Here is a 72,089-nt window from a genome sequence, read left to right on the forward strand (position 1 = left end):
CTAGATCTCAAGCGTCCTCAGTCCAAGGACTGGAGTCCTGACCTGGATGGTCCCTGTCGGCCCCCGCACCCTCTTCATTTGGGGAATGAGGGAGTACTGCTTTCAGAGGGGAATTGTCAAGCAGAGTATGTTCCATTTGGCCTCAGTCCCTCTAGAATATTGGGCTGGAGAAGAAGGACGTAGCCACTTCATCTCAGTGGCATCACTCTGGAAGGCCTCAGTTTCTGGGACTTCAAACAGCGATGTGCTAGTCACGTGAACTAGGTCTGGGAAAGTGTCTGGAGCAGTACCACCTCCCAGCCCGGACCTCTGCCCCCTGGCTGGTGTGCTGAGACCCTCTGCAGCTGCTTCCCTTCCCGCCCCCTCCAGAGCCGCAGGCTGCTTCCTTAGCGCTGCCATCAACAGCGAAGCCAGGTGGCCCTTTGTCATGTGGGCCATGTCATTTCACCCGGGGCCGTGGATTTCCCAGCTGTGAAGTGGGAGGATGGGCTGTGGTGGCCCTGGGCCCTATGGATTCTGACATTTAGAGGCACCGAGGTTGGCATCCATAACACTGATGCCTCATGGCTGTGACTGTCTCCACAGTGTGTGGGCGGCCTGCCGTAACTGGGAGGATCTTTGGTGGCCAGGACGCACCTGAGAAGCGGTGGCCATGGCAGGTCAGCCTGCTCTATAATGGTCAGTACGTCTGTGGAGCCGCCCTCATCAGTGCCTACTGGGTGGCCTCAGCTGCCCACTGTTTCCAACTGTACGTCTTCCCCACAGCCCGCTGCTGGGTGGGATGCGGAGGGAGCACAAACGGGCAGAACAGAAGGGGATGAAGGTTGTCCCAGCCTTTCTTTTCCCAGGCTTTGTTCAGGCTTTGCTGCCACCAGGTGTCTCTGTGTGTACTGTTGCCCCTGCCTTGGACTCAGCAGTTCCCTCTCCCTAGAAGGCCATCCTTGCTCTCCACTGGACTCCAGTCTCCTGACTGTCGGGTCACATATCCCAGGACAGGGGCTATCTGCCTCATCTCTCCCTCCAGGGATGCCTCCTCACACTTTGGTAAGCTGTGTGTACTTTACTTTTAAATAGCTAAATGGAAATTGACTCTAACTGTGATGATCAGTACTGGAAGATAGACTTTAGTTCCATTGAAAGTGCTTCCAGTCTACTCTTTATCTTCCCTAAACTTAGGAATTAAATCTTGTTCCCACTCAAGGTGGGCTCCGGTTTCTACATCTTGCCCAGCTCTAGAGAGTCCACAAGATCTCAGCTTTACCTTCCTCTTGTGCAAATGGCGGTGGGTGTGTAGTGTCTCTGGCCACATGCTTCAGGCTTTGTGCTGGAACCATAGTCCCAGGGCCCCCACTTCCCAGGGCTGGGGGCATCCATCAGGCCCTGGTGTGGACAAGCATTTTGCTCCCTTCAAGCCAGGCTATCCACAGGCCATCTCCAGCACAACTGCTGGAGGCTTCCCTGGGTCCTGACCACTTGCACAGTCTGACATGTTTCTCTCTGGAGGCATCCTGGGACCCAGCTCTTCTTGTCACTTCTGTTGAAGCATGTGCCAAAGAGGAGCTGTGGTCACCACCGTCCCAACAGGCCAGAGCGAGGCATAAAGCAGATGGCCTCTGTCCGGGGAGATGGGACACGGCAGTCAAGAGAGTGGGCTGCCCCTCAGGTACATCCTGGGCTTGCTCTGTGCCCAGAGTGGGTGGGGAGAGTGTCACCCTCCCAGTCCGGAGGATAGAGCCGCTGACATCAGCTGGATTTGAGATCCCACTTGGGTGCTATTCATTCATTTAGCACCCACAGGTGCCAGGCCCACTGTGAGGGACATGGAAATGCAGGACCCACCTTGAAGTTTCTTATCCTACCAGGAAAGTGAAACACAAGCCCAAATACTGTGATGCAGGATGGGAGGCCACAATGTGCAAGAGGGTAGACCCTGAGCCACTATTAGAGGAAGTGCTATGGGTCCCACTGGAGGAAGGGCTTGGAGCTGGAGGGGTCTTGTGGGAGGAGTCTGGGTAGGGAGACAGCCCAAGCAGGACATGTGGGTGGAAAGTTGCTCATGTTCCAGTAGCAAGGAGAAGTTTAGTTCCATGCACTCCTCCATTTGCTCCACAAAGGCTTGTTGAGTGCCTGTCAATAGGGGAGGACCCGCTTTTAGAGAAATCAGCGTGTGAAGACTGGACAGGAGGGGGATGCATCATTCTGGTCTGGGAAGTGGGGTCTTTGAGAATCACCCCAGGCCCAGAGAACTTCCAAGGGTTCTGGTCAGAGCTGGGAATAAGCCAAGTCTCTGCTCATCTAAACTGAAAGGGTACAGTTTGATGTACCCCCAACGTTTCTTTCCAGCATGAAGATGCTCTGCTCCTTTGATTCTGGTGCATGCTGGGAAAGCCATCAGATGCATGCTGGGAAAGCCATCAGAAACTTTCTAAGGGCAAATGTGCTGAGGCTATGGACAGCAATCAAGCCTACCTCAGTATTAGGAAGGGAGGAGAGAGAATGGTTTTGAATAATGGTGGGGTCTCACCGGGAGGAGGGGGTGGGAGGGAGGCAGCCAGGGCGAGGATGCTGGTCCAGCACCCAGAGGACATGGGTGATAACGCAGCTTCCCCACAACAGGTCCCATGATCCATCTGCCTACAGAATCCTGCTAGGATACCATCGGCTAAGAACTCCTACCTCACACAGTAGGCAGGCATCAGTGTACCGAGTCATCGTCAACACGGACTTTAACAAGCACTACTACATGGGGAGTGACATCACCCTGTTGCAGCTGTATCGGCCCGTGGACTTTTCCGACTACATCCGCCCCGTCTGCCTCCCGGGACCTAACACACAGTTGCCCCCTCATACCTCCTGTTGGATAACTGGCTGGGGGATGGTCACCGAGGACCGTGAGTGGGGGCAGGGCAGGCAAGGAGAGCAAGGGCTGAGGAAGAAGGGGGAGAGCAGTGACCATTGTGGAGCCCTTCCAGACCTGAGAGCATGTCTGCTATCAGTTCAAGTTTCCTTCGGTCCATGGTTCAAAACAGTCTGAGTATCTCTAACTTTTGGAATCAGGTACCTGAGCCCTTTGACTCAGCCATTCAGGATTCCACCCTGACTCCCAGGCCCTGTTTGGGCCAGGCCCCTTCAGGACACCTCCTGAGCTTCCACTGCCATAGAAGGTACTTGGGGCAGCAGTAAGGAAATGAAGGTAGGCCTGCTCTCTGGCCTGGGAGGTGAAGATGGGGCATTTATGGCTTAAGAACATTTACATCTGTGAACCTCACTTCCCTCATCCCTTAACTCAAGTGAAACTTGTCCTTTCTGCCAGCTTGCTGGGCTTGCATACATTTAGACCGAGAGAGGAGAAATGTTGGGCAAAGATTTTTGCTCTAGGGTGAATGCTTTTGATTTAGAAAAATAATAACATTGAGTAAAAAAAAAAAAAGGAGAATGTCAATTTGACATGATTTGTAGGTCCTGATTTGGCAGAGTATCTCAGTGGAGGCATTTGGGGCAGGACTTTCTTTGCTATGCGAGCCAGCATCCCTGCTCCTGGCCACAGATGTCAGTCACAACGCCTTGTCATGAGAACAGCCAACTCTCCAACATTTCCAAAGACACTCTCCTGGCATGGACTGTCACTTGTTAAGAACCACTGGCAGAGCAAGGAGGATTCTCCAAGACAGGTTGGAGGGCAGGAGTTGGGGCATGAAGGGAAGTCACAGGCTGAAGCAGCCACCAGGACAGGAAGCATATGACAGCAAAGGGAGTCTCAGCCGGCAGCTGTCCTCCCCCCTCTGTATCCTCCCCTGACCACAGTTGCTGAGCCTGGGCCAGCCCAGCGACATGTGAGGCACACACGGCAAGCACTCCATAGGAGCGAGCTGGCCCCGTGACACTGTGCTGCTGTGGGAAGATGCCTCCGACCTGTGAGCAAGATCTAGAAATAGAACCCACGTGGGCAGTGCCCCAGACCAGATGCTGCTCAGAGGCAAGGCCATGCCTTGTTTGTCATACCACCTAACCCTACTGGGCATTGTTAGCGACATCACTGCCATACTTTGGCCAAGCCAGGACTTCCAGCGTTCACCCACCCTGCCTCCGCTTCTGTCTCCACATAGCAGCCAGATTCGTTGTTTTTTAAATATAACCCTTCAGTGGTTTCCCAGTGTGCTCAGAATGAAATCCAAGCTCCACATCCTGGTGAGGATGCCCTGCTTGCTCTGGACCCTGCTATGATGTTGCCTCATCTTTTTCACCTGCCACCCCCCACCCCACTGCAGCCACGATGACCTCCTTCCTCGTCCTCTCCACCATGGGCCCCTCACATTTGCTCTCTCGTCTGCCCTGGCTGTCTTTCCGCCTCACCTTTGCACATCTCTGACGGCTTCCCCGGTCCTGACAGCTAGAACTGATGGCATCTCTATTAGCAGGAAGGTTAGGGAGGGAGCTGGTTTCTCTCCCAGGGTACACCCCACATCTGAACCCCTCTCCCCCCAACACACAGGGCTCCTGTCTTCTCCCTACACGCTGCAGGAGGGAGAGGTTGGTATCATGGACAGTCAGGTTTGTGCATCGTATTTCCAGGGGCCAGATCCCAACAACAATACCTATTCTCTACACGATGACATGCTGTGTGCCGGGGACCTCATGACAGGAAAGTCCATCTGCCGAGTAAGTGACGTGGGCTGCTTCTCCTCTCCTGCGGCATCTGTCACCTCTCCTCTGTGTCTTCTCTGAACCCTGACCCAGCCCCTGACTTCCTCTTCCTGGGCCCACCCCATCCTGAAGCATCAGAGCTGAAGCACAGAAGCCCCCAAAGGGTGCTGGTCTATCCCATCCAGTTTCTTTATAACTTTTAGAAACTTTGTTGAAGAACAGCATACATAGAAAAGGGCAAACTTTACAAGTGTATTGTTGGATGTGTTTTTTTTGACCTTGACACATTCATGTAACAGGCATCCAAACGGTCTCATACCTCCTTCCTGTCACCGCAGAGTAACCTTAACCTGGCTGCTAAGGCCCTGTGGGTTCATGTCAGGACTTACATAAATGGAATCGCACACGACACACCCTCAGCTGGTCCCCTTCAGTCAGGTCTGTGAGGTCTGTCCATCTTGTGTGGAGTTTTGGTTGTGTGTCATATTGTTGTACAGCATTACCTGGTTATTGTTGTGTGAATATACTGTAATTTTCCTTTTCCATTCTAGTGTTGGTGGCATTTGGGTAGTTCCTGCTTGAGACCATTGCTGTGAACATCCTTGTGCATGTGTTTTAGTGTACATGGGTTCACAGCTTGTTTGGGTATAACCCTGGGACTAGAATTACTGTACCATGAAACGTGCCCATGTTCATCTCCCCTAGATACCGGAGAGCAGCCTTCCAACCTGCTCGGACCCATTTGCACTCCCACCAGCAATGGCTTCTCCGCGTGGCTGCCAGGACTTCACACTGTCCACCATTTTCATTTTAACCATTGCATGCATTTTTCGTTTGCATTTGAATAATGAAGGCAAGCACATTTTCATATGGGCATTGCCTTTTCTGTTGTGTCTATCCACGGTGTTTTTGCCCTTATTTCAAATTGAATTGTGGGCTGGGAGTCCAATACTGCGTGTGTGCACTGTGAATGCCTTCTCCCACTCTGTGCAGTGCTTCTATTTTACGGTGGGGAAACCGAGGCCCAGAAAGGGAAGTGGACAGCCCAAGGAAAGAAAGCATGATCATGGTCAACCTTGGGGGAACCATGTCCTCCTCTGGGGCTGTGGCCCCACGAGCTTCCTCACACAGCCTCCTCTCCCTCTCCTGCACCTTCTTTCTAGCACTTTCTGTCTCCTAGAAACATGCTGCCATCTGAAAACACACCACATGACCCTTCTCACCTCTGCCCACTGCCCTAACTCTCTGCCTGCCTTCCCAACAGGCCTGGCCCCAGGGTGTCTGCACTTGCCCTCTCTTGCTTCCTCACTTCTCTTTCTTGCCTAAGCTCACTCCATCAGACTTCTGCCCCTGCCGTTCCTCCAGACCGCTCTTATCAAGATAACCAAAGGCCTCGGTCTCACCGGGGCTGCTGGTGGGCACCCTCCCACCCCCACTCAGCAGTGCACCCTCCAGCATCTTTCATCAGACTCGGAGGGTGGCCCCTCCCGTGTTTCCTGCTCTCTTCCTCCTTCTCCTGACACCAGCACAACCAAGGACCACCCCTCGGCACTCATCCTGCTTTTCTTGTCTTGCTCCGTTCTTTCCTTAGATGGAGAGGAAGGGCCATATGTGGCAAACCCTGTGCCTTACCGTTTCTTGCCTGTCTTTGTTACCCTTGCTGCCACAATCGTTTCCTGACAGGTCTCCCTGCAGCATTTCATGTCCTCCCACTGGCTGTGTTCCACCCAGCCCCAGAACCACCCTGCCATCCTTTTAGAATTCGATTCAGGTCACATCACTTCCCTGCTGAGTGTCCTTAAGTGCTCCCTTCAACCCCAGCCCCTGGCTGATGAGAGCTGGGTGCTGGCCTTGCTAGTCCCTGGCCTCAGCCATGCCAAGCACGTTGGCCACCTGTGCCTGCATCTTCCAGAGTCAGGCCTTGCTCATCCCTTCCCTTCTTTTCGTCAGAGAAGCCTTCTGAAGGCCCTCCTCTGGGCATCTCTGCTCCACATGTGGAGTCTGCAGATGTGTGGGATGCATTGTCTGTGTTGTGTTGCATGTCACCTCATCATCTCCCACACGCAGACAGTGCTCAGGCATGCTCATTCAACAGGAGGCTGGAGGGGTGCTGTGTTTCCTTGGTCCCCACCTTTTGCCCTGTGGGATGGAAGCGTTATGCCCCATGGTGGCAGGTGCCTTCCTGCCTTGGCATCCCACACTCAAAGTTCCTCACATTCTTCTGGGAGCCCCTTGGGATTCCCTGCAATTCCAGCCACCCCACCAGCCTGGACACGGGCGTCACTTCTTTTCCTCTGAGCACATCCAACAGCTTGGCATTTTCTAAAGACGCTTAATCAAGAAATCGAGGAAAAACTAGAGTCCTTAATGAGTCAAAAACGAAGTCCCAGGTAGGATGCAGTACTAGGCAGAGGATTTAGCTAGAGGTCTCCAGGCCTGCCATGGCCGTTCTGGAGGACACTGGGGGGCGCCTTCTCCCACATGGGGCTGGAAGGGCAGAGGCCTGGCATCCAGATCCTGGGGTCCCCCTGTGTATTCTTGTAGATGTGAAATGGGCTCCAAGGCCCCTTGAGACTTTGATCCAGGAGGTCTGCAGTGGGACCCTGTGTCTGGACCTTTCAAAGTGCCCGGGTGATTCTGATGAGAATAACTCACTCCCATCCCCACCTTGCCACAAGGGCTCCTCAAGTCCACTCTGGTGTCTTCACACTGTCTGAGCAATGCATGTTCTTCTCCATCTTGGTCCCCATGACTCATGCCCTCTCTTTCCTCAGGGAGATTCTGGGGGTCCCCTCGTCTGCCAACTGAATAACACCTGGTTTCTGATTGGGCTGTCCAGCTGGAGTATGCCCTGCCAGGAGCCCATAAAACCCAGCGTCTTCACCAAGGTCTCCTACTTCACCCAATGGATCTCTGAGAAGCAGGCTGCCTCACCCAACCCTGATCCTTCCTCCATTCCTCCTGAGAGCAAACCTCCTTCTGTGCCCAACTTTACTTATCTGGGCAGTGTCCACAGCCCCAGGAGCTTCCTAACCCTGGTGACTTCACAGACCTTCCTCCTGCTGCTGAGTTTCCTCTGGAAACGGTGGCTGTGACAGATGCATGGGGCCCTCCTGGCCCTCTCCCTGGAAGCCTGTCTGCATTAGTGCCAACGGGTTCTACTTGAATATGTTCAGCTCTGAGCCCTCCCGTCCATCTGAAGTCTGCTCCAGACCTGATAAAATAAAAATAATGGAAGAAACTTCCTGCTCCTGTTTCTGACTCATCAGAGCCATCTCGCACCCCTACCCCAACTGTGCTTTGAGCTCCTCCCTGGATGGGGGTGGGGAAGGACAGGGACACTGAGAAGCTGGCTGGCCATCTGGAGCTGAACCCTCCTCGGTGAGTCTCCCAGAAAAGCTGGCATGGCTCAGGGCCAAAGCATCACTTCATGGAGGAAGTGGCATGCCCTAGAGCCTGCAGGGCAGTGGTGGCCAACATAACCGTCGTCCTAGCGATGGATGATTTGCCCTGAGCTGAGGATGGAGAAGGCTCTTTCAGGCCCACAGGCCACTGAGGCTCTGCTGGAAAGGCTTGATGTGAAGTAGAGAGCAAAGTGCCCTGGCCAGGAGGCTCATGTCGGCCATCCTCAGAGCTCTGTTCCAGGGCTCAGCTCCAAGCCTGTTCCCCGTGTACCCACAGCCCTGTCTTCTGCCAGTCTCCAGGGCACCCTCCCCTGCACCCCTGTGGGCTTGCCACATCCTGCAGTGGTTGAGGTTGGGCTGGCCTAGGACTTGCTGGCCCAGCACTGAGCCCATAAGTCGTGTCCTGAGCTGCCCCTGGCAAACATGTCTGGGTCACAGAATCTTAACTAGTTAGCAGATCTCTCAGAAGAGTCCTGCAACCACAGTCCCCAGTCTGGACGCCTGATGGTCAGGAAGCAGCCCTGAGTCATTGCAGGTCCAGTCCACTGTGTCCAAAGTGCCATCAGGTGTTCTGTGAAAATTCCTTCCAAACCTGTTGTCACCCAGATAGCCCTGTCACCTCGCCAGCAAGTGAGAACAGGTGAAGTCACATGCACGTGGTCACCAGAATCTTGCTTCCACTCGCGCAGAGATTTCCCTCCCAGTTCAGTAGTGCCTGGAAGTGAGAAAGCCCTCTCTTGGCAGTGGGCTCAGTTATGGGCTCCCCAGCAGGGCTGCTGGGCCTGGGATGCGAGCAAGCGCTTGGTCAGTACAAATCTGCAGCCTCAGCCACCCGTGGTCCCTGAAACTGTCACTTTCCTTCAACGCACAGTGGCCTCGTGCTGGCTGTGCTGGAGTTCTCTCACATGGTGACTTCTGCTCTGTCCGTCAACAGCAATGTATTCTACATGGAGCATGGAGGGATGTGACTGCTTGCTTCTCCATGAAGCTCCCTGGGCCCCCAACTCAGTGGATACAGATACATTTCCCAGACACTCTGGAGACCTGACAAGTCACAGCTCCAACCCCAGCCCACTTCCCTATTACCTGGAATCAGCTTCAGTGCTCAGTATCATTATCCAGGTTCGGTTTCTTTTTACAGATCTGGACACAGGCCTAGCCTGGGTAAGTAACCTGTTTGAGGTCAGTGAGTAGTCACTAGTGGAACAGGAATTCCAGCTCGGACGTCTTGAGAGTGCTCTGAAACCTCTGTTCTCCTCTCTAGTGCAGGCCCCTCACAGACTCTTCAGGCCCTGTCTGAATTCCTCTTTCAGGACTGACCTGTCCCAAATGTGGCCCAGAATTCTCTCTGGTCAGTGGCGATGAAAGATCCCAGATAACAAGATGGAGGGCAGAGTGCAGAGCAGATCTGCAGGGCCAATGGGTCTGGGGCTGAGGGACAGGTCGGGAGTGGCCCCTGCAGGGGATTTCACCAGACCTGCCATCGGGAGCTTCCCACCTCAGAATCAACCCTGGATGAGCTTGGGAGGTGACAAGAAAAAATGTAGATTTCAGAAACCAAAATCAATGAGAAAACCTGGAGACACTGGAGTGGTCTGTAGCTGGGGGAAGAAGGGAAGGCAGTGAGAGAATGGGCTTGAAGAGGCCCTTTACATGTTCTGCTCTTGCCCCATCCCACCCCACATCCTCACGATAAATGCCGCCTCTCCTTCTCTGGTACCAGTGTGTTTCAGGGTGGCCGTGTCAACTGGTGTGTAGGTCCCACCAGCCACCTTCGAGCCCTTGTCCTCCAACCCCCTACTTCTACGCAGCCCCGAGGGCAGGGGGATTGTTACTAGGGAGACTTGATCCTTCTACTGTGATTTCTTCTAAGGCTTTAAAGTTGAAGCCCCGACTACAGGAGCTGCCTGGTGGGGTCAGTATGGAGGAAAGATTAACAGTGGCCCTTTGGTGCCTGGGGCCTTCTGCTCTGGGGACACTCTCCCTTCTCCTTGAACTCATCAGGACGTTACCCTTCTCTGGCGCACTGTGCCAAACAGAGCGACAGAGTGTCTGCTAACCATGAACACGAGCACACATGCCCACATGACTACACACGGAGTGTGACTGTCACAGGAGAAATACAACAGACTGCATGCTATAGAATACAGTAAGTCCCCTACATAGGAGACTTCCAGTTGCAAACTTTCAAAGATGCAAACGTGCGTTCACACGTCCAATCCTGTAAGTTAGTTCACGTATCTGGCGTTACGTTGTCACTTGCGTGCATCTTCTACAAGTGGTTGTACTTTTGTGCACTTTACTTTACCAGAGGAAGAACGAAGAGAGACAAGAGGAAGAAGAAGCAACTGAAGAACCGAACAGATTCACAACGCAGGAAATGGCAAGGGGATTTTCTTTATTTGAGGAGGCACTGTTACTTTTTGTGGCACAGGACCCGAACATAGAACGGTAAACAAAGGTTGCAGCAGCCGTTCAGAATGCAATCCAGTGGTACCGTGTCATCTGTGATGAGAAAAAAAAAAAAAAAAAGCTACTACCCAGACATCACTGGATCGTTTTTTTAAGAGGGTAGATAGAATTGAATCCAGCAAGGAACCAGAACCTGTGCCATCAACGTCAGGCATGAGTGAAATTGCAGCTTGCCCTCCATCTCCTATTGCTGACCATCCTTCAGCTCTACCATCTCCCACCTCCTCTCCCTCTTCCAATCAGTAACTCTTCTTACCTGTTCCCTCGTTGCCAGGCCCTGTATGCCAGCTGTTGTACTATACTGCTGTACTTTTCAAGGTACTGTACTGTGAGATTAAAAATATTTTCTTTATTCTTTGTGTTTGTTTGTTTTTTATGTATTATTTGTGTGAAAATTATTATAAACCTATTACAGTATAGTACTATAGAGCCGATTGTGTTAGTTGGGTACCTAGGCTAACTTCTTCGGACTAAAAGAACAAATTGGGAGTTTCCCTGGTGACGCAGTGGTTGAGAGTCCGCCTGTCGATGCAGGGGACACGGGTTTGCGCCCCGGTCCGGGAAGATCCCACATGCCGCGGAGCGGCTGGGCCCGTGAGCCATGGCCGCTGAGCCTGCGCGTCTGGAGCCTGTGCTCTGCGGCGGGAGAGGCCACAGCAGTGAGAGGCCCGCGTACCGCAAAAAAAAAAAAAAAAAGAACAAGTTGGACTTACTAATGTGCTTTCAGAACGGAACTCATTCATACGTATAGGGGACTTACTGTATTTGAAATAAAGTTGTTGGAAAAGACAGATCAAAAAATTTTAATAAGCTAATTAATATCCTTATAGATATAGGAAAATATTATTAGCAATAAGACCCAAGACAAAGAAAACACAGAAAAGAACAAAGTCAAAATATTACATAGGAATAATATAGTAGTTGAATTAAAGAGCACACTAGATTGAGTGAATAATAGGATAAACACAGATGAGAGAGAAATGTAACCATCACCTTGTATGGACATTACAAAGTATGGACCTCGGAGCTGGCACAGTAAGGGAGGATAATTTGTAAAGTGTTTATTTACAAAAGAACTGACTACCAAAGTATGGTTGGGGTACAAGGAAAAGAGAAGGCCCAGTTCAGGTGCCTGGTCCAGGCAGCAGCAGCAGAGATTTTGCCAGTTCTAGGCTCTAAGAGTTTGGGTGGGAAAACCACGGAGAGGCTTCCTTGAGAGAAGGGGAGACCTGCAGCTGAGGGGCATAGTGAGCCTAGGAAACCTCACATGAGGAGGTTTCATGGAAATCAATGCCCTGACCACTTTATTTCTTCCCTCAAATCTTCAGCTAAGGCTCCCCACTGGCTGACCACAACTGCCACCAGAGGAAATAGGAGCCTGTCCACACCTTCCCACTTCCCACCCCACCCCACAGACAAGAAGGAGGGTATGAGAGTTTGCCTGGAGGGATACAGATCACCCCAAGATCAGCGGGAGGGGTGAGAGGGCCCCTGGAGGGACAATTGGGAGACAACTGCCACAGGTGGCCTAGATTATTTGGATTGACTCTTCAGCTAAAAAAAAAAAGAAGGAAGGAAAGAAATTAAAAGTTTGAATCAATTTATTAAAAAAAATCTTCATGAAGAGGTAGAAGGAGAGTGGGGAGCTGCCGGACCAAATTCTGGAGGAAAGCCTACGATCAGAGTATCTGAGACCCAAAGTTGTTTTTGCTACAAGCGTATTCTAATATATAGGTCAAAACTGGGCCTCAGCAGACATCTGCCAAGGCAACAGGAAGGAAGCTGTATTAGTCAGGGCTTTCCAGAGAAGCAGCTGCATGTTTGTCTATCTATCTATCTATAGAGAAAGACCGGTGTTGAGGAATTGGCTCATTATAGAGACTAAAAATCCAAAATTTGCAGGGTGGGCTGACTCAGGAAGAACTGAGGCAGCAGTCTGAGGACATATTAATCATATATATATATATATATATATATATATATATAATTTTTTTTTGTACTGGGCATTTATTTTTTTATTTTTTTTTTAACATCTTTATTGGGGTATAACTGCTTTGCAATGGTGTGTTAGTTTCTGCTTTATAACAAAGCGAATCAGTTATACATATACATATGTTCCCATATCTCTTCCCTCTTGCATCTCCCTCCCTCCCACCCTCCCTATCCCACCCCTCCATGCGGTCACAAAGCACCGAGCTGATGTCCCTGTGTTATGCGGCTGCTTCCCACTAGCTATCTACCTTATGTTTGGTAGTGTATATATGTCCATGCCTCTCTCTTGCTTTGTCACAGCTTACCCTTCCCCCTCCCCATATCCTCAAGTCCATTCTCTAGTAGGTCTGTGTCTTTATTCCTGTCTTACCCCTACGTTCTTCATGACATTTTTTTTTCTTAAATTCCGTATATATGTGTTAGCATACGGTATTTGTCTTTCTCTTTCTGACTTACTTCACTCTGTATGACAGACTCTAGGTCCATCCACCTCATTACAAATAGCTCAATTTCATTTCTTTTTATGGCTGAGTAATATTCCATTGTATATATGTGCCACATCTTCTTTATCCATTCATCCCATGATGGGCACTTAGGTTGTTTCCATCTCTGGGCTATTGTAAATAGAGCTGCAATGAACATTTTGGTACATGACACTTTTTGAATTTTGGTTTTCTCATTTTGGGTCATATGGTAGTTCTATATGTAGTTTGTTAAGGAACCTCCATACTGTTCTCCATAGTGGCTGAACCAATTCACATTCCCACCAGCAGTGCAAGAGTGTTCCCTTTTCTCCACACCCTCTCCAGCATTTATTGTTTCTAGATTTTTTGATGATGGACATTCTGACTGGTGTGAGATGATATCTCATTGTAGTTTTGGTTTGCATTTCTCTAATGATTAATGATGTTAATCATATTTTAAATGTTTTGTATTTCATGATGGTTTGACATGTTGGGAGGCCTTGCTGGCCTGGGAGAAATAATAATCAACTGTGAACATACCTTTTATAGGCAAACAACAAATCTCAAGTCCATATCCGCAACAGCTTTCTTTATCTAACTCTCACACTCCAAGCCAGTATTTCCCCTGCCCTAAATCACTGCAGAAAACTGGAGACCACCCATATAGCTTACAGCCCACTAACATTATTCACACTCTCTAATCCTAAACTGTTTTCCTGCCTGTCGCTTTTTCCACGGAAACCACAATAAAGGCCCTGGGCTATGCTTTCCTCTCACTCCTGCTTTTGTCTCCTGACCAGACTGATGCTTCATCATGTGGCCCTGTGTGGGGTAGAGGGACCCCTCCTCCTGGGAAGTGTAATTCATGAAAGTCTTCTCTCAGTGGCACTGCCCTCTGTGTCATCATCTGGTCACCTCCATAAGTTAAAATCCCACAGATACATTTTAATACAAAGTCCAAAGGCTGTCAGGCTGGAGACCTAGGAGGAGAAAATGTTGCAGTTGAAGTTTGAAGGCAGTCTGCTGGCCAAATACCTTCTTGCTCCAGGACAGTTTGTCTTTTGTTCTAGTCAGACCTTCAGCTGATTGGATGAGGTCCACCAGCATCATGGAAGGCAATTTCCTTTCCTCAAAGTCCACTGATTTAAATGTCCAGAATAATGTTTGGCCAAATATCTGGTCACTGTGACTTAGGCAATTTGACCTGTAAAATTAACTATCTCAAGAACCTTAGAGAAAATACTTCCCACATTACACTGGGATCCCAAAGAGCCTAATAGGATAAGATACACTGTTCACCCTCAAGCCTGGCAACCAGACGAAAAGGAAAGACAAGGGTAGGGGCAGATTTGCGCTTATAGTTTGACAAGCCAGGGGTCACATCAAGCTGTGAATGTAGTCTGAGGTGGTCTGTGATCCATACAAATGCCAAACTACTCTAGAGGATGGTACCTTCATTCTTGGTATAAGGAAATCCCTATAATTAGTTGACCAGCATGTGGTCAAACATAACCAACCACAAAAGGAAACAAACCTCCCCAAATAAGAACCAAAAGAAATAAGAGAAAGCAGAACTGAACAAAGACTTCAGACTGTAAATGCCAAAGATTTAAAAATGTCTCTACTTATTAACCTGCATCTGTTAGCTTTACTGAAGAGCAAATGATCTCAAAACTTCCAGCTGGAAGTGCCACTTCTGACTCCCTGGTGAAACTGGTAAAGATTATTTTTCCAAAATAAGTCTCCGGATTTCCCTGGTGGTGCAGTGGTTGAGAATCCACCTGCCAATGCAGGGGACACAGGTTTGAGCCCCAGTCTGGGAAGATCCCACATGCTGCGGAGCAACTAAGCCCATGCGCCACTACAGAGCTCGTGTGCCACAACTACTGAAGCCCGCACCCCTAGAGCCAGTGCTCCACAACAAGAGAAGCCACCACAATAAGAAGCCCGTGCACTGCAACGAAGAGTAGCCCCTGCTAGCTTCAACTAGAGAAAGCCCGCGCACAGAAACAAAGACCCAACGCAGCCAAAATATTAATTAATTAATTAAAAAATAAAGTCTCCAGAAATGGTCCTATGGGCATATAACAAATGAGGAAGAATTTATTCAAGAAAACCTACAAAAACTTAGCGAGAACAGCAAAAGTCTTTGGAACTTGAATCACTACCTACTTCTTCCTTACTCCGTCCCATCTCAACATGACAAAAGTCTACTCCAGATGGCCACAGACGACAGGCTCCCTCTCCCCGCAGCTCCCAGTCTGAGGGTTATAACATCCTCTTGCGAGAGGCAGGGTGCTGACGTGTTCTCATTCTCTCCCCAGATATTCATTGTGGAGGCAAGAGTGGCTAAGAGATTGGGGCTCTTTCTTCTGTCCAGTTCTTATTGACAAAGGTTTTGTCCCTATGGACAAAGGCTCTAACTTGGGTGTGGTGCATGGAAAATCCTGGAACCCCAACTGTCCTTGCCCCTGTCTGAAAAGTAAAGTGTCCATGCTAGGATTGGTAAGCCAAGATGACCTGAGGCTACTACCCCCTCCAGCTCCTAAAGCAGGTGACAGAGAAGTGTGCCAATCCCTACCTTCTGCTCTAGAGTTCAGAGATTTTGCCCAGGGAGAAGCAGGTCATATAACAAAGAGATCTGAAGGTCTTCCCAAAGGAGCTGACTTTATTTGCAACAGAATGTGGGAGAGTTCAAACTGAAGAGTTCCCTTAAAAAATAATGGAGCTTGTGGTAAAAAGCAATTAAGAGAAGACTGGTGCAAGAGGGAAGAGATATGGGAACGTATGTATATGTATAACTGATTCGCTTTGTTATAAAGCAGAAACCAACACACCATTATAAAGCAATTATACTCCAATAAAGATGTAAAAAAAAAAAAAAAAAAAGAGGAGACTGGTAGATTCATTAGAGATAAAAGCTAACCTGCAGGCTAGTTGGTTTACCAGAGAGAATCAGGGAAAGGAACAGCTGCAAGAGTCCTTCTGGGATCAGGGCAAGTCCCAAACACTGACGTCAAAAACCATCCCTGCACAGGAGCCCAAAAACCTAATTAGATCAAGCCAAGGTCTGGGCTGAACATTTCCCATGGCCTGCTGTTCCTGCCCAGATGCATATGTCCAGCTGGGGCATTTCCTCTCCATCCTCATGCATATGCTCTCTTACAAGTCACAGGTTCAAAGATAAAAATGACTGTACCCCATGCCTGCAAAGCTGGGCCTGCCCATCTGTCCTACCCGCTGCCTTCCTTAACACCCAGGGAAAGACCTTGATGCCATGGTCACTGGGCTACATGTAGGAAAGCAGTCTGTGCCAGGACTCTGCCTGGGTGGGACCCTCACCCATCACAGACAGTACCTGATGCCTTGGCTGCCAATCCCCTGTTTGTATCTCTTAACATTCTCTTTCTCCACAGAAAAGCCAAGAATTTGATATTCTTGTCTCTGGGTCTGCCTACCCTTGGGGCAATCAAGGCCCTTCTGCCCACCATTTGGAAAGCAGGTGTAGGACAGGCCTATAGCTTAATGAAGTAAATTGACATCAGTCTATGAGTAACTTAGACCAAGGGTTTTCTCAGTGAGCTCTGTGCAGAATATGCTCATGTTTTCCATGGAACACAGTCACCCAGGCCCCGTGCTCATCCACCACATGACACACTGTCACTCATGAACTAAGCTAGCCTTTCCTTGGAAGGTTCTAGGACAGGGCCATGGGGATCAGGTCTTGAAGGGGCCTCTTCTGATGTAGCTCTTGTCTTTGGTGGAGAGAGATGCCACGGGAAGGTGCTTCAGACGCAGCCATGACTCTGGCTCCCTTGAGCACTGACAGTCCACAGGCAGTGAGTGGCAGAGTCCCCTAGGCACAGAGAGCTTCGGGTGCCTTTCTGAAACCCTGGCACATGAGCCCATTCATTTGCAGGAGACCAACACTTTTGTCTTTTGAATCACATAATTCTTAGTTTAGGTGTATGTTTTCAAGATGCTCAGTAATCGAATTCACGGTATAATGTGGCTGACATATTTTCTTATATGCACTTAAATTGTTTAAAAAACAGTCAAAAAATTAAAAGAGTTATTTCTTGTTAGAGATCATTTCCAAAATAATGTTTTTATATGTAGCATGGGTGAATATTTAAGACTATACTCGGGAGCCCCATGACATACACAAGGCCCCAGGGAGAGTCTGGTGTCTGTGTCTGATAATAGCAATAGCCATTTGCTGATAAAGTTGTAGGCCCAATTAGACATGATTTTGAACCTACATGACCAGGACTCTAAAGAACTAGAAATAAAAAGCAACCACTTAAAAACTAAAAATAAATTGCCATAACAAATCCCTCTGAAATCCCTCAAATAGATAAACCTGAAATAAATAAAATGATAACCTTTGGACTCTGCACATGTATCAAATGTCATCCCCTTTCTTCTTTTTTCGGAGAGTACAATGTTACCACTTTCACAAAATCTTCACTAGCTACTGTAGGAAGAGTTAGTCATCTCCATAGAAATTCATTTGTATACATTTTAACAGCACTTATAACATTGTAATGAGTTTGAGGTTGTCTAAAACTGTAAGCTTGGGCTTCCCTGGTGGCGCAGTGGTTGAGAGTCCACCTGCCGATGCAGGGGACACGGGATCGTGCCCCGGTCCGGGAAGATCCCACATGCCGCGGAGCGGCTGGGCCCGTGAGCCATGGCCGCTGGGCCTGCGCGTCTGGAGCCTGTGCTCCGCAGCGGGAGAGGCCACAACAGTGAGAGGCCCACGTACCGCAAAAAAAATTAAAAAAATAAATTAAAAAAAAAAAAAAAAAAACTGTAAGCTTCTTTGGACTGGGATCCTAATCTTATGAATATTTTCCAAAAACCTAGCACAGAGAAGACTGTGTTTGCTAAATAAATTAATCTATTATATTTTTTTGTTAAATACAACTAAAATTAACAACTCTAAAATCAAATGACTCAAATATAAATAACAAATTTTTTTTAAAAATCCATGACTAAAATAAATAAGAAACTAAAAATGAATAGTTATAAGAATAAAATATGTATTAAAATTAAGTTAAAATAACTCAGAAATTAAATAATTTTAAAGTATGTATGTAATTGAAAATAACTTCAAAGCTGAATCTGAAAATATGTAACCAATTAAAGGGAATAGCTATAGCTTTGGGGAAGATGTTGGCAGTTGTTCTCTCATAAGCTCTAAAACTGCTCGCTATATTGAAGAGCAAAACTGATATAGAGAAGGGCAGCTGTGGTGGTGGAAATGAGAGAGCAGACAGACCCCCCAGGAAAGAAGGGTGGAAGAGCAGAGCTGAGAAAACTCCAGAAGCAAGATGCCATATTTGTTAGCATTTCATAACAACAACAGGAGAGAAAAGCTATTTAAATCATACTGCTTTCTACAAATTTGAGGTAAAAAGATTCATATAAAGTTTAGTTACAGAAAAATACTGGTGTTGAATTCCAGGCAACAGTACCACAGGGGGCAAAGGGGCATACTTTCAGAATAACAGCACAAAGAAAATGAAAGCATTTCTTCTTGATGTACTTCATGAATTGTAATGTGCTTTTTCCAAAAATAAAGAAAAAGGCCTTAAGAAAATGATACAAGACATTAAATGACATCATAAATTAGAATTAGAACAACTCAGAAATGAAGACAGACCTCAGAAAAGAATGAGAAAAAAAATGAAAAATCATTTATGAATTAATTATAAAGCAAAAGCAAAGTGACAATGTCTTATGAGAGATGGAAGGTGAAAATGCTAAAAAAAGAAATTAAACAAGAGATTATAAAGGTTTGAGAAAAAATGTCAAAATTTGAAGATAAGCACTGAAGATGAATAATTGGAGTGCCTGAAAAAGGAAACCAAAGCCAAGAAACAAAGCAAATATTAAAAGTTATAATTCAGAAAAATTCCCTGGAAATAAGGAAATATGTTCAAACTGTGTGTTGACAGGGCACACTGAGCAGTGACTCAGAACCAATGGCAGGACTTGAGCTAGTAAAGAAATCCTTGGGCATCTAGGAAAAAAAAGAGCAAATAATATACTGTATAAAGGAAAAAAAATAGGGTCTCATCACCATTTCTGAGGGCAATATTTTATGTCAGAAGAAAATAGAGTAACATATTTAAAGACACTCATGGAAAGGAACTGTAAACCATGAGTTTTATAGCTGAAAAACTGATCTACAGTATAAACGTATTAATGTCCAAGTCACCATGCAAGACCTCAGGTAATATTGTTCTCATGACCCCTAGAGGGATGAGCAAACTGAGCACAGCTAAATGCCTAGAAAGAACACAGGACAGATGGTAAACACTAAATCTGCAACGGCTTTGTCCAGCAAAGAGTGTATGACAGAAAGCACGACCTCAGTGGCAGGCACCAGGGTAATTGCCTCAAATAATTTATTAAGAGCTATCTTTGTTTTTGGTATTTTTTATGTAAAATTCTTTTGAAACAACTGGGAATAAATATTGTTTAACATAAAAATTCCAACATTAAATGTAAAGAATATTGCCAAAACTAATTCTAAACCCATGCAGCTCAGAAACTAAATACCTGGTGCTACATTAGCTAACTTGGGAGAGTTGTATGCAGGGAGGAGCCTCGGGGCACTGGCTGCTCTTGGCCTCCTGGCCAGAGAAGACAGCAAGTACCTGTTTTAACAAGTCAGCTCAGCAGGAGCCTGTGTGCTTTTCCTTTCCCACTGCTGAGTTTTCCTTCCTCCAGCCTTCAATGCAAGACCTAGTCTTTCATCCTCTGAGAAGGGAAGTCAAGTGCCCACCTGATGCTCAGTCCCTGAAGATCCCTTGCTTCTCTTTTTATTTTACAGTGTTTCTTGCTTACCACACAACAACCATGGCTGGCATAAGTGAGGAAGAGAAATTCCTAATGACAGTATTTTCTGTGTCTGTGTGTCTTACCATGTCTGATTTTAAAGCAGCAAAGAAATCATTCATGTCGACAAAGAACTGAAGTGCCAAAGTTCAGAGATTTCACTTAATTAACATAATGAGGAGTAGAAATAGTTTCATAATAGATCACATATCAGATTTAATGACATTTCTTGGCGAAAGAGTCAGTGAATTAGGATTGATGGAAGCAATTTTCACGTATTGATGTATGGGTAAGTCATTCTGGCTTATACATGAGTTAACTTGAATTTTTTTGCTAACTAAAACAACCTGCTTGAGTCCTATCAAACACACATTGTACATCTGCTTTAATTATTAAAGAAAGGGCACATTGACCAGAAGTAAAAATGTCTATGTTAAAAATAAAGATTAGAAAAATCTACCACATGGGAGAAACAGACAGCACTTGGAAAACTGCAGCATCCATATTCTGCTTTCTCCTTGGTATCCCCAGTTGCATGTTCCTTGAAGAGCCCAGACTGTACTTTCCACAGGCTTTTACTCTTTAAGGAAACAATGTGGAGGACTGATTTCAGAGAACAGTAATAAACCATGGGGCTGACAGGGTCTTGGTGCTCCATCTGGGTGTCAGGCCTGTGCCTCTGAGGTGGAAGAGCTGAGTTCAGGATACTGGTCCACCAGAGACCTCCCAACTCCACGTAATATCAAATGGTGAAAGCTCTCCCAGATATGTCCATCTCAACGCTAAGACCCAGCACCACTCAACGACCAGCAAGCTACAGTGCAGGACACCCTATACCAAACAACTAGCAAGACAGGAACACAACCCCAGCCATTAGCAGAGAGGCTGCCTAAAATCATAATAAGGTCACAGACACCTCAAAACACACCACTGGACGTGGTCCTGCCCACCAGAAAGACAAGATCCAGCCTCATCCAACACACAGGCACTACTCCTCCCCACCAGGAAGCCTAAACAATGCACTGAACCAACCTTAGCCACTGGGGACAGACACCAGAAACAACGGGAACTACAAACCTGCAGCCTGTGAAAAGGAGACCCCAAACACAGTAAGTTAAGCAAAATGAGAAGACAGAGAAACACACAGCAGATGAAGGAGCAAGGTAAAAACCCATGAGACCAAACAAATGAAGGGGAAATAGGCAGTCTACCTGAAAAAGAATTCAGAGTATTGATAGTAAAAATGATCCAAAATCTTGGAAATAAAATGGAGAAAATACAAAAATCATTTAACAAGGACCTACAAGAACTAAAGAGCAAACAAACAATGATGAACAACACAATAACTAAAATTAAAAATTATCTAGAAGGAATCAATAGCAGAATAACTGAGGCAGAAGAACGGATAAGTGACCTCGAAGATAAAATAGTGGAAATACCTACTGCAGGGCAGAAAAATGAAAAAAGAATGAAAAGAATTGAGGACAGTCTCAGAGACCTCTGGGACAATATTAAATGCATCAACATTTGAATTATACACGTCCCAGAAGAAGAAGAGAAAAAGAAAGGGACTGAGAAAATATTTGAAGAGATTGTAGTTGAAAACTTCCCTAATGTGGGAAAGGAAATAGTTAAGTCCAGGAAGCACAGAGAGTCCCATACAGGATAAATCCAAGGAGAAACATGCCAAGACACATATTAATCAAACTATACAAATTAAATACAAAGAAAAAATATTAAAAGCAGCAAGGGAAAAACAACAAATAACATATAACGGAATCCCCATAAGGTTAACAGCTGATCTACCAGGAGAAACTCTGCAAGCCAGAAGGGAGTGGCAGGACATATATAAACTGATGAAAGGGGAAAACATACAACCAAGATTGCTCTACCCAGCAAGGATCTAATTCAGATTTGATGGAGAAATTTAAAAACTTTACAGACAAGCAAAAGCTAACAGAATTCAGTGCCACCAAACCAGCTTTACAACAAATGCTAAAGGAACTTCTCTAGGAAGGAAACACAAGAGAAGGAAAAGACATACAAAAACAAACCCAAAACAATTAAGAAAATGGTAATAGGAACATACATATCGATAATTACCTTAATGTAAATGGATTAAATGCTCCCACGAAAAGACACAGACTGGCTGAATGGATACGAAAACAAGACCCATATACATGCTGTCTATAAGAGACTCAATTCAGACCTAGGGACACATACAGACTGAAAGTGAGGGGATGGAAAGACATATTCCATGCAAAAGGAAATCAAAAGAAAGCTGGAGGAGCAATTCTCATATCAGACAAAATAGACTTTAAAAAAAAAGACTATTGGGGCTTCCCTGGTGGCGCAGTGGTTGGGAGTCCGCCTGCCGATGCAGGGGACACGGGTTCGCGCCCCGGTCCGGGAGGATCCCACATGCCGCGGAGCGGCTGGGCCCATGGGCCATGGTCGCTGAGCCTGCGCGTCCGGAGCCTGTGCTCCGCAACGGGAGAGGCCACAACAGTGAGAGGCCCGCGTACCACAAAATAAATAAATAAAAGTGTTAAAAAAAAAAAAAAAAAAAGACTATTACAAGAGACAAAGAAGGACACTACATAATGATCAAATGATCAATCCAAGAAGAAGATATAACAATTGCAATTATTTATGAAGCCAACATAGGAGCACCTCAATGCATAAGGCAAATGCTAACAGCCATAAAATGGGAAACTGACAGTAACACAATCATAGTAGGGGACTTTAACACTCCACTTTCACCAATGGATAGATCGTCCAAAATGAAAATAAATAAGGAAACACAGCTTTAAATGATACATTAAACAAGATGGAATTAATTGATATTTATAGGACATTCCATCCAACAACAACAGAACACACTTTCTTCTCAAGTGTTCATGGAACATTTTCCAGGATAGATCATATCTTGGGTCACAAATCAAGCCTTGGTAAATGTAAGAAAATTGAAATCGTATCAAGTATCTTTTCTGACCACAACGCTATGAGACTAGATATCACTTACAGGAAAAACTTACAAGAAATACAAACACATGGAGGCTAAACAAGACACTACTAAATAACCAAGAGATCACTGAAGAAATCAAAGAGGAAATCAAAAAATACCTAGAAACAAATGACAATGAAAACACGATGACCCAAAACCTATGGGATGCAGCAAAAGCTGTTCTAAGAGGGAAGTTTATAGCAATACAATCCTACCTCAAGAAAAAAGAAACATTTCAAATAAACAACCTAACCTTACACCTAAAGCAATTAGAGATAGAAGAACAAAACCCCCCAAAGTTAGCAGAAGGAAAGCAATCATAAAGATCAGATCAGAAGTAAATGAAAAAGAAATGAAGGAAACAATAGCAAAGATCTGTAAAGCTAAAAGCTCGTTCTTTGAGAAGATAAACAAAATTGATAAACCATTAGCCAGACTCATCAAGGAAAAAAGGGAGAAGACTCAAATCAATAGAATTAGAAATGAAAAAGGAGAAGTAACAACTGACACTGCAGAAATACAAAGGATCATGAGAAATTATTACAGGCAGCTCTATGGCAATAAAATGGACAATCTGGAAGAAATGGACAAATTATTTGAAAATCATAACTTTCTGAGACTGAACCAGGAAGAAATAGAAGAAATAGAAAATATAAACAGACTAATCACAAGCACTGAAATTGAGACTGTGATTAAAAATCTTCCAACAAACAAAAGCCCAGGACCATACTGCTTCACAGGCAAATTCTATCAAACATTTAGAGAAGAGCTAACACCTATCCTTCTCAAACTGTTCCAAAATATAGCAGAGGGAGGAATACTCCCAAACTCATTCTAAGAGGCCACCATCACCCTGATACCAAAACCAGACAAAGATGTCATAAAGAAAGAAAACTACAGGCCAATATCACTGATGAACATAGATGCAAAAATCCTCAACAAAATACTAGCAAACAGAATTCAACAGCACATTAAAAGGATCATACACCACGATCAAGTGGGGTTTATCCCAGGAAGGCAAGGATTCTTCAATATATGCAAATGAATCAGTGTGATACACCATATTAACAAAATGAAGGCAAAAAACCATATGATCATCTCAAAAGATGCAGAAAAAGATTTTGACAAAATTCAACTCCCATTGATGGTAAAAACCCTCCAGAGAGTAGGCATAGAGGGAACTTGCCTCAACATAATAAAAGCCATATACGACAAACCCACAGCCAGCATCGTTCTCATTGGTGAAACTCTGAAACCATTTCCACTAAGATCAGGAACAAAACAAGGTTGCCAACTCTCATCACTCTCATTCAACATAGTTTTGGAAGTTTTATCCACCGCAATCAGAGAAGAAAAAGAAACAACAGGAATCCAAATCGGAAAAAAAGAAGTAAAGCTGTCACTGTTTGCAGATGACATATTATAAACAGAGAATCTTAAAGACACTAACAGAAAACTACTAGAGGTAATCAATGAATTTTGTAAAGGAGCAGGATACAAAATTAATGCACAGAAATCTCTTGCATTCCTATACATTAATGATGAAAAATCTGAAAGTGAAATTAAGGAAACACTCCCATTTACCACTGCAACAAAAAGAATAAATACCTAGGAATAAACCTACCTACGGTGACAAAAGACCTGTATGCAGAAAACTATAAGACATTAATGAAAGAAATTAAAGACGATACAAACTGATGGAGAGATATACCATGTTCTTGGATTGGAAGAATCAATATTGTGAAAATGACTCTACTACCCAAAGCAATCTACAGATTCAATGCAATCCCTGTCAAACTACCACTGGCATTTTTCACAGAACTAGAATAAAATATTTCACAATTTGTATGGAAACACAAAAGACCCTGAATAGCCAAAGCAATCTTGGGAAAGAAAAATGGAGCTGAATGAATCATGCTCCTAGACTTCAGACTGTATTACAAAGCTACAGTAATCAAGAGAGTATGGTACTGGCACAGAAACAGAAGTATAGATCAATGGAACAGGATAGAAAGTTGAGAGATAAACCCACACACATATGGTCACCTTATTTTTGATAAAGGAAGCAAGGATATACAATGGAAAAAAGACAGCCTCTTCAATAGTGGTGCTGGGAAAACTGGACAGTTACATGTAAAAGTATGAGATTAGATCACTCCCTAACACCATACACAAAAATAAGCTCAAAATGGATTAAAGACCTAAATGTAAGGCCAGAAACTATCAAACTCTTAGAGGAAAACATAGGCAGAAGACACTATGACATAAGTCACAGCAAGATCCTTTTTGGCCCACCTTCTAGAGAAATGGAAATAAAAACAAAAATAAACAAATGAGACCTAATGAAACTTAAAAGCTTTTGCACAGCAAAGGAAACCATAAACAAGACCAATAGACAACCCTCAGAATGGGACAAAATATTTGCATATGAAGCAACTGACAAAGGATTCATCTCCAAAATTTACAAGCAGCTCATTCAGCTCAATATCAAAAAAATAAACAACCCAATCCAAAAATGGGTAGAAGACCTAAATAACCATTTCTCCAAAGAAGATATACAGATTGCCAACAAACACATGAAAGAATGCTCAACATCACTAATCGTTAGCGAAATGCAAATCAAAACTACAATGAGGTATCACCTCACACCAGTCAGAATGGCCATCATCAAAAAATCTACAAACAATAAATGCTGGAGAGGGGGTGTGGAGAAAAGGGAACCCTCTTGCACTGTTGCTAGGAATGTAAACTGGTATAGCCACTATGGAGAACAGTATGTAGGTTCCTTAAAAAACTAAAAATAGAACTATCATACGACCCAGCAATTCCACTACTGAGCATATACTCTGAGAAAACCATAATTCAAAAAGAGTCATGTACCGCAATTTTCATTACAGCTCTATTTACAATAGCCAGGACATGGAAGCAACCTAAGTGTCCATTGACAGATGAATGGATAAAGATGTGGCACATATATACAATGGAATATTACTCAGCCATAAAAGAAACGAAATTGAGTTATTTGTAGTGAGGAGGATGGACCTAGAGTCTGTCATACAGAGTGAAGTAAGTCAGAAAGAGAAAACCAAATACCATATGCTAACACCTATATATGGAATCTAAAAAAAGGGAAAAAAATGCTTATGAAGAACCTAGGGGCAGGACAGAATAAACATGCAGACGTAGAGAATGGACTTGAGGACACAGGGAGTGGGAAGGGTAAGGTGGGATTAAGGGAGAGAGTGGCATGGACTTATATATATTACCATATGTAAAACAGACAGCTAGTGGGAAGCAGCTGCATAGGTCAGGGAGATCAGCTCGGTTCTTTGTGACCACCTAGAGGGGTGGGATAGGTAGGGTGGGTGGGAGACGCAAGAGGGAGGAGATATGGTGATATATGTATATGTATAGCTGATTCACTTTGTTATAAAGCAGAAACTAACACACCATTATAAAGAAATTATACTGCAATAAAAATGTAAAAAAAGAAAAAAAGAAAGGACCTAACACAGCCAAAAATAAAAATAAATAAATAAATAAATTTATTTAAAAAAAGAAAAGAAAAGAAGTACAAACTTCCAGTTGCAAAGTAAATGAGTCATGGGTATGAAATGTACATTGCGGGGAATACAATCAATCACTATGTAATATCTTTGTATGGTGACATATTGTAACCAGACTTACCTCGGTGATCAGTTTGGAATGTTACAAATATCAGATCACTATGTTGTGTAGCAGGAACTAACATAATGTTGTAGATCAATTATACTTGAAAAAAACACGGGGATTTCCCTGGTGCTCAGTGGTTAAGAATCGGCCTGCCAATGCAGGGGACCCGGGTTCAGTCTCTGGTCGGGGATGATCCCACATGCCGCAGAGCAACTAAGCCCGTGTGCCACAACTGCTGAGCCTGCGCTCTAGAGCCCGCGAGCCACAACTACTGAAGTCCACACGCCTAGAGCCCGTCCTCCGCAACAAGAGAAGCCACCGCAATGAGAAGCCCATGAACCGCAATGAAGCGTAGCCCCTGCTCGCCGCAACTAGAGAAAGCCTGCACACAGCAACAAAGACCCAATGCAGCCAAAAAGAAAATAAATTTTAAAAAAGAAAAAAGAAAAACAAACAAAAAAACTCACTCATATAAAAAGAGATCAGATTTGTGGCTCCCAGAGGCAGAGGTTGGAGGAAGGGGCAATTGGATGAAGGCAGTCAAAAGGCACAAACTTCCAGGTATAAGATAAATAAGTACTAGGGATGTAATGTACAGCATGATAAATATAATTCATGCTGCTGTATGTTATATATGAAAGTTGTTAAGAGAGTAAATCCTAAGAGTTCTCCACAAGAAAAAATTTTTATTTCATTTTGCATCTATGTGAGCTGATGCTCATTAAACTTATTGTGATAATCACTTCATGTTGTATATAAATCAGATCATTATGCTGTACTCCTTAAACTTATACAGTGCTGTATGTCAATTATATCTCAATAAAAGTGGAAGAAAAATAAAGTATTAAAAAGATAAATAAAATAAAGATTAAATGCTTCCCTTGATGCCAATGCTTGTACTCCTTTGATGATAAGGCTCCCTTCTCAGGGGCCAAGGCCATGCTGACTCGCTGTGTACATGCTGATCTGTTGTTTCTCTTTCTTTTTTTTGAAACCTTGAAGGAATATATCACTGACTTATTTGATGTTCTTTGTTCTGAAAAGATATAAAACTGTGCTGAAAACCATGCTTCTCTGGAGCAGCTCCTCAGGGTTATCTGAGAGGCTGTCTCCTGGGCTATAGTCTTCAGTTTGGCTCAAATAAAACTCTCGTCTATTCCTATTATAGACTGTTTATTGATTATTTCTGTTGGCAGGATGCAGCACCGTTTGTCAAATCATGGTTGAATCACAACCATAGGTTGCGTACAGATGTAGATTTTGGTAAAAATCAACAAAAGCTTATTGCTACATGGAATTTACAACATAGAGCATTATACATACTATTATTATTTGCACATTCTGTGCTGTATATGCTTTATGTATAGTAAACCACATTACTTATAGTAAACTGATGTATATATAATTTTTTTCTGGAGAGCTGGGTATTAAACGTTTACTTGCACGTCATTATATCAACCCCACTGGAAGCGCTGCAGACATTTGAAGCACAGCGCCCTCGCTCAGCTTGACAGTGTCCAACTGCTGGAGACTCAGCCATCTCTGTGGCTACAGACTTTCATTGTGTCTAGTTGGGGTCCCGCAGGGGTCCAGTTGCTGGTCAGGAAATCAGCAGAGTGCCTAACAGTTCTAACTGGAAGAAACACAGTCCCTCATTTTCCTCTCCCAGTAGCAGACAGTCCAGGTGAAATGAGAAAAGGCTGTGCCTATAAAGCTTACAGAGCTCAATTTTAGCTATTTAAAGCTGGATTTAATAGAAAGGTCTGTCACAGGACCTACTGCCTGTGTGACATAAAGCTACATGTGCCAGAGTGGCTTTTGCAGACAGTAGAAATTGGAAATGCATTCAGAGGCTGCTTTTCAATGCTCCCAGCCAAGAAAAGTCAGTTGCTTCCAGTCTAGATGGGGGGCAATTGTGCTGTGGCCGACAGGTGCAAGTGGGCTCCTCCCCAGCAAAAGGCATTTGCTTTGGCTCTGAAGTAAACTCTAACACAGAGATGGGTTGAAAGTTCTGAACAGTCAGGGAATTGAAATCATGTGACTAGTATAAATCCTTGTGGCCTTCCCTGTTCCTTCTCTCAGTGTCCCTGTGTGGGTCCCTAGTGAGAACACACATGGTCACGTGGTGGCAGATCCTAGTTTTCTAGGTTATGCCAGGGTAGACCGAGTGAGAACAAAAGCTGGAAAAGAAAGAGTGGCTTCTATAAACAATCCAGAATTGGAGAGAGCTTGTTATTGCTTTCTCCAAAGGAGAGACCCCTAGCTCTCTGTCAGAGTGAGCCAAACCAGGGTGTGAAAAAGCTCTTCTCTGGGGGGGCAGCTCTGAGATAATGGCCCAGGAAGGCTGTCTCTTATCTACTCTCCTCAACAGCAGGAGACAGATAAGATACATGACACATTTATGTGAAGCTTCCAACCAGGAGCCCAGGATCATCTTTTGTCTCCAGGGAAGTTTCTACTTTTTAATGATCTCTCTGAACAACTGGGGTGCCATTTACAGGGAAAATACCTTTTACCCTCAAATTCTCCATGCACTACAGAAAAAGGTGGCAGCTCACTTTTCACAATTTCTGATCTTTTCAGAGCTAAGTAGGTCACGGTTTCTTAACTGGTTAGTTAGTTAGGTGGATGGATAAATGGATAGAGAAAATGGTTAATCTGGGGTTTTTTGCTTAAAATTAGGAATTATTCTGATTATTATTAGGAGAATCCATAATCCTGGTTCCTAATTTTCTATTTAAAATGTAAATGTTATGTAAATCCATAATCCTGGTTTCTAATTTTCTATTTAAAATGTAAATGAGTGTTTATATCCTGGATATTCATACTAAAAATGAACATGTCTTGGTTTTCCTTTTTACCACAGTTGTAGACTCTCAAGTGTGGAGCAGCCTTCTTAGTTCAATTTCCTGAAGTGGAGCTGTTGAAAATGAGACAATGTATCCTTTTGTCTGCCTATGTTTTTTTAGCACACTTCATATTGGTATAAAAGTGTAGAAGATGCGCATTTTGTAAACATTGTACACATAATATAAACATATTCATCAGGTTCTTAGGTTAAATTTGCAAAGTTCATTACTTATTTCCATAAAATGAAGCTGCAACAGATGGTACTGCTCAGAATGTACTTGAAATCATGTAAAGACCACTTTGCTATCAGAAGTCATTATTACCTAGAAATACTTATGTTTCAAAACTTTAATAATTATTTTCTCCTGAACCAGAGTCCCAGTCAACCCTTTACTGAATTCTACCTTCTTTTTCTTTAACTCTTATTTGAATATTACATCAAATTCATATTTTCATAGCCAATGGTGGAAAAGTTTGAAAATGCCAATAAACTAATTTACAATACAGATTTTAAAAATAACTGTATTACATAGGCTTATGAACTAAAGTGGGTGTAAAAAGCTGAAAACCTCAATGGAAATGTCACCTATTTGAGTGCATTCAAAGTGAACATTCTAAAGTGTGCAGCTTTATGTGCAGGGGGCCTTTCTCAGCCTGCCTGGCTCCCGTGCCCCACAGCATCCTGGGGGACTTCTGTAGTCACTGACCTTTGCATTTTTTCACTTCTCTCTCCCACTCAAGCTTGAAGGGCGGAGCCACCAACCCCAGCTTATGGCAGGCTTCACAAGATATTTGCAGCATTGGTGTGTGTGTGTGTGTGAGCTCACGCTCACTCTGTAGAGCTGTAAAGTAGCACCCCATTTAGTTCAGCAGATTTCCTATTTCAGTGCTTACACTGAGAACTCTATTCACCTGTATGTATCGTGCATTGGGACCACCCTGTCCGGGCAGGGAGGTTTCAATGTTGATTGAAAGACACTCTTCTGCTCACAATAGCACCCCAGTATATGTAGCTTTATATCACATGCACAATAAATGCGTGATGGCCTTCCCATTGAATTCAGCTTTGAATATTTTAAAGGAAATTCTATAAGGTTTATAAAATATCAATATTTTGACCAATTAATTTAATTCAGGCTGTGTTGTCTATCCCAGAGTCCTTGTCTCTCTCATATTTTATTCTTATTGATTAGTTTGCCTGAATAATTTACAATATTCTTCTTGTTTTCACTCCTCTGATTTCTAGTTATGGTATCTGTCCAAACAGGGCTGTGTTTAATCAATAGAGAGCTAATATATTTGACAGATCCAGCTGAGAAACGCCAGGCTCCCAAGTACTGTGTGATTGGCGGGAAGACAGGCTCCTTGGTCCACTTTAAGGGCTCCTTTTTACAGAGATGTTGGTGATAATCTCAAGAAGTGTTAATTGTCCCGAAAAGGGTGTCACAACTGAGCCATTAGTAGAGGAAGCTAGAGAAAGGAGATGGGGTGCCCAGCCGCTGGCCTCCAGCCCTGGCTCCCTCCGCCTTTTTGCCTTCCTTTCTTTGCCTATGGAGCATTTTTAGGCATCTTCTTCTTGGCAGACTCACAGCATAGCAGTGCTGGGGACACACATGTGGCACCGTCCCTGCCCCCCAGGACTTAGAAACTAGTGGGTAGACTGAATGACCAAATAACTGATGTGAAGTGTTGCCGCAGCTATGTGTGGGGCTCAAGTAGTGCTCAACGGGGAGCTGTTATCTGGGAGGGGCCACATGTTTGGTCTACTCTGAAATCATCAGAGATTGGGCTGAAGGGGCCCCAGCCTCTAGCGTCTACTCCTGCGCTTCTAAATCGTATACCCAGGAAAGCAAGAAAGGCTCTTTCATGCAATTGTTTATTAAACAATACAAATATGCATCTAATGCTCCACTTGATAAGAAATGAAACCAATCTATTACCTACAATATAGACAATACAAGAGGACAAGCGAGCCCGGCTTCCCCACGCAGCGCCGCCTCGCTCGGCCACGCTGGGAGGCCAGGCGCGGCTCGGGTTCCGCCGGGTGGAACTGCGGTCCCGTCAGCGGCCTCCCCCTTCGCTGAGGACGGATTTCAGGAGGAAGCAGGGCAGGAGGAGGAGAACATTCCCCGTGAGCTGCGTTCTTGGTCCATTAGAGTGTGAGGCGAGAAAGTCTTTCAGGTCTGGAAAAAATTCCCGAGAGTGTATGAGACATGCTGTGGCAGGCTTGCTTTAAGAGAGTGAAACAGAGATATCTGCACCTGCTCCGCTAAAGCCCTTTTCTCGCTGGGCCTCCTCTCTAGGCCTTGCCCGGCGGGCTCTGCATCAGCCGCGGAGCCTGAGCCGCGGCTTCCCGGCCACGAGGAGGGCAGCGCGGAGCGCGGAATGAAGCCCAATGTGGGGAACGCGGCGCAGCCCCAGGAAGACGTGCTTCCCTTTAGCTTGTACCTTCCTCGCGCTGCGGCTGGAAACAGAGGAATTTTTGTGTAACCTGGAGAGCTGAAGGAGAATCAGTTTGCTGTTTTTAAGGCTCACAGAGAAACAGCCCTTGAGCCCTTCTCATCTGGCACATGAGCTGGCCAAGGTGATCGTTCAGAGTTCCACACCCGTCATTTAGCAATGCAGGTAAGAGGATCTGATTTAAAATAAAATAACATAAAATAGCTTGCACCCATCTGTTCCAAAGAAGGTCCAACTTTTCCCCCATTAGCCCTGACTCTATTTCTCTGACTAGGGACCACTTATTGAAGAGAAAAGCACCCATCCCTACAGCAACGGCGGATATCCCCACAGAGGAAGTTCCAACAAGGCGCAGCTGCAGAGCACTGGGGGCGATGCCCCACCCGCAGTGCTCACCACCCTGCTGAGGCAGTGTGTCTCCTCCACTGCAGGTCTCACTCTGAGCCCCAAGGCTCCGTGCGTCTGGCTTTCTATATAGCTAGGACCCCAGCCCAAAGGTGTTGAGTGGGAATCTCTGGGGTAGTGAGACGGGGCAAGGGTCGAGGCCAAAGTCACCGGTGGTGAGTGGCTACCCTGTGAAGCTGACAAGCCCCACAGGCATGGCCGCAGGCAGGGGCACCAACTCCACTAAGCATTCTCACAAGCAAGTCTGGGCTGGATGTGGGGTCAGCTGGGCAGGGAAGCATGCCGATGAGGAAAGGGCCAACTTAAAGGGACCGTTTCCCCAGGGCTGACTGGCAGAAGCCAGCCTTCTCTTCCCCTGACAAACCGTCCAAGCACTGTCCTCTAGGATTCCTCCAGAAACTGCCCTCTGAACGTGAAAACCTGTGGTGAGCATGAACCGTCAGAAACTAATGAGTAATGATGAAGACGAGCCACCGCAGCACGGACCTGCCCTGCATCTGTCCGTAGGTGACTACGGTGGGCATGTCCAGGAGGCCACGCTCAGCACAAGACCAAGGTCAGGCCCACTCCAGACCTGGGCACCATTCCCCACACCACCCCCATGGGAGAGGGTTGTTCCAGGGTACTTGAACCCCACAAAACAGGAACCTTAGCATGTGGGCTCAGAGGAGGTTCCAGAAAAGCTGATGATACAACAGGTGGTCCCAGCGTGAGAATCAGCTACAGGTAAAGAAGGGGTCAGCCTGTACTGAGCTTCACTGATTTTTCCCTGGTGGAAGGGAACAGGCTGCCCACAGAGAGGATTCAGGCCCTGTTGGCAGTCTTTTCTTGTATATGAACTCAAAGGCCATTGTTATAGTCAGCCTTGTGAATTTGGTTAGATGGAGTCCGTCCCTCAAGCAGGGGTCCCCAAACTGGGGCTGTGAGCAACATGCAGTGTCCCTCCCAGGGGGCCCAAGGTCACCCATTGAGCTTAGTGAGAAAATATTAGAACTTCCACTATATACTGATAGGAAAAAATTAAAATAAGCTTTATTAATATTTACTGTTTATTAGAATCTACGAAACCAATGGTTCTATGGCTTGTCATTATTTTATGTCATACCAAAAAGGAAACTCTGCTACCGATGGATGATTTACTATAACCTGGGATTTTAATTATACACTTATCAAAAGGTCTCTTTTTAGACTTGCACAGACATAGCAGAGATTTTTATCATTATGTTAGTCTTAGGCATGTATGTAAAGGAAGATATAAGTGAAATCAAATTTGTGAATGTTCAGCACGTGTCACTTGTCACCACCACTGAGTGGGGATTTAAATAGAGGTCACCTGGATGAGGATAATATCTTGTTTCAGTATGAGTTCCAGAGCCAGAATTCCCCAAACTTTCCAATTTGAAGATACCCCTGAATGCCCCTGGAGAGCCAGATGGTTTCCTCTCTGTGATGACACCCAAAGAAGCTCCCCCACTGAAACGGCACCTATCATGGGAGAATGTCCCAGAGGGATCTGACAAAGGGCCTGCTCTCTCCTGGGCAGCACACCCACTGCTGAGAGCCAGCTGGGGCCAGGACCTAGGAGGGCCATCCTTCCAATAGGCCCACAGGCTGGCTCTGTTCGTTTGCTTGTTGGTTGGTTGGCTGACTGTTTTGTGCCAGAACTGTATTTTTTTTTAATTGGGTTTGAAGGTGAGGCTTGACCTGACCCCCATGTGACATTTACATGACCTGTTTATCTCTGAAGACATTCGAATTTGCTACTTCACTGTGTCATTATTTAGATTCTAAATTTTAGAACATAATGGTTCTTGATACTAAAGAAATACTTAATTCTTTGGGCTGCGTGTAGGAAGAATCACCGTCTTGGTAAAATGAGATCTCGGGCTGAATCAAGGACTGCTAGCTCCAAGGTTGTCATTCTTCTTGATTTTTTTTTAAACTCTAATTGTAAGAGTGCTCATCAGTTAATGGTATAGTGGGTATTGTTCACAACCTGAAAACCACATTTCAGTAAATTTGCACATAAGTGCTAGATTATGAAGTCATTTTTTCTAACTTCATTGTATTGATGTGAATATGGTTGATGGTGATGATAATAAAGTAACAATATTTTACTTTATGTATAATATGAAACAGGTATAGGGTCTTTTCATCTTAACAAACCAATGGGGTAAATATTGGTGCTGTGGAGACTGAAGCACAGTTATTTAACCTTTCATAAAGATCATGAACATTACAACAAGTATTTTGGGGGGTTTGAACAAGTATTTTGGGGATTTCCCATGCTTTTTTTATATGCCACATTGCCTCTTTACATGCAAAATTAACAAATGTAAATGAAGAAAATGGTAGAATGATAGTTAACCTGTCTTAAGCATATTGTATTTAGAGCACTGAAAACTGATTGTTTTAATGTAATATAATAGTAGGTAATAGCTTATATGGTGTTTCTTCTTTGGCACTATATTTGGAACTAAAAGGTCAAAGGTCATCCATTCAATATTTATTTAGAATTATTATGCACAAAGCATTATTTTAGGTCGTGGAACAGAAAAAAATTATAAAATAGCTCACACCAACAAACAAGATTATTTTGCATAAATTTTATCCTGCCCTGCACCCTCACAGGGCAAGTTATCCTTGAAAAGATATTATATTGGGACTAAGAAAGCCTGTCAAACTTGGACCCATAGAGTATCAGAGCAGGGAGAGCCCCTGGAGATCCTTTGGCCTTTGGGTCCCTGGAGGAGCCAGAGGACCACAGTTTTGTAGCATGTTGTTATCTATTTGTGATCCCCATCCATATGTGTCCTTTCACAGTAGAAATATATTGTAAATACAGTTTTCCATTCTATCTTCCATATACTCTTCAAAGTCATCATAATCTTCCATTAAAGGAGTTAAAACATTTACTTACCTATTATTCTGCTGTTGGATTTACAACATGGTCAAATTTTCAATATTCTAAATAACACTATCAAAAATATTCTTAAAAAGCCCAGAAATAAACCAACACATTTATGGTCAATTAATCCATGACAAAGGAGACAAGATTATACATTGGAGAAAAGACAGTCTCTTCAATAAGTGGTGCTAGGAAAATTGGACAGCTACATGTAAAAGAATGAAATTAGAACACTCCCTAACACCAAACACAAAAATAAACTCAAAATGGATTAAAGACCTACATCGTAAGCATGGATACAATTAAACTCCTAGAGGAAAACACAGGCAGAACATTCTTTGACATAAATCACAGCAGTATTCTTTTGGATTTGTCTCCGAAAGCAAAGGAAGTAAAAGCAAAAATAAACAAATGGGACCTAATTAAACTTAAAAGCTTTTGCACAGAAAAGAAAACCACTGACAAAAAGGCAACTACTGAATGGGAGAAAATATTTGCAAATGATATGAGCTATAAGGGGTTAATATCCAACATATATAAACAGCTCATACAACTCAACATAAAAACAAAACAAAACAAAAAACCAGATTTAAAAAAATGGGCCGAAGAACTGAGTAGACATTTTTCCAAAGAGGAAATGCAGATGGCCAACAGGCACATGAAAAATTGGTCAACATCGCTAATCATCAGGGAAATGCAAATCCAAACCACAATGATATATCATCTCACAACTATCAGAATGGTTATCATCAAAAAGAACACAAAGAACAAATGTTGAGAATGTGGAGAAAAGGGAACCTTTGTACACTGTTGGTGGGAATATAAATTGGTGTAGCCAATGTCGAAAATAGTATGGAGGTTTTTCAAAAAACTAAAACTAGAATTACCATATGATCCAGCAATTCCACTCCTGGGTGTACATCCAAAAAAAACCAAAAACACTAATTCAAAAAGATACATGCACTCCAATGTTCATTAGCAGCATTATTTACAATTGCCAAAGCATGGAAGCAACCTAAGTGTCCAACAACAGATGAATGGATAAAGAAGATGTGATACACACACACACACACACACACACACACACACACACACACACACACACACACACAGGAATACTACTCAGCTATAAAAAGAATGAAATTTTGCCATTTCAGCAACATGAATGGACTTGGAGGGTATTATGCCTAGTGAAATGTCAGAGAAAGACAAATACTGTATGGTATTATTTATATGCAGAATCTAAAAAACACAACAAACTATTGAATAAAACAAAAAAGAAGCAGACTCACAGATATAGAGAACAAACTAGCGGTTACCAGAGGGGAGAAGAAAGTGGGGAAGGGCAATATAGGCGTAGGGAAAATAAAAGGGTTATTATGGGATTATATGAAATCATGTGTGTGAAACTTCTGAAAATTGTAAAGCACTATAGAATTTAAAGAATCTTTCATTCAATTAGAAAAAAGATATATTTAGGGCAAATCTACTCAGTGGCTCAAAGAAAAATTCAATAAAAAATGTGATTTTGCCAATAAAAGTTCTGGTTATATCCATAATAAAATTTTAGTGTAAAAAAAAAAAACACTCCAAAACAATATTGTCTTTAATTTATACTGATAATTATAGGAAGAGTCTGGAATGGTAAAGTGGTTAAGAATCAGACCCTGAACGCTTGTGCACCTTTGGTGGGAATGTAAATTTGTGCAGCCACTGTGGAAAACAGTACGGAAGTTCCTCAAAAAATTAAAAATAGAACTACCATATGATCCAGCAATTCTGTTTCTGGGTATCTGTGCAAAGGGAATGAAAACACTAACTTTAGAAGATATCTGCATCTCTGTGTTCATTGCACATCATTTACAATAGCTATGGAACAAAAGACATGGAAGTACCATGGTGTCCATTGATGAATGAATAGATAAAGAAAATGTGAGCTGTATACATATATGTATATAAAACAGAATATTATTCAGCCATTAAAAAAAGGAAATCTTGCCATTTGCAACAACATAGATGGACCTTGAAGGCATTATGCTAAGCAAAATAAGTCAGACAAAAAAGACAAACACCTCTGATTTCACTTTCTTGTAAAATCTAAAAGAAAAAAAAGAAAGAAAGAAAAGAAAAGAAAGAAACCAAACTCAGATTGGTGATTGCCAAAGGTGGGGAGCGAATGGGTGAAGGGGGTCAAAAGGTACAAACCTTCAGTTATAAAATAAATAAGTCATGGGGATGTAATGTATGACATGGTGACTATAGTTAATAACACTGTATTGCATATTTGAAACTTACTAAGAGAGTAGACCTTAAAAGTTCTTATCACAAGAAAAAAAATTATTACTATGTGTGGTGATGGAGGTTAACTAGATTTGCTGTGATTATCAGTTCTCAATATATACAAATATCAAATCACTGTGTTGTATACCTGAAACTAATATAATGTTATATGGCAATTATATCTCAATTTTTTAAAAAAGTGTTTGACATAGTTTAGGGATGTGCTTATGTACTCTGTGAACGGTAGCAATTTTATTCACAGATTAATATTAATTACATATTAATTATCATTATGTCAATGTTTATATCAATATGCCATGGTATGTTAATTTATATTTTAAAATAATTTAAATGTTATTGTAAAATACCATATTGTTTCTAAATTAACAACTAACCTCTGTGATTATCTCTTAAGAAAAAAAAAACAAAGACAAACTATAGGAGTTAACTAAGCTTCAGTTTCCTCAAATATAAAAGGGATAATACCTATTTCCTAGGTTTGTTATGAGAACTGAATAGGATTAAGTGTATAAAGTCCCTGAAATATACTGAGAGCTCATAAAGACAGTTATCATCATGATGACTGCCATTCTCACATCATCATAACCATCTATCAGCGCAGCTGCTATAATTAACATCGTCATCCTCATGCCATCATAACCACTGTCAACACAGCCACCACCACTGTCACCTGCCCTGAAGCAGAATCAATGGGTCAAAGAGTACAAAAGGTAACTGCCCTTTCTGCACCTGAAAAATTACTCTGAAAGATGACTGCACTATTTTGTTCAACTTTGATGAGCAGAAGCCACATTTTCAGAGTCGCTGTCACTGTCCTTAGCAGACAGCAGTCCCAGTCTTGGATGTTTCCCAGGATGTGAGCAGACATCCTAGAACCCAGTTCCTGCTCTGTTGCTTCTGAACCCAAGCTGGCCTTGCTTAGAAGATTGGAAATGATCACAGCTAGCCCTTTCCACACATCACTGCTGGGGGCACCAATGACAAGTGGGAAATGACTTCACCTGTAGGACTACATAGGCACCATCTGCAATTCTGATGCTTATTACATAATTTTGTCCTCCATTCTCTGGGGCGCTGAAAGAGCAGCTAGTGAATCAGGGGCACAGGCCCAGCAAACAGAGAGCCCAGTAGGAGAGGGAGGGAGGGAAAGGATATTGTACTATAATCACACTCCCCCCAACAGACACTGCGTGTACCAGGCAGAGTTGGCTGAGAACGGGGAGCAGCCGTGGGGTTGAAGGGCTGCACCTTCACTAAGAGTGTCACTAGACTGCTAATCCAGGTTGCAGAGGAGGGAGGCTGAGCATTCATTAAGTGTGTTCCTCCACTAGGGGCCCCACCCAGGGAACCCCACCAAGAGGGCTCTGCCGCCAAGAGTGCTGCCCCTCTCCTGCAGTCCTGACAGTGGACAAGGGGGTGTGAAGCGGGGATGAAGGTTTGTGCTACCACTACGCGTGCCCTTAGATAGTGGAATTTGCCCAGGGTTGACTGTAGTGCAGGGAGGAACAGGAGAGTGGGCCTAAGGGCTTCACATGGAGCACACCCAGGGCTATAAAGAGGGCTGAAGGGCTGTGCCTGCATTAACTGAGCCCCTCACTGCTGTCCCAGCCAGAGCTTACTGAAAAGGCGAGAGGGCGATGGAAATGGAGTGCCTTCTTTACTTGTGTCCCTGGTCCCTGCCCAAGACGATGGCTCAGCAGCAGAGCATTTTGTTTGTTTTCTGACCTCGGAAGTTCACGTTCCTTACTTAGTTTTACAAGCAAAACATTTGCATTGAGTTGGGAACTGCTCAGAATCTTCATAAATGCATGTTCACCCTGCGTGTTCTCCACACCCCACTGGCTTTTATGTGGCAGGTCTGAGCTGTGGTTACCAGGCGCCTTGCTTCCCTGGGAGCATTGACGGGTTGGCCTTGAAGGGCAGCACCTGGCCATGCAGGACTGCTCCCGTCCTGCTCCAGCGTGCCCTCTGCATTTCACAGGTGAGAAGGTGGTTTTGGCTTAGTGTAGAGAAATACCCGTCTGCCAGGCGCGGCTCTGCTTACCAGCTTGCGCGCTCCCCGAATTCTGCTCTCTGTAAAGGACGCTTAAGGACACTGTTTGGACATCACGTATACACTCGGCAATCGGGATATGGGACGCTTAGGAATAAATTTTTAAATGACAGTAATGGTAATACACTGAGTGATTCACGACGACTTTCCCGAGTCATGAATCGACCCAGGTTGCCCAGGCCTGGATCGTCTGGCACAGGGAGATCGCTATGGATCGCTGGGTAGGAAGGAGCAGCTGCCCCTGTGTGTGGGTTGTAGGCACAGTACGCGGGTCTTCTTACCACAGCGGCCGGGTGTCTGTAGCGGGAGGCAGTGCAGGGCCGCAAAGACACACCTGCAGAGGCGGCAGCCGCGGAAGGTCCAGGCTCCGTGCCCCAGCGCGCCGCATTCGCTGCGGAGGCGCAGGCCCGGCGTCAGTGCGGCGGGCGCGCGCGCCCCCGGCCCCGCCCCGCGCGCCCCCGCCGCCCGCTGCGCCCCCTCCGCCCCACCCAGCCCGTAACCTGCTCAACCCTCCGCCTACCTGTGCCTCTGGTCGTGCTCGCAGTAGCGGCCGGTGAAGTGAGCGGGGCACACGCAGAAGCTGCCCAGTACGCAGGTGCCGCCGTTCCGGCAGCAGCGCGGCCGCGGGGGCGCACCTGTGGGGGAGGCCTGGGCGTCAGCTCCGCGCGCGGCCCTCTGCATCTGAGAAGCCCGAGGAGGGCCGAGTAAGATCGCCGCCGGGAGGCAATAAAATTGGCTCCCTGCTGAGAGTGTTTGCTCAGGTAAACCCTGCTTGTTAACTTAAGGATTAAAACACGAACTACCTGGGGTGCCGGCGGGTCAGGAAGGAGCGGGAGCCCTAAGACAGACGGGAAACCCTGCCCCCTACAAGTAGGGTGTTCTTTCTTTCTTCCTTTCACATGTTAAAGTTAGGCTGTGACTTCCCAAGATGGTGATTAAAGACAGGCCTCTCGGGCGGGCGGGGACCACCCACGGGTGTGAAGAAGGCAAAAAAAAAAAAATTTTTTTTTAATTCCACCACTGCCCATCCACGCCCCCACCTCCACTGCGGACCCCCTGGGGACCAGGGATCTGGAGCCTGAGAGTCTGCAGTAAGACTAGCAAAGGGCCGCTGTTATCCTGGGTCGGGATAGTTGCTTTAAATACATTAAAATCACAGTGCTCTGGACCCGCAGAAAAATATCCGTTTAAAAGCGAACGCAACGTTTTACCAATAAAATAGTAAAACATTTTTCAGAGTAAAAGAGCACCTCACTAGGAAATATTTTTTACTTTATAAGGTATCATTATTTGAAGATGGTAAAATGTTTTATAAACTCAGAGTTCACTGACCGAGATGACCTTTGTGGGCAGCGTCGCGACTTACGCTCTTGGAAAGTCCGCGAGTAGGGCAATGAACCCTGCGGCCTCCAGCCCTCCGCGCTGTCGTTCTCCTCCCTAAAATTATTCAAGGTCCAATCGAGTGTTTTCTGCTGGAGCTTCTGAGCTGTAGCACTGTTGATTCCTTCTCTACTACCTTTATATTTCTCTCTTTGATAGCCTTAAAAAGTTAATTGAAAATGAGACTGATCATGATTGAGAAGCAAATACGCAACAAAAACTGAGACTATAAACAAAATAGTTCTTACTGTTTCCCACGTGGATGATCTGTAATGCCAAACTGATCATAAACAGAAGCCTAGAATATTTAAAGAAAGTTATCAAAGTTTAAAATATAAAAAAGTATGAGCAGAAATTTATATATGTATAAGATGTAATGCATTCATATACAAATATATAAGTATATAATGTGTAGGTATATTTTTAATGTACAATAAATATTCTGCAGTCATTTTGTAACTTGTAGATTTTGATTAATGTTGTCATCCCTTAGAAAGATGTTGAGACCAAGAGTGTATGTGTCCCTTTAAGAGAAGGAACATCGTGCATGCATTGCAGTTTATTCGGGCTCTTCAGCACCCCTCTTGGCTCTAAGGTCTAGATGATCTCCGTTCTTACCTAACAGAGTGGCTCCGGGTCATTTTCCTACTGACACGTCTGGTATAAAAGTCTCCTTCTCTCATGGATACATTGAGGATCTCCAAGGAAGCTGAGTCTGACAGTTTTTGTATTTGAAGGTGTCTTTACTGCAGGTCCTGGTAGAACTGCCTCAGGAGCCAAGATGGATAAGTACAGAAGACACAGGTATTTCCTACTCTCTACCCAGGCCACGAGAAACAGCAATGAGGTCTCTGAGTTCTGCTGTGCAACTCGCTTAGGCAAAGGCAGGCTGTGACAGGCAGGGCCCAAAAGTGAGCCTCAGGGATCATCCCCTCAATGAGACCCCGCTGGGGGTGGGGGCAGGGTGGGGTGGAGACACAGCCGGATTCTCTCCCCAACAGTGTTTACTGTACTGATAGCAGCAGGAGTGGTCAACCCCTAATGTAAAACATCGGTGACCAAAGCAACAAGCCTTTCCCTCCCTGAAAAAAACAAAAAATTAAAACCTCAACGTGAACAAAAAGCTTTCATAAAAAAAAAAAAAAAAAAAAGCTTTCATAGGAAAATAGAGATTTTATGTTGCACACTCCTTGTACTGGGGGATGGTGAGGAGCCCAGCTAGTGAAGGGACCAGTTGTGTGGGACGGAATTGATCTCTGGTGGCCTCTGCCTGCAGCAGCTTAAAGCAGGGTTTCGGTTCGGCCAGAGGTTGAAGTCAGGCCTCGGCAGTGAGCATATGCTGAATCCTAGCCACTAGACCACCAGGGACCAGTGGCCAGTGACAAGGCCCTGGCCCGTCAGCTGTGTAGAAATGAATTTCCACGTAGAGATGGAAAGTAGTGAAGCAAGTAAAGTGTTTATTAGGAGGAAAAAGGGTACGTGTGGATAGACACACGGGTGGGCTCAGAGGAGAGTCACGCCCTTGTGGTAGTTTGAATCATTTTTATGGGGCATTTCTGCCTGGTTTCCTTTGGCCAATCATCTTGCTTTGCCTCGTTCTGAGTCTGTATTTGGTACATCTCAGGGTCCTCCCATGAGTTGTGGGCACATCTCTTAGCCAAGGTGGATTCTAGCGAAGAGGCCTGTGGGAAGGTTGACATCACTTACTATGGGGCGGCACCCCCTCCCTTTTTGATCCAAGGAGCCTTTCTGCACATGTGTAGTCAGGAAGGTCTCCTTGACCGAGAATGAGAATGAGGAATCTGTGGTCTTTTATCTCTTACCTGGGCGGGGCCCAGCCTTCTCTCTTGCTCCTGCTGTTATGGAGTTTCTGTCCACAGGGAAGAGACTTCAGCTGTTCAGCCTGGGGCCCATCTATCTCCTGCCTCAGAACCAGCAGGCTTGAGTTCCAAAAGCCTTGAGTGGGGAGCATGAATATAAAGAGAGTCATTTCATACCTCCTTTCTGAGGATGCATCAATATTTTCACAAACAGGGCCTTTTCTCTGTGCCTAGCATAGTGGTGAATATATCATATTCGTTACCCACTCAATACAGCACCCCTCGGGGGACGCACTCTTATTACCCCTCATGTTTCAGTGAGGCTTAGAGTTTAAGTCCAAAGCTTTTGGCATTTAGATCTTTGAAAAACATGAAATGCACAGGTATTACAAGAAGGCTGCAGGGTGCCGGGTATCTGAAGACCACTGAGCACAGGGGTAACTGCCACCTGCTAGTGTCTGATGAGGGGCCTGCTCTGTATCCAAGAGGGGAATGGTTTGGGGGCCTCTTCTGGGTCTTGCTAATTTTCAGTTTTTCTAATTGCCAAAATAAGGGCTGGGCCCTTTTATCACACTGCAGAGGACACCTTGCAACTCTGGATCAAATTGTTCTTTGATTTTTGCATAAAAACTACTTTCTAAAAATAGCATGCTTCCTCCAAAGATGAAATAGTCTTTGATACTGATTTAATGTTTTAAACCTTTAAATGGGAGGTTAATTAAAGATGCCATTAAATAAACTAGTAGGGAATTGGTGAGCCTGGCCGCCATGAAGCCTTCCAAAAGCTGGGTCTGTGAGCTTCCAGGACCAGGACCTGCAGATCTGAGTGGGCAAAACTCAGGAGACACGAGGAGGTTGCCTCATACCTTCGTGAAACATCTGTAATGGGAGTCATGACAAATATACTTTTAGACTTAATGGTTATTAACTCGAAAACCATAATTTAGTTACATATGAAAATAAGTATATATATGACTTTAAATCAATAGAAAGTTCTTTATGAGCGACGTGGGTTGTACACTAAAAACCATGGATAACCTAAAGGATTATATTTCTTTGAATTAAAAAGTTTTAAAATTGTTCAGTTTATAAGAAGATATTGAATCCAAACCTTTCTGACAATATTTAAAGTTTTATAAGTAGTTTGTAAAATCTACAGTTTCTTTTATTAAATTTTGTATTTTCAAATATACACAAAAGCTAGGATGATGATTCAATAACATTTGGTTCAACAATCAACCTTTGCCAATCTTAAGTGTTATTTTCCTCCACACTTTTCTTTTCTTGGTGTTTTTTAAGGCAAATCTCAGACATCATGATATTTCCTACATCAAATAAGGTTTTGAAAATATGCATCTTATAAATGGAAACTGTAGAAAAAGGAAGGGAAATGTCTTGCCAGCAAAACAGGATTGAGGCTAGAAATAGGATGAATGTCCCATCTCTGGCTGTTTGCTTAAGATCTGAAGTTAGCTCTGGATTGAGGCTAGAAATTGGATGAATGTCCCATCTCTGACTGTTTGCTTAAGATCTGAAGTCAGCTCTGAGGAGGGAGTGGGCTGAAGGCTTAGGGGTGATAAAACACTCTGACACTTGCTCTCATTTACTTAAAGGTCTTACAAAGAGTTTTGCATTTCACTAGGAGGAGCCCAGGTTTGCTTAGTTAATAAGACCCTGCTGGAAGGGGTTGCCAGGGAGCAGCTGGAGGCCCTCTGGTGGGCAGGCAGACCAACACCCCTCCCCCCTCCCCCCCTCCCCCCTCCCCTGCCCTGTCCGGGGAAGGTCCTCTTTCTTGTTATCAGTTGTAAACAGATAAGACTGGAGCCGGCCCACCCATCAGACTCCTTTTGAGCTGACATAAAGTGTGTGGGAATTGGGATACCCTGTCTCAAGACTGGAGACCACCCCACCTCTATGTCTTCAGTACATCAAACAGTCACTGAGGAAAATGTTCAACAACAAATTAAGTGTGAGAGAATTCTCTGGGAGCAGGTCATTGATGTGTACTTATTGGGGTTTCTGGGAAGCTCTTAAAATGTGCTTAGGCCACACCTCAGGCCCTCTGCTCAGAATCCCCAGGGCAGGGCAGAGCTAGCGTCAGGATTTTTAAACCTGCCCAGGTGTTTCTAGTGTACAGCCAAGCCTGGGACGTGTCCAAGTCCTTGGCTGTGCGCTCCCTAGAATGGAAATGCTCAGCACAGCGCCTGGTGCACGGCACCACACAACAGTCAATGCCCTATCATACCCACTTTTCAGTGAGGAAATTGAGATTTAAGAAGTTAAGAAACCACCTTTGGGATAGATGACTAACAAACAGCTGTGCAGGGCCTTGAACCTGGGTTCATCTGATCTAAAATCTGTGTTTGATTCAAGTTGCTTTAGAATTATTGAGTGTTTAATGTAGACTAGGTATACTATACTCACTAGTTACACAGATTGCTTTGTTTTATTGTCATCACATCCTTAATGAGATAGGAGGGGGGCAGGGCACAGCTTTTAAAAGAATGACAGCCGTTGAGGACATGACATAAACCGGTTAGAACCAACTAGGTCCAAGATGGTGGACGACTGACTTCCACTAGACCTTGAGTCTCAGTATACACTCATCGTAATACATGAGCATCCTAAACGACACATCCACGGGTGCCATGAAAGTTCCCAGGCAGATCATAAAAGACCAAAAAGTGGACGGTGGCCCAATTCCTGGAAATCCCTGCCCCTTCCCCCAAATAGTTGGAATAATCCTCCCACTTATTAGCCTATGAAATTACGCAGCCTTATAAAAGCTGACAACCCCGTACCCTGGCGCCTCTCGCCTTCTGAGATGGCCCACACTCTGTCTGTGGAGTGTGTTTCTTCCTGAATAAACCTTTCACTTTACTGTGGCTCACTTTTGAATTCTTTCCTGCATGAAGCCAAGAACCCACACTCAGTGGCCGTCCCAGGGACTTGCCTGAGACCTGGCACGTGACCATCCTCTCGCGCCCCACTTTCTTTCCTGCAACATTATGACATTGATACTAATTTCTACATTTTGTAGGTGCGAAAAATGAGGTTTCAAGAGTTGAGGACTTGCACAGTGCCTCCCAGCAGTGACCAGCAGTCAGAGCCGAGCTACTGCTCCAGATCCTTCCTGTGTGCCCACCTGAACCCGGCTGAGGGCTTCTATGGGACACAGTGGAGGAGAGTGGATGGAGAGACACTGCCCCCTCCTGCAGTAAGGGAGGGATTTAGAGAGCAGAAATCACGTACTGAAGTGGTCACAGGAAGGGGCAGGGCACTGACTGCTGGAGGGAAGGAGGCCTCAGGTGAATGACAGCAGGGACAAGGGTGGAAGGGCAGAAAGAGAGGGTGTGGGTGGAGACATTTGATGCAGGTCAGATGATGGGGAGCCTGGATGCTCTTCCCCGAATTCATGCAGACCTGAATAGGGATCAAGTGGGAGTTCAGAGAAAAGAAAAGTTAAATATGTTACACATATGTAACAACCAATGTCATTTTTCTCTGATTATGAAAAATGTATTCTGATGTTAGTCAATTTGGGAAGTACAGAAAAACATGAAAGAGAAGATAAAAATCACTCATATTGTCATTCCTCAGAAATGACTTAGCTTTTTCATCCAAGTCCATTATTACCCCCCATGTAAAAACTGAGGCAAGTGAGACAGAGTTTAAGACAGATTTTTGGAAAACATGAACCGTACACATATTAGGAGAAGCAGCCTGCAGAGTGCATGTGCAGTGTCTGAAGACCACTGAGTGCAGGGGTCCCTGCCACCTGCCAATGTGTCATAGTTGTAGGTTAATCCTAGGTGAATTTTATATTTTTATTTCACTGTAAATGGTATGTTTTTGTTATTTAACTTTTCTCTTTGCTGCTTGTATTTAGGAATACAGTTGAGTTTTTTTTTTCTTCTTTTTTAATTGTGGTAAAATATACATAAACAGAAAAGTCTTAGCTCAAGCTGCTATAACAAAACCCCATAGGCTTAGGCTGGAAGGCTTAAACACCAGACATGTATTCCTCATAGTTCTGGAGGCTGGAAAATCCAAGACCAAGGTGCTAGCAGAATCGGTTCCTGGTGAGGGCTCTCTTCCTGGCTTGCAGACAGTTGCCTTCTCACTGTGTCCTCACATGGCACAAAGGAAGGGCAGGAACTAAGCTCTCTGGTCTCTTCCCACCTTAAAGGTCCCACCATCATTACATGATCTGAACCTCCCAAAGGCCCCATTTGTTTTGCTGAAAGACGTGCTTTCAACTTCAGGTTCAGAGGATTCACTGGCAAAATAACCACTCCACACATCAATAAGCAAGAAATAAGGAAATTTATTATATTAGTAGTAAGTTACAGTGTAAGGACCAGTTATATATATAGAGAGAGAAAAATAAATGTACACACATTACCAAATTGGGAAAAACAAGCAACATCACCAATCTGGGAGAATTTGCATCACCACGTTGGCAGAACAAGCAATATATAGAGAAAGAGATAAAAGCGCATACATCACCAACTGGGGAAACACCTACATCCAGATCCAAGCAATGCTGGGAAGTCCCTGGAACAGCAGCAATCTGGAGTCCCAATTGGGAAGGTCCCAGTCGGTTCATCCATCCAACGGGTGAGACTTCAGAGTGCCGCTCAAAGGAGTCCTGCTTTTCACGCCAAGCTGCAAGCCGGTAGTCATCAGCTTACATGCAAATATGCAGCTCTGGCTATTAGCATAAATGCTTTGATACTTTAGTCGTAAGTTTCAGAATGTTCGCTGATCCCTGGGAACTGGCCAGATTCCCAAGGTCTAGGAAGCTTCGTCATTTACTCCATTTTTTATCTGTTGGTTCTCAAGACCTACTTTCACCGTTTCAGCTGACCTGTACATAGTCCAGCAGTTCGGTATGGAGCTTCTTTCAGGGTCTTTGTTTAGTCAAAGGCCCATTGTTGTCTCTGAAGCCTGAACAAGACTATTAATTTTCCCAACACCATTTCCAAGATACCGTCACTTTGGGGGTTACAGCTTCAATATACAAATTTTCAGGGGACCATAGCATAATTCAGTCCATAGCGAAATTTGCCATTTTACCATATATAAGTGTATTACATTCATCATGTTGTGTGACCATCACCACTAATTCAAAACATTTTCATTACCCCAAAAGAAACTGTACCCATGTAGCAATGAATCCCCATTGCCTGCATACCTGGCCACAGGTAACCTCTAATCTACTTTCTGTCTCTATGAATAATGCCGATTCTAGACATTTCATATGAGTGGAATCATTCATTATTTGTCCTTTTCCTTCTGGCTCATTTCACTTAGCATAATTTATTCAGGTTCATCCATGTTGTAGCCTGTATCAAAACTTTATTCCTTTTGATGGATGAATAGTATTTCATTGTGTGTGTATGTATATATATATATATATATATATATATATATATATATATATATATACACACACACACACATATACATATATACATACATATATATGTATGTATGTATACATGCACAGGTATACCACATTTTATTTATCCATTCTTCTGGGGATTTTTTTTTGTTGTTGTTGTTTTGGCTGTGCCCTGCAGCTTGTGGGATATTAGTTCCCTGACCGGGAACCGAACCCAGTGCCCTGGCAGTGAAAGCACTCAGTCCTAACCACTGGATTGCTGGGGAATTTCCTATCCATTCTTCTGTCGATGGACACTTGGTTTGGTTCAACCTTTTGACTACTGGGAATAATGCTGCAGTGAACATTGGTGTATAAATACCTGTTGAGTCCTCATTTTTTATTCTTTTGAGTATATACCTAGGAGTAGAACTGTTGGGTTGTATAGTAATTCTATGTTTAACGTTTTGAGGAATTGCCAAATTATTTTCTACAGTAACTGCAGCATTTTACATACCCACCAACAATGTTCTGATTTCTCTGCATCTTTACCAACATTTGTTATTTTCTGTTTTGATAATAGCCATCCTAATGGATGTGAAGTAATCAGTCATTATGGTTTTGATTTGCATTTCTGTAATAGCTAGTGATGTCGACCATCTTTTCAAGTGCTTATTGGCATTTGTATACATTCTTCAGAGAAATGTCTACTGAAGTTTTCCCTATTTTTAAATGGGATTGTTATTCTTTCTGTTGCTGACTTGTCGGAGTTCTTTCTATATTCTGGCTATGAGCCCCTTATATGATTTGCAAATATTTTCTCCCATCCTATAGATTTTCTTTTCACTTTTTTGCTAATGTCCTTTGATGAACAAAAGTTTTAAATTTTGAAGTCTAATTTATCTAATTTTTTTTCTTTCATTGCCTATTCTTTTGGTGTCATACTTAAGAAATCATTGTCAAATCCAGGGTCATGAAGATTTACCCCTATGGGTTTTATAGTTTTAGCTCTTAACTTTGTATCTTTGGTTCACTTGGTTAATATTTGTATATGGTGTAAGGTAGGGTCCCAACTTCATTCTTTTGCATATGGATATCCAGTTTTCCTAGTACCACTTGTTGAAGAGACTATTCTCCTTGAATGGTTTTGGCACCCTTGTTGAAAATCAACTGACCATAGATTAAAGGGTATATTTCTGGGGTTTCAGTTTTATGCCTCTGGTCTGTCTATCCTATGCCAGTACCACTTGTTTTGATTACTCTAGCTTACTCATTGTGGTGCACAGGCTCCTTCTCATTGTGGTGGCTTCTCTTGTTGCAGAGCACCAGCTCTAGGTGCGCACATGGGCTCAGTAGTTGTGGCTCACAGGCTTAGTTGCTCCACAGCATGTGGGATCGTCCCGGACGAGGGCTCAAACCCATGTCCCCTGCATTGGCAGGTGGTTTCTTAACGACTGTGCCATCAGGGAAACCCACTTTGTATGATTTCAATCTTTAAAACATAATAAGGCTTTTTTTGTGTACTAAGTATGGTCTACATTGGAGAATGGCCCATGTATACTTGAGAAGAATGTGTATTCTGTTGCTGTTGAGTAGAGTGTTCTGTATATGTCTTTTAGGTCTGATTAGTTTGTAGTCGTTCAAGTCTTCTATTTACTTACTTATCATCTGCCCGGTTGTCCTATCCATTAGCAAAAATAAGATATCACATTCTCCAACTATTATTGTAGAACTGTCTATTTCTCCCTTCAGTTCTGTCAATTTCACTTCATGGAACTTGCTGTAGTTGTGTATGTATATGTTTATGAATTGTTATACCTTCTTCATGAATTTGAACTTTTATCAATATATAATATCCTTTTTTGTCTCTTGCACATTTTTTCCTTAAAGTTTATTTTGTCTGATAATATAGCTACTTCTGTTCTCTTTGGTTGCTATTTGAGTGAAATATATTTTTGCATCCTTTAAATTTCAACTTATTTTGTCTTTGTATCTTTGTGAGTCTTTTATATGTAGATCATGTTTTTAAAATTTTAATCCATTCTTCCATTATCTTCCTTTTATATGTTGTGTTAGTTTCAAGTGCAAAGCAAAGTGACTTATATATGTATGTATATATAGATATATATATTCTTTTTTTCAGATTCTTTTCCATTATAGAATATTACAAGATACTGAGTATAGTTCCCTGTGCTATACAGTAGGTACTTGTTGTTTACCTATTTTATATATAGTAGTGTGTGTATGTTAATCCCAAACTCCTTATTTATTTGTCCCCCTCATCCCCACTATCCCCTCTGGTAACCATAATTTTGTTTTCTATCTCTGTGAGCCTATTTCTGTTTTGAAATAAGTTCATTGGTATCATGTTTTTTTAGATTCCAAATATGTGATACCATATGATATTTGTCTTTCCCTGTCTGACTTACTTAGTATGATAATCTCTACGTCCATCCATGTTGATGCAAATGGCATTATTTCATTCTCTTTTTATGGCTGAGTAATATTCCATTGCATACATATGCCACATCCTCTTTATAAATTCATCTATCAATGGACATTTAGGTTGCTTTGATGTCTTGGCTATTGTAAATAGTGCTGCTATGAACATTGGGGTGCATGTATCTTTTCAAATTGGAATTTTATCCAGATATATGCCCAGGAGTGGGATTGCAGGATCATATGGTAACTGTATTTTTTTTGTTTTTTAAGGAACCTCCATACAGTTTTCCATAGTGCTTGCACCAACTTACATTCCCACCAACAGTGAACTAAGGTTCCCTTTTCTCCACATCCTCGCCAATATTTGCTACTTGTAGACTTTTTCATGGTAGACATTCTGAAAGGTGTGAGGTGATATCTTACTGTGGTTTTGATTTGCATTTCCCTGGTGATTAGTGATATTGAGCATCTTTTCATGTACCTGTAGCCATCTGTATGTCTTCTTAGGGAAACTGTCTATTCAGGTCTTCTGCCCATTTCTTAATTGGATTGTTGGGTTTTTGATATTGAGATGTATGAGCTGTTTATATATTTTGGATATTAACCCCTTATCAGACATATCATTTGCAGATATCTTCTCCCATTCCGTAGGTTGGCTTTTGATATTTTTTAGGGTTTCCTTAGCTGCAAAAGCTTTTAGGTTGAATTAGGCACCACTTGTTTGTTTTGGCTTTTGTTTCCCTTGCCTGAGGAGACAGATCCAAAAATATATTACTAAGACTTATGTCAAATGGTGTATGTTTTCTTCTAGGAGTTGTATGGTGTCCATTTATACACTTAGGTCTTTAATCGATTTTGAGTTTATTTGTATATACGGTGTGAGAAAATGTTCAAATTTCATTCTTTTACATGGAGCTGTCCAGTTTTCCCAGCACCACTTACTGATAAGACCATGTTTTCCCCATTGTATATTCTTGCCTCCTTTGTCCTAGATTTATTGACCAAAGGTGCATGGCTTTATTGCTGAGCTGTCTATCCTGTTTCATTGATTAATATTTCTTGTTTTTCACAAGTACCATACTGTTTTGATTAGTGTAGCTTTGTAGAAAATTTGACGTCTAGGAGCCTGATTCCTCCAGCACTGTTTCTCTTTCTCAGGATTGCTTTGACTATTCAGGTTTTTTGTGTTTCCATACAAATTTAAAAATTTTTTGTTCTAGTTCTGTGAAAAATGACATTAGTAATTTGACAGGGATTGCATTTGACCTGTCAATTGTCTTGGGTAGTCTGGTCATTTTAACAATATTGATTCTTCCAATCCAAGAACATGGTATATCTTTCCTTCTATTTGTGTTATCTTCAATTATTTTCATCAGTGTCTTACAGTTTTCTGAGTACACGTGTTTTGCCTCCTTAGGTAGGTTTATTCCTAGGCATTTTATTCCTTTAGATGAGATGGTAAATGGGATTATTTCCTTAATTTCTCTTTCCTATTTTTCATTGTTAGTGTATAGAAATGTGACAGATTCTTGTATTAATTTTGTATCCTGCAACTTTACTGAATTCATTGATGAGCTCTAGTAGTTTTCTGGATTTCATCTTTAGGATTTTCTATGTATAACATCATGTCATTTGCAAATAGTGACAGTTTTACTCCTTCTTTTCCAGTTTGGATTATTTTACTTCTTTTTCGTCTCTGATTGCCATGGCTAGGAATTCCAAAACTATGTTAAATAATAGTGGTGAGAGTGGACATCCTTGTCTTGTTCCTGATCTTAGAGGAAATGCTTTCAGCTTTTCACTATTGAGTATGATGTTAGCAGTAGGTTTGTTGTATATGTCCTTTAATATGTTGAGGTAGGTTCCCTCTATGCCCACCCTCTGGAGAATTTTTATTATAAGTGGGTGTTGAATTTTGTCAAAAGCTTTTTCTGCATCTATTGAGTTGATCATATGGTTTTTATTCTTCAATTTGTTGAGGTGGTGAGTCACATTGATTGATTTGCATATATTGAAGAATCCTTGCATTCCTGGGATAAATCTCACTTGATCATGGTGTATGATGCTTTTAATGTGTTGTTGGATTCAGTTTGCTAGTATTTTGTCGAGGATTTTTGCCTATACATTCATCAGTGATATTGGCCTGTAATTTTCTTTTTTTGTGATATGTTTGTCTGGTTTTGGTGTCAGGGTGATCGTGGCCTCATAGAATGGGCTTGGGAGTGTTCCTTCCTCTACAATTATTTTGGAGGAGTTTCAGAAGGGTAGGTGTTAATTCTTCTGTAAATGTTTGAGAGAATTTGCCTGTGAAGCCATCTGGTCCTGGACATTGGTTTGTTGGAAGATTTTTTGTTTTTAATCACAGTTTAAATTTCAATACTTGTGATTGGTCTGTTCATATTTTCTGTTTCTTCCTGGTTCAGTTTTGGAAGGTTGTACCTTTCTAAGAATTTGTCCATTTCTTCTAGGTTGTCCATTTTATTGGCATATAGTTGCTTGTAGTAGTCTCTTATGATCCTTTGTATTTCTGTGGTGTCCATTGTAATTTCTCCTCTTTCATTTCTAATTTTATTGATTTGAGTCCTCCCCCTTTTTTTCTTAATGAGTCTGGCTAAAGGATTATCAATTTTGTTTATCTTCTCAAAGAACCAGCTTTTTATTTTATTAATCTTTGCTATTGTTTTCTTTGTCTCTATTTCATTTTTTGCTGCTCCAATCTTTATGATTTCTTTCCTACTACAAAAGTTGGAGTTTTTTGTTCTTCATTCTCTAGTTGCTTTAGCTGTAAGGTTAGGTTGTTTCTTTGAGATTTTTCTTGTTTCTTGAGGTAAGATTGTATTGCTATAAACTTCCCTCTTAGAACTGTTTTTGCTGCTTCCCATAGGTTTTGGGTCATGGTGTTTTCATTGTCATTTGTCTCTAGGTATTTTTTGATTTCCCCTTTGATTTCTTCAGTGAAGTTATTTAGTAATATATTGTTTATCCTCCATGTGTTTGTGTTTTTTACAGTTTTTTTTCTCCCTGTAATTGATTTCTAATCTCATAGCATTGTGGTCAGAAAAGATACTTGATATGATTTCAATTTTCTTAAATTTACTGAGGCTTGATTTGTGACCCAAGATGTGATCTATTCTGGAGAATGTTCTGTGTGCACTTGGGAAGAAAGTGTATTCTGCTGCTTTCAGATGGACTGTTCTATAGATATTAATTATGTCTATCTGGCCTAATGTGTCATTTAAGGCTTTTTATCCTTATTAATTTTCCCATTGGTGTAATTGGGACATTAAAGTCCTTCGCTATTATTGTGTGACTGTCAATCCCCCCTTTTATGGCTATTAGCATTTGACTTATATATTGAGGTGCTTCTATGTTGGGTGCATATATATTTATAATTGTTACATCTTCTTCTTGGATTGATCCCTTGACAATTATGTAGTGTCCTTCCTTGTCTCTTGTAACAGTTTTTATTTTAAAGTCTATTTTGTCTGATATGAGTATTGCTACTCCAGCTTTCTTTTGATTTCCCTTTGCTTGGAATACCTTTTTCCATCTCCTTACTTTCATCCTGTATGTGTCCTTAGGTCTGACATGGGTCTCTTGTAGAGAACACATATACTGGTCTTGTTTTTGTACCCATTCAGCCAGTCTGTGTCTTTTGGTTGGAGCTTTTAATCCATTTACATTTAAGGTAATTATCCATATGTAGGTTCCTATTGCCATTTTCTTAATTGTTTGGGGTTTATTTTTGTAGGTCTTTTCTCTTCCCTTCCTCTTTTTTTCTCTTCTCTTGTGTTTTCTGCCTAGAGAATTTCCTTTAGCATTTGTTGTAAAGCTGGTTTGGTGGTGCTGAATTCTCTCAGCTTTTGCTTGTCTCTAAAGCTTTTGATTTCTCCACCGAATCTGAATGAGAGTCTTGCTGGTAAAGTATTCTTGGTTGTAGGTTTCTCCCTTTCATCAATTTATATATGTCTTGTCACTCCCTTCTGGCCTGTAGGATTTCTGCTGAAAAATCAGCTGATCACCTTATGGGCATTCCCTTGTATGTTATTTGTTACTTTTCCCTTCTTGCTTTTAATATTTTTTGTTTGTATTTAATTTTTGTTAGTTGGATCACTATGTGTCTTGGCTGTTCCTCCTTGGGTTTATCCTGTATGGGACCTTCTGCACTTCCTGGACCTAGGTGACTATTTTCTTTCCCATGTTAGGGAAGTTTTTGACTATAACCTCATCAAATATTTTCTCAGGCCCTTTCTCTTTTCTTCTTCTTCTTCTTCTTCTGTGACTGTTGAATGTTGGTGTGTTTAATGTTGTTCCAGACATTTCTGAGACTGTCCTTGTTTCTTTTCATTCTTTTTTCTTTATTTTGTTTTGCAGCAGAGATTTCCATCATTCCGTCTTCTAGGTCATTTATCTGTTCTTCTGCCTCCATTATTCTGCTATTGATTCCTTCTGGTGTATTTTTCATTTCAGCTGTATTGTTTCATCTCTGTTTGTTTTTAGTTCTTTGTTAAACATTTCTTGTATCTTCTTGATTTGTGCTTCTATTCTTTTTCCAAGATCTTGGATCATCTTTACTGTCATTACTCTGAATTCTTTTTCAGGTAGATTGCCTATCTTCTCTTCATTTAGTTGTTCTTTTAGGTTTTTATCTTGTTCCTTCATCTGCACCGTATTTCTTTGTCATCTCATTTTTTCTAACTTACTGTGTTTGTGGTCTCCTTTCCTCAGGCTGCAGGTTCCTAGTTCCCCTTGCTTCTGGTGTCTGCCCTCTGGTGGTTGAGGTTGGTCCAGACACTTGTGCCATTACCCCCTTGTTAGGGGGTTTGACTGGTGTTGTGATCAGAGCCTGCCCTGTATATTGATCAGGGCCTCCCCTTTGCTCTGTGGTTTTCACTGCCCTGTCAGGGGTGGGGTCTGCTCCCTAGGTATTGGAGTAGAGGCCCCCAGATCTGTTTCTTAGCTGTGTTTCTGATCTGTGGTGTGAGGTAGGCAGGATTGGAACACTCCCACTGGGAGAGAAGCCACTGAGTTTTCCTCGGCTGGAGCTCTTCACCTGTGAATGTGCTGTTGTATCCCCTTTCACCTGTTGTGCAGGCTCACAAAGTACACAGATGTTGGCACTCCTCTCGGTTCCACCTTAACTGTGGGTATGCCAGCAATTGACCCTGATGACTCTCAGGCATTGTTTTCACCAGGCCACTGGCAGATCCACTGAGGTAAGGTCCCAGAACTGCAGCAGCAAGCACGTGGACCTGCTTTGGGAACTATGGAGGCAGCTCAGACTCTGGCCTGTCCCAACTACTGTGTGTACATGCCCACAAAGTCCACAGCTGCTAAAGCCAGACCCTTCCCAGCTTCAGGAGCACTTGTCCTTTTGATGTTTTGCAGGTGCTGAATTTAAGGAGCTGTCAGCATAGGTGTAACTCCGTGGTTTGTGCAGCCACAAGGAGAGATTTCTGCTCTTCCTCCTCAGTCACATGGCCCCTGGGGCTCAGCTGTGCTTTCAGCCCCATCTCTGCACGTGTTCCCCCCACTGGAGTCTGCTCAGGAGCACAGGAGCCAGCCAGGCAGGAAGGAGCCAAGATGGTGATCAGGGTGAGCAGGCTGCCAGATGGGAGGGTACTGGGTAGCAATTGGGGCATGCAAGCCCATCAGGCGGCAATCAGGGCGAGCAGATTGCTCAGGTCAGAGTTGGGGGGAGGTGGAGGAGGTGATGGCAGGGGCATGCAAGCTGGCTCCGGTGGGAGTCCTCCCTAGTGCCTGTAGAGGTGGGGACTGGCACATGGGCAGAGGGGCTGCAATGGTGGCCCCAGCCCCTGTGCATCACACAACAGCGGTGTTTCACTTCTGTGGGAACTTGTCACTCCTGTCCCCTTAGGCTATCTTCTCACAGCCAACAGCAGTCCCCTCCCCAGGTCTGCTTTTCACACCCCACATTCCAGCCCCCAGCCCCGATGTGCACTGGTGGACACCTTCTCAGGCTGGGGTAAACAAGGCTGTGGTAAGGACTATCTGTCTAGGTCTCACTCTGTCCTGCCTGCCACAGACTGGTCACTGAGCTCTCCTCTGAGCCCCTAAAACTCCCCTTCTGTCCCAGCAGTTCTATCCACAGTGAGGGGGCCTCCCCAGATGCAGGAACCTCTCCTCACTCTCAGCTCCCTGCCAGGGATACAAGTCCCATCCTGCCTCCTCTCCTCTTCCTTTTCCTTTCTTTCTTTCATCCTACCTGGCTACATGGGGATCCCGTTTGTCCTTTTAGGTGTCCGAGGTCCTCTCCTCTGCCAGTGTTCAGCAGGTGGTCCAAGAGAATTGCTCCATTTGTAGATGTATTCTTTATGCATTTGTAGGGAGAGATGAACTCCATGTCCTCCTATGCCTCTGCCATCTTGGAAAGTCAAGGCTAGCAGATCTATCATTCCTAATAGGTATTACTTTCCAAACTTTAGGCAAATATACTTTTTCTATATACAGTTTCTTCTTCTGTGAATAATAATTCAGATCAAATATATCTAATACATGACTGGCTACTGTATTAATCAGCTACACCTGTGTAACAAACAATTCCAGAGATTAGTGGCTGAAAACAATCATTTATTAGGTCATGATTCTGGGGGTCAGCATTTGGGACTGGGCTGGGCTTAGCTAGACAGTTCGTTGCTGGTCTACTCATGTGACCATAATCAGCTAGAAAGATGGTATCTGGTCGGTCTAGGATGGCTTCAGGCACATGTCTGAAATTTGGTCCTGGCTAACTGAGAATGAGTGGGTCCCAGATTTCCAGCAGGCCACCTCAGGCTTACTCACATGGCAGTAGTTGCAAGCTTCCCAAGAGTGGCAAGCAGGGATCTTCCCCAATGCGCAAGCTCTTGTCATGTCTCTTCCTATGTGACTGTGAATGCTCCATTGAACAAAGCAAGTCACATGGCCAGGCCCAGGGTCAGTGTGAGAAGAAACTATACAAGGAGTGATGAGAAAAACCTGGGAGCTGTCACAGCAACAAATTGTGATAGTAGCCTCCTCCTCCTTCCTTGACAACAACCCAGATTTGCTGAGGTACCAATGGCCCTGGCCCTGGTCCTTCCCCAGCCACAGAGACACACATTTCCACTCCCCTGGAAAATGATTGGTTTAAGAACTGGCCACTGAGACAGGATGAGACGTTAACTTGAGGGGGTCCCCTGGGAAAGGTTCTTTCTACAACAAAAGATGCATCAGAAGAAACAGGAGTTCTTTGTGCAAGAATGCTTGAACTTCTGTGGCTGTGAGAAAATCACAGACCAGCCAACCAGCCAAACTGTGGTTGAAACTGAGCAGGACACTGTGGGGTCTTCCTGGGGAGAGAAGTAAGACCTTCTCCAACTTTGGTTTGTAGAGAAGCTTTAGCTTCCTAGGCCTTTCCCAAACTCCAAAGAGAAAATATAATCAGAGAAGTTAGAAAATGCAGAAACAAAGGGAAAAAAAATCAAGCAAGACAAAATAATAATAGTTTAGCCATTAAACAAAGTCAAGGACATGTAGTTCCTCCTCAAGGGCTATGGATAATATTCTGAGTCATATCCTTGAGTTGTTTTACAGTTACTAAAACCCCCATCAGGTGGAAGAAGTTAACTGTATGCTCACCACAAGCATGTAGACCCCAGATGGGTTGTAATCAGAAAGTTGATGATGTTAACTCCTGAAATACCTCCCTGTTACCTCACCACCAACAAATCAGAAGAAATCTACAAGCTGATCACACACCCCTTGACCCTCTCCCTTACTTTGCCTTTAAAAACTTTTCCCTGAAAGCCTTCAAGGAGTTCAGGTCTTTTGAGGGTAAGCTGCCCATTCTCCTTGCTTGGCCCCATGTTGAGCACCTTGCAATAAATGCTGTCCTTTCTTTCACCACAACCCATGTCAGTAGATTGGCTTTGTTGCACACAGGCAAGCAGATCCGAATTTGGTTTGGTAACATGGTCAAGCTACTGATTAACCCTCCTGGAACTGCTTGTTTCTTGTTATGAGAAATGGCATGTGCCCTTACTATTTTAGCCACTTCAAGTTGGGTATTCTGTTATTTAGAGTGTTTTTTTTCCCATTTTCAGAGAAAATTTATCTCAGTGAGGTAGACATTGAGCCAGAGTTCTATTCTTTTTCAGTAATCTAATGAAAGCTGGAGAAAACTGTGTAGTTAAAACTTAGTTCTTTTGATTAGGAATAAAGGATAATGCACCGAGTGCAAAAAGTAACAGGGTCAATGGCACCATACTTAAAGTAAAAATGACAAAACAGTGACTTACTGTTCACTAACTTGTTGACTTAGTTGTGGCAAGCCTCTTTTCTGTTAAGCATTTTGTATTAGTCAGCGGGTGAGTGAGAGTTGGTGAGAAACATGTGAAAGGATGATGTATGTGTGTGTGTTGGGGGGTGGTTGGCTTCAGGGCTGGGCCCTGCTACTGTGAACTGTGCATCAACCAGCTCTTCTCACCAACCAGCACTTTGGAAACACCCAAACCTTGGAGTCATCCAGGACTCTTCTCTTGCTCGTTACCCCACATCCAATCTGGTGGCATATAACATGGAGTCCACCTTGAGAATCTGTGCAGAATCTACCCCCTCTTCAGAGCCTCCTCCACTGCTCCCTTGGCCCGAGTAAGGCAGCAGCACCTTCCATCACCTGGGTAATGTGCCAGCCCTCCTCAGGCTCCTGCTCTCACCCCAACTCCACCCTGTAGACTGATCCCCACAGAGTGGCCAGATTATTCATTTCAGAATATGAGAGACATTATATTTCTCTTCAACTCCAATCTCTCCTGTGGGTCCCAACTGTCTAGCAGTAGAGGCCAAAGCCCTCCAGCAGCCTTCAATGCCCACCATCATGTGCCTGTGCCTCCTCTCAGAATTCACCTTCACCAGGCCTGTCCCTCAAACATGCAGAGAACTTTCCCACCAGGGCTTTTGCACTTGTTCTTTCCACCTGAGACACTTCTCCCCAGATGTCCGTGGAACTGCTGCTTCGACCCTCTGAGTATTTGCTCAAGCATCACTGTTAGAGAGGCCCTCCCAGAGCAAGCTTCCACCTTGCTGCCACTGCCCAGCCCATCTCACCCTGTCTCCTTCAACCAGGTTTATTTTTCCCCTGAGTGCTCTCACGAGCTGAAATGTGTGTATGTAGCTGTTTGTCTGTTTATGTGTCTCTCCGTCTAGAAGGCACTCTCCACAGTGTTCTCTGTATATCCCTTCCACATAGCATGGAGCCTGCTATAGAATGTGCGTTCAAGCCACAATAATTAATTCATACTAATTGGATGAGTGAGTGCTATGTTCTCCAAGGTCTTTCTGACACCATCAAGTGGGGGCGGAGGGGTCATAGAGCTCCCCAATTTATCTTTTAGATGTTAGGTGGCCGATATAAATTTTTATTTGATAAAAATAGCTTTCCTACGAAAAGATTTGAAAGTGTCTATTTTACACTATTCCATGGGTGGAAAAAGTGGTTCACTGGGGAGATAAGTGATTGTGTGAGGGAGAAGGGAATTTTCACTATTCACTTTACACACTTCTATTGTGTAATTTAAAAAATGAACATATATTATTTTAATTAAAAAATAAAAGGCTTTTCTTTAAAAATAGTGCAGTGATGTAGAGGAGTGGAATGCAAATCTCAAAGGCCTGTCTCTTACCACTGGGACAAGTATCCTTCAGATCAGGCCTCTTCACCTCTTCTCTCTCACTTCTTGTGAGACCTGAACATTTCTTTACACCAAGCTACACACTGTGTTGTGGATTTTAAATGTACAAGTTATCATATCTTTCTCATTATAAAAATATCCGTGTACCTCACAGCACAGTTGGAGGAGAATAGTCAAAGGACAGATATGCCTTCCTACAAAGACTAGCACTGCTAACACCATTATGCACTTTTTCTATTTTGGTTCACATTACCAAGTTTTTATTTGTTTTAGGTAGTTGGATCATACATTTGCATCTAGGTCCAAGTTTATGTCCTTATATTTTAACAACTTTCTGCCATATTGAAGTCCTAACTTTCAGCATCTCTTGAAAGAATTAAAATAAGCCAATTCTCATGCCTCTTTGCTCTTGCTTCAGAAAAGGTCTTTTGCTTCAGAAAGATGAGTCTGACACATGCTGAGGCCACAGTGTGCCCTGCCTGGCTACAGCGGGCCCACTGTGGTTCCTGGCAGCACAATTAGTGCTCTGACACTTTCACAAAGCTTGGAAAGACTTCTGATAAATTTACTATTAAAGCTTGGAATAACTCCAGTACAACTAGCCTATTACTCTTGAAAATTATATAGTTTCCTTCTATCCACTGGATCAATTTTCTGAAATTAAAGAAAAGATGGTGAGCGTTAATTTAATTTGTGTCTTGACATTGGCAGGAGGTCAACGGGAACATAGACTTCACCCCCACCTCCACCCCTCTGATCTGGCAGTAAGGAGGTGGCACCACTGGAGTGCTGTCAGGAGGCCAACTAAAACACAAGACGTAAAAAGTCTCAGAGTCTCATAACATAATACCCACAATGTCCAGATTTCAATGAAAAGTCACTAGTCATTCCAAAAACTATGAAAATCTCAACCTGAATGAGAAAAGACAACAAATGCCAACACCAAGATGACATAGATTTTAGAATTATCTGACAAGGATATAAAAGGAGTCATAAAAATATTTCAAGAAGAAGTTATCAACATGATTGACATAAATTAAAAAATGGAAAATCAGTTATAAAGAAGAACCAAAGGAAAATTTTAGAATTGAAAAATACAATAACCAAAATAAAAGACTCAATAGATGGGCTTAATATTGGACTAGAGATGATAGAGGAAAGAATCAGTGAGCTTGAAGATAGAACAGTAGAAATTCCCCAATCTGGCCAATAGAAAATAGAGTGAAAAAAAAGTGAACAGGGCCTCAGGGACCTGTGAGACTATGACCAAAGATCTAACATTCATGTCGTTGGACTTGTAGAAAGAGAGGACAAAGAGAGTGAGGCTGAAAAAGGGCTCCAAGAAATAGTGGCTGATCTTCAACAAAGGAGGCAAGAAAATACAATGGAGAAAAGACAGTCTCTTCATTAAGTGGTGTTGGTAAAGCTGGACAGTCTCGGGTAAATCAATGAAGTTAGAACACTCCCTCACACCATACACAAAAATAAACTCAAAATGACTTAAAGACAAATATAAGACATGACACCATAAAACTCCTAAAAGAGAACATAGGCAAAACATTCTCTGACATAAATCATAGCAACGTTTTCTTAGGTCAGCCTCCCAAGGCAAAAGAAATAAAAGAAAACCTAAACAAATGGGACCTAATCAAACTTATAAGCTTCTGCACAGCAAAGGAAACCATAAACAAAACGAAAAGACAACCTATGGACCGGGAGAAAATATTTGCAAATGATGTGACTGACAAGGGCTTAATCTCCAAAATATAAAAACAGTCCATACAACTCAATATTTAAAAAACAAACAACCCAATCAAAAAATGGGCAGAAGACCTGAATAGACATTTCTCCAAAGAAGACACAGATGGCCAACAGGCATGAGAAAAGATGCTCAACATTGCTAATTATTAGAGAAATGCAAATCAAAACTACAATGAGGTATCACTTCACAGTCAGATGGCCATAATTAAAAAGTCAACAAGTAAATGCTAGTGTGGGTGTGGGTGGTTGGCACAGAGGAGGAAGGTGAGCCTTCCTTACTGCACACACAGGCTGCTCCAAGCAGCCATACTCCATCATTTACGTGCTGTCTCTGGCTGCTTCAGCACGACCGACTGCCCAGAGTTGGGTAACTGAGACAGAGATGGGATGGATCACTCTCTTCACTTTGAACAGCTGTCTGGTGCACTCAAAATTACATCAACTCGGTTATAACTAGACATCTGTCCCTGTGCCATGTACTGTGACATTATATTTACTTTTATTATTGATACTTGCCTATCATGTCAAAACAAAGAAAAGTGGACTTCATGTTTTATTTTTAAGGCACATTGAAGCGTGGATTATTTTGTTATCCAATTAAATGGCAAAACATTGTGTTTATTACGTAACAGCAACTGCACTAAAAATTTTAATAAAATAAGTGTTGACCTTACCAGACTAAGCACTCACCACAACATTCCCAACTTCCAGGAAGATAATGACCAGAAAAATTGGAAAATTTTAAATGAAATAGTTCATCATAGCAGAATTTCTTCACAAAAATAAAAATGAGGCTGCAACTAAAGTAAGTTTCCAAGTGTTGGACAAGAAAAGTCATTTACTGATGGTGAGTTAATGAAACTGATTTATTGCAGTAGCTGAAAATAAACTTTTTTAAGACTATTGATCTTTCAGCTGTAACAGTTTCTTGAAGAGTTGACATTGGGAGCAACAATAACAGACAATTAAAAAAAGGCAAATGTTTTCCAGTGGTATTCTTTGGCCCTTGATAAGACTAATGGTGTTGCTTGATAAGCCTGGTGCTGTTTATTTGAGAAACCAATACTGAGTTTGAAGCGCCTGAAGAATTAGGCTGTAACTAGTGTGTGTGTGTGTGTGTGTGTGTGTGGAGCAGGGACATTTTCAAAGAGGTTCAGAAAACAAAAATTCAGTACACCCTGATGGAAACTGTTAAGATGTTTTACAGTTGATGATGGTAAAAACACTTGTGGAGCAGAAAAGGCTTAGTTGGACAAATTTACAAAGCTTCTGAAAATGTAAACCCTTTAAAGCAAATGGTTGTTCATTTTACTATTCAACAGCAGGTACTTTGCAGAAAATATTGGAATCTATCACGTGTTATTAACCAGTAGAAACTGAATATCCTATCTTTCTCAACCACATAGCAATTCAATAGATTAGCAGTTGTAAAGTGTTATTGCAATATTTTTTGAGCTCAGGACTGAAATGGAATTTTTTCTGAATAAGAAGAATCACCCTCAATCACTATTATAAAACATTGGTTGAATTAAGAAATTAGCTTTGGCTGCAGATTTGATAATGTTTCTTATGAAATCAACCTAAAACTGTAGGGCAAAATAGAGCTTATGTGTGAAACTTATACTGTAGTAAAGTCAATTAGACAACAGCTAATGTTTAAATCACAAGTAAAGGTATGTTGCTTTGTATACCTCCTGCGCTGTCAAAAATTAAAACCCATACAAATTTGTGTGGGCGTATGTTCTGAGCTGAAACTACAGTTCTAACAAGGTTTTTTTGGACTTCAGTGACAGTGCAAAGGAAATGTCCTTATTTCTAAGTCCATTTACCTGTGCAAATAGAGGGGCGTAACTTTCGATTGGAAGTGATTAATCTGCAGTGTCATGCTAAAATACCAAGAGGAGAATCTAGCAGAATTCTATAAAGCTCTTCCAAGTGATAAATACTCTCAATAACATATCTTTAGGGATCAGTATTTGTCAGTACTTACCTGTGTGAAAAAAAACATTTTCAGAGGTAAAATATGTAAAATCTCATTACAGGTCAGCAGTAACAGATGAACCCTTGCAATCAATTTTGATGATAGGAAACAGTAACTCTGAACCCCAACTAAGCAAAATGTTATCCCCCAAATACTTCCATTCTTTTCGCTAGTGTTCCTATATCACAAAACATCATGCTAAGTTATATTTCAAATTTTGTCAATAAAATCTGGTGCGAATTTGTCTTCTCTCTTGTCATGTAGGTATATACTTAATATCTTCGATTTTTGCCTCTTGGTCTGTCAAGCCTAAAAAACATTTACTACCTAGCTCTTTATAAAAAGTGTTTGCAGACTCCCGGAGAGGAGATTTTGGTCTCTGTCTAAAGGAGCTTACCATTTAATTTGAGACAGACCAGACAATTGCCCATGAAATCACAAACAACCCCAGTGTCTTCCTTTTCTTTATTCTTAAATTTAAAATATTCTTTGGAAGTACAGAAAAGCTAAGGAATCTTGACCACCCACCTTTCTGTGCATACAGTCCCTTTTCCAGAGGTCACCCAGAGGTCATCCTGCTTCCTCCCTTTCTCCCCTACAGTCTAGTCTCACTCAGCAACCAGAGTGATCCTGTTAACAAGTAGGGTAGGTTAAGACCCCTCCGCCCTCAGACCCGCCCTCAGACCTGCCCATCTTATTCCTGTTGAAACCACAACACCATGGTGTCCCTGCCAGGCCTCAGGAGCCCACATGCCCACTGCATCCCCACCCCAACCCCACCTGCATGAAGTCAGCCACCCTGGCCTTTGCTTTTCCTTGGCACACTCCTTTCTTATGGCCTTTGCATGGGCTATTTTCTCTGCTTGGTGTCAGATTGCCTGATTTAGCAAACAAAAATACAAGATGCCCAGTTAAGTTTTCATTTCAGATAAACAAATAATGTTGATATAACTATGTCTAAATACTGCATGGGACATACTTACATGAAAAAACTACTCATTGCTTACTTGAAGTTCAAATGTGACTGTGTATCCTGTATTTTGCCTGCCAGCACTGTCTGGAATGCTCGTAACTTCTATCAAGTCTTTGCTCAGAGTGGTCTCCTTCCAAGTGAGGCCCACCCTTAGTGCCCCATTTAAATTTGCCACCCAGGTCATCCCCTACCATACCCAATTCCCTTACCTTACACTATTTTTTTCCTTATAACATTCATCACCTTCTAACACACCAGATAATTCATTTGTCATGTTTATTGTTTATTTTTACCTCCTCTCATTCAAGTGTAAGCTATACCTGGGCAGGGATTTGGGGGGTTTGCAGGAGACAAAGCACTGATCTATCCCAGTACCTAGAAGAGAGCCTGGCACATGAGAGTGCTCAAGAAATATTTGTTGGAAGATGGATGAGTGAGTCCTCTGAGCAGCAACTGGATGTCCACAGGCCACAGTTCCACTTTGAACTTACTTATGCTTTTTCAAGCTTTTTTTTCCTGCCCATTCATCCAAGCTAGCAGGCTGGTGTCACTCCCAAATTCTCCCTCTCTCTGTTCCTCTCTCCAAAAGTATTTGGTGTCCACATCCCACTCTAGTTCCTCCACATTATTCCTCATCTGTCACCTGCTTACACCCTGTGGTCCCACCTTGCCCTTTAGGTGTTGCGTGTTACTTGACAGTCTCAAGTCTCCTTGCCACTCATCTATCCCCATCTGATCCCTTCCTCACACTACTTCTCAATCTTTTTAAAATGCAGAATAGTGAGAAATGAAACAGAAACCACAATTTGTAAGACTAACTATTTGAGTCTCCAAACTGATAAACTGTCTCAAACCATGACATGCAAGTAAAATGCTATTGTTTTCTTTTCTCTCTTTCTCTAAGTTGTCTCTCATGGGCTGTGAAATTGCCTTAAAAGGATTTGAATTTTAACAATTTTTCATTGATCAGAGTGGAAAAACAAACATAGACTTTGGAGTTCTAGACTTTGGAGTTTTACCAGGGTAAAATTCTGACTTTTGCTATATGCTATTTATTGAGATGCTATAGTACAGTATAGTAGGTGGTGGCATCAGAATCACTAGGGGAGTTGTTAAAATACAGCCCCTGATTCAAGAGATCCGGTGTGGCCCAACAATTTGTAAGTTTCCTGGGGATGCTGGCACTGCTTGTCCAGGGATTTTCTTTGAGAACCACCACTGTAAAGGCTAATAACATGAACTCTGGAGTCAAACAGATCTGTCTCTCAGCTCTGGTATCTATTGACTCTGTGACCTTCAGCAAGAGGCAAAATTATGTCTCGGTTTTAATTGTCAACATAGATAATAATAGTATATATCTCATGTAATGCTTTAGAAGTGCTGGTTCTTATGACTGCAACTATTGTTGTGTTGTTATTATTATTATTAGGTAAGTTGCTCAACCTCTTTGAGTGTCATTCTACACATGTAAAATAGAGGTAGTATAGGTTATTCCACAAAGCTGCTGTAAGGATTAAATGATGTAACTTCAATGTTAAGGCATTCGATGGACATTTGCTGTCTACATAAATGGAGGTCCTAGTTCATAGCAGGCCCTCATTACATCAGGTTATTTCCCTGGTTTTCCTTTCAAACAGCCTTGGAATATACAACAAATTAGTCATGTCCATAGCTTTGAAACATTTGTCTCCAAAGTCCAGGAAAAGAAAAGGATGGATAACATTTCTCTTCCTTGTACTCATATGGGAAGGAACTTATTTAGACACCCACAACTGGACTTCCCTGGTGGTGCAGTGGTTAAGAATCCGTCTGCCAATGCAGGGGACACGGGCTTGAGCTGTAGTCCGGGAAGATCCCACATGTCGCGGAGTAACTAAGCCTGTGCCCCACAACTACTGAGCCTGAGTGCCACAACTACTGAAGCCTGTGTGCCTAGAGCCCGTGCTCTGCAACAAGAGAAGCCACTGCAATGAGAAGCCTGCGCGCTGCAACGAAGAGTAGCCACTGCTAGCCGCAACTAGAGAAAGCCCGCGTGCAGCAAGGAAGACCCAATGCAGCCAAAATACATTAATTAATTAATTAATCAATCAATCAATTAAAAAATATATAGACACCCACAACCATCTCACCAAGACCCAGGATCAAAGTAAGTGCCTTCCATTAGTACCACCATTTCCACTAGAGGCACAAATTAATGTCTCCAAGTACAATTTTTCTTTTCAAAAAATTATTTTTGCACCACATATTTGTGTAGAGTTGTTTACAATCAACATGTCTTATCAATTCACCTTTCTCAGTACCCTTCACATTCATGTACTTCTTGCCATCCTCTTCCTCCACATTATCCCAAGCCACCATCAGCCTTGCTTAGAAAACTGCAAAGTCTCCCATCTGGCGTCCCTGGCATGATTTGCTTTCATCCACTCCATTTCTTCTATGTACTGCTGCTTGAGTGAACTTAAAACACAAATTTCATCACATCACTTCCCTCCCTCAAATCCTCTAAACTGCCTTCCAGAGTCCCAGAGCATTTCTTAACACAAATAACAATCTTCATTTTCCTCTTCCTTTTCTCAGTTCCCATGTTCGCTCCTAGTTATTGGCCATAATGATCTTTCAGTTCCTCTAATATTCCTCAATAGCAATTTGCTGAATGAATAAACATAGGATAAACCTTTATAAAAATTAAGCAATTTTAATCACAAAATTGCTTTAATAGTACCCTTTGCGATATAGAGAAAAGAATCATTAATAACCCCACAACCTTAATATATTGTCAGCATTTTTATGTATCTGTGTAACCACAGTATAAACCTTTGCCATAATTTTTCCTGAAATAAACATCTATTCCATATCCAGCGAGCATAAAATCATCCTGTTTTTCTGTGGTAAATTTTCATAGATGTCACAGTATTACCTCCTCAATTTTTCCATGAGACTTACTAAGTTTTGTCACTAGTAATCATATAATCTATCATTTATAAACTGTTCTTCCATTTGTATTTTTAAAATATCTCTTTATTATATAATATATAGAGACATACACACATATATACACATACACACACATATATCATATACCACTCCATAAAAGTATAGAAATTATAGAAACATATAGATGAGACAGTAAAATTTACCCTTAATTGCACTACTCAGAAATAACCACAGTGATCACTTTGAAATGTATTTCCTACCCTTTAAGAACTCTTCTGTAAGTAGGTGGCCTAAGACTTTTATACTTCATATTATATCATAAGTATCTCTTTTGTAATTAAAAATAATCCTGTGGATGACTTTTAACTGATTTGGTATTATTTTATGGTGCAGAGGCTCCAGGTTTATTAAACATTAACTATTCCCGGCAGTCAGGTGTGTAGTTGATTCCAATGTTTCTGGTGAACCAGGACTAGTTCATAGAGGTGAAATTATTGGATCAATGGGAATGAAAAAGTAAAATGTTTTTGTTATAAATTGTCATTCCAAAGGATGTAACCCATTTATACTCCCACAAAAAAACATATAGATGTGAGCTGTCCCATCTAGACTACAGACACGTCAAGGAGCTTCTTTTGCAGCCCCAAATGCCATTGTACGAACATGAGGTGGTTCATGATGGAAGGCACTTATTTAAATACTCTCTTTTACACAACTAGCACATGTGGCAAGGAACTGACATTTCTGACAATAGCCAAAGAACCTGGGTGAGTGATATGAGAAGTGGTAAGATAAACTGAACTAACTAAACTACATCTGGACCCCAAGACCCAGAAACTGTGAGATAATACATGGGTGTTGTTTTAAGCCACCAAGTTTGGGCGATTAGTAATTCAGCAACAGATAATTAATGCAGATTTGAGTACGGTGACAGAGGTTCTCCCATAACCTAAAAAGTGGGAGTGGCCTCCACATAGTGGCGGCTGGAATGATTTTGAGTAACGTGTTGGAGAAACTGTAATTTGCCTTGAGCAGCCTGTTAGTAGAAATCTAGACCTTGAGGACACTAGGACACTAAGAGCCAGGACTCAAGGAAGTGAGGAAGATGTGACAGGCAATTAGGAGAGGGGAGACCTGGTTATGCAGATACAGAAATCTTAGCAACATCATCATCTACGGTTTTGGGGTGCTGAAATCTTCCATTGTGCTTGCACTGTAGGGCCAGATCAGAGCTTGGCCACTCACTCTTGGAATTCAGGAAAGATCACACGGGGAGGAGAGTGGACAAGATTGCAGAGTAGAAGACCCTGAGCTCACATTCTCCCACGGGCACACCAGAATTGCAACTAGGTACAGAGAAACTATTGATAAGAAAAATCAGAAGACTAGCAGAAAATATGTCCTACAACTAAAAATATAAAGAAGGAAACAGGACGAGAAGGGTAGGATGGGCAGAGTCACGTTGTAGTCAAGACCCATCCTCCCAAATGGGCGACCCACAAATGGGAGAATAATTACAATTGCAGAGGTTCTCCCCAAGGAGTAAGGGGTCCAAGCCCCACATCAGTCTCCCCAGCCTGGGGGTCCTAAACTAGGCAGATGAGCCTCCAGACATTTCACTTTGAAGGCCAGCAAAGCTTACATTTAGGAGACCCAGAGAGCTGTGGGAAATAGAGACTCCACTCTTAAAGGGTGCACACAAAATCTCACAAGATCATGGACAGAAGCAGTTAATTTGAAAGGAGCCTGGGTCAGACATACCCACTGATTTTGGAGAGTCTCCCAGAGGCAGGAGGCAACTGCAGCTCCCCCTGGGGACAGACACTGGTAGCAGGAGCTTGCTCTACCACAAGGACACTGGTGCTGGCAAGTAACACCTTGGAACCCTCCCTCCAGCTTGTTAGCACTCAGACCTGACCCCACCCATCAGCTTGTTGGCACCGGTACTGGGACACCTCAGGCCAAGCAACCAGCTGGGCAGGGACACAACCACACCCACTGGCAGGATAGTTGTCTTAAGACCACCTAAGCCAGCAGCTGCCCTGGGACCTGGCCCTGTCCACCAGAGGGCTTAAGACCTGGCCCTGCCCACCAGTGGGCTGACACTGGCCTCATCACAAGCCCCAGGAACCCTTAGACCCTGACCCTACCCACCAGCGGGCTGACACATCAACTCTGTAACCCCCAAATCCCTGCAGCCAGAGACCCCAGGACTTGGATCCACCCAACAGGGAGCTGACACTGGCCCTAGGACATGGCCCTGCCCAACAACAAGCAGGCACCAGTGCCAGGACCACTCCAACCCTGCAGCCTGCCATTTCAGGAGCCAGCCTACCCACCAGCAGGCCAGTACCAGCCCCAGAACCCCCTGGGCCCCTCAGCCATCTGGCCCAGGATCCAGCTCTATCCACCAGCAGGCTGAGGCCAGCTTTGGAACACCCTGGACCCTGCAGTCAGCCATGTCAGGAACTGACCCCACCCAACAGCAGGCCAACACCAGATTGGGACTCCTGGACCCATAATCACCCAACCCAGAACCTGGCTCTGCCTCACCAGTGGGCAAGCACTAGCCCCAGGATGCCCCAGGGCTCATAGCCTCCTTATGACCTCACAGCCTTGCACAAAGCAAGGCCTGGCAACCAACCAAACTGGGGCCAGCCAGGCCACCCACAATAGAGAGTGCAACACAACAGAGGGACGCACGCAGCCCACATAATGGGCACCCCTAGAGCATATAGTTCCGCTGACCAGAGGGAAGTGTGCTGCTGGGATGCATAGAACATCTCCTACATAAGGTACTTCTCCAAGGTTGGGAAACATAACCAACTTAACAAATACATAGAAATAAAAATAACAAATTGTCAAAGTGAGGTGACAGAGGAACATGTTCCAGATGAAGGAACAAGACAAAACCCTAGAAAGAAGAACTAAGTGAAGTGGAGCAATCCTCCTTAGAAAGAGTTCAATATAATTATTGTAAAGATGTTCAAAGAACTTGGGGGAAGAATGGATGAACAAAGTTAGAAGTTATTAACAAAGAGTTAGAAAACATAAAGAAGAACCAAACAGAGATGAATACAAAATGGAAGACAGAACAGTGGAAATCTCTGTCACTGAACAGAAAAAAGAAAAAGGAACAAAAAGAAATGTAGACAGTTTAAGAGACCTCTGGGACAACATCAAGCACATGAATATTTGCATTATAGAGGTTCCAGAAGAATATAGAGACAGAGGGGGGCAGAGAACATATTTGTAGACATATAGCTGAAAACTACCCTAATCTGGGGAAGGAAATGGACATTTAGGTCCAGGAAGGGTAGAGAGTCCCAAATAGAATCCACTCAAAGAGGACCACACAATGACACATTGTCATTAAAATGGGAAAAATTAAAGAGAATATTAAAAGCAACTAGGGAAAAGCATCAAGCAACATACAAAGGAACTCCCATAAGGCTATCAGCTGACTTTCCAGCAGAAACTCTGCAGGTCAGAAGGGAGTGGCACAATATATTTAAAGTGATGAAAGGGGAAAACCTACAACCGAGAATACTGTACCCAACAAGGATCTCATTCAGATTTGAAGGAGAAAGAAAAGTTTTACAGATAAGCAGAAGCCAAAAGAGTTCAGCACCACCAAACCAGCTCTACAAGAAATGTTAAAGAAACTTCTTTAAGGGGAAAAGAAAAAGTCACAACTAGAAATACTACAAAATACTACAAAAGGAAAAATCTCATTGGTAAAGGCAAATATACAGAAAAGGTGTAAAGATAGTAGGAAGGTTAAAAGACAAAAGTAGTAAAATCATCTATATCCACAATAAGTAGTTGAGGGATACAAAAAACAAAAGATGTAAAATATGAAGTGAAAAATAGTACACATGGTGGGAGGGAGTAAAATGCAGCATCACTAAAATGCATTTAAACTTAAAGAGATCAGAGACTTAAAATATATATATATATATATATATATATGTATATATATATATATATACATATATATATATATATATATATATATATACACACACACACACATACACCCTTCATGGTAACCATAAACCAAAAATCTATAATAGATACACACACAAAAAAGAAAGGAAACCAACATAGCATTAAGATAGTCATCAAATTACCAGGGAAGAGAGCAAAAGAAGAAGAAAGGAACAAAAAGGAACTACAAAAATAACCCCCAAACAATTAGTAAAATGGTAACAGGCATGTACCTATCAATAATTACTTTAAATGTAAATGGACTAAATG

At 43.0% G+C, this 72,089-nt stretch overlaps 2 protein-coding genes across 2 annotated transcripts in view; one reads left to right on the forward strand and one right to left on the reverse strand.

Moving 5' to 3' along the window:
- The window catches only part of LOC116756396 (serine protease 40-like), an 8,302-nt gene extending 563 nt beyond the window's left edge, over positions 1-7,739 (forward strand). The window contains 4 exon segments of the mRNA XM_032636644.1: positions 586-748; positions 2,617-2,891; positions 4,493-4,659; positions 7,419-7,739. Coding sequence (XP_032492535.1) covers positions 586-748; positions 2,617-2,891; positions 4,493-4,659; positions 7,419-7,739 — 926 coding nt within the window.
- A 23,676-nt stretch (positions 7,740-31,415) lies between these two features.
- On the reverse strand, positions 31,416-45,656 carry LOC116756397 (cryptic protein-like). Its single transcript, XM_032636645.1, has 7 exons — positions 45,635-45,656; positions 42,685-42,817; positions 41,110-41,177; positions 40,848-41,021; positions 40,002-40,116; positions 39,763-39,872; positions 31,416-31,537 (listed from the first exon to the last, which is right to left on the reverse strand). Exons 1-7 carry the CDS (start codon positions 45,654-45,656, stop codon positions 31,416-31,418), a joined length of 744 nt encoding a protein of 247 aa, XP_032492536.1.
- Between the last annotated feature and the right edge of the window lie 26,433 nt (positions 45,657-72,089).

The sequence above is a fragment of the Phocoena sinus genome, chromosome 7 (assembly GCF_008692025.1).
Source record: "Phocoena sinus isolate mPhoSin1 chromosome 7, mPhoSin1.pri, whole genome shotgun sequence".
NCBI lineage: Eukaryota > Metazoa > Chordata > Mammalia > Artiodactyla > Phocoenidae > Phocoena > Phocoena sinus.

Excerpts from the sequence above, each read along its gene's own strand:
- LOC116756397 (XM_032636645.1), bottom strand. The coding sequence starts at position 45,656 with ATGGTCACGTGCCAGGTCTCAG. Across the intron at positions 40,117-40,847 it reads CTCGCGGACTTTCCAAGAGC|GTGCGCCCCCGCGGCCGCGC; the intron begins GTAAGTCGCGAC and ends CCTCCCCCACAG. Across the intron at positions 39,873-40,001 it reads GAGCACGACCAGAGGCACAG|CGAATGCGGCGCGCTGGGGC; the intron begins GTAGGCGGAGGG and ends GCGCCTCCGCAG.